The sequence below is a fragment of the Channa argus genome, chromosome 14 (genome assembly GCF_033026475.1).
Source record: "Channa argus isolate prfri chromosome 14, Channa argus male v1.0, whole genome shotgun sequence".
Lineage (NCBI taxonomy): Eukaryota > Metazoa > Chordata > Actinopteri > Anabantiformes > Channidae > Channa > Channa argus.
The window spans coordinates 769,000-837,868 of NC_090210.1; the positions used below are offsets into that span (position 1 = coordinate 769,000).

General features: G+C 38.4%; 6 protein-coding genes across 12 annotated transcripts in view; 1 reads left to right on the forward strand and 5 right to left on the reverse strand.

Moving 5' to 3' along the window:
• The first annotated feature begins 15,202 nt into the window (after positions 1-15,202).
• Positions 15,203-29,281, forward strand: eef1da (eukaryotic translation elongation factor 1 delta a (guanine nucleotide exchange protein)). Of its 4 annotated transcripts, XM_067473742.1 has the most exons (9): positions 15,262-15,349; positions 19,113-19,566; positions 20,663-20,786; positions 21,954-22,010; positions 22,442-22,520; positions 22,607-22,701; positions 24,191-24,394; positions 24,673-24,867; positions 29,163-29,281. In XM_067473742.1, the coding sequence occupies exons 2-9, from the start codon at positions 19,142-19,144 to the stop codon at positions 29,199-29,201; spliced, it is 1,218 nt and encodes a 405-aa protein (XP_067329843.1). In that variant the 5' UTR covers positions 15,262-15,349; positions 19,113-19,141; the 3' UTR covers positions 29,202-29,281. The 4 variants fall into 4 exon arrangements, with proteins under 4 accessions (XP_067329845.1, XP_067329846.1, XP_067329843.1 ...); XM_067473744.1 differs by lacking the exon at positions 19,113-19,566 and having other exon boundaries at positions 15,203-15,349; XM_067473743.1 differs by lacking the exon at positions 21,954-22,010 and having other exon boundaries at positions 15,263-15,349.
• A 53-nt stretch (positions 29,282-29,334) lies between these two features.
• Positions 29,335-33,418, reverse strand: LOC137098029 (E3 ubiquitin/ISG15 ligase TRIM25-like). The gene is made up of 7 exons (XM_067473739.1): positions 32,647-33,418; positions 31,648-31,734; positions 31,322-31,555; positions 30,673-30,832; positions 30,508-30,558; positions 30,370-30,429; positions 29,335-29,861 (listed from the first exon to the last, which is right to left on the reverse strand). The coding sequence occupies exons 1-7, from the start codon at positions 33,217-33,219 to the stop codon at positions 29,335-29,337; spliced, it is 1,692 nt and encodes a 563-aa protein (XP_067329840.1). The 5' UTR covers positions 33,220-33,418.
• A 138-nt stretch (positions 33,419-33,556) lies between these two features.
• ftr67 (finTRIM family, member 67) lies at positions 33,557-37,842 on the reverse strand. Of its 2 annotated transcripts, none has more exons than XM_067473741.1 (7): positions 37,156-37,842; positions 36,267-36,362; positions 36,068-36,148; positions 35,651-35,810; positions 35,478-35,579; positions 34,554-34,652; positions 33,557-34,066 (listed from the first exon to the last, which is right to left on the reverse strand). In XM_067473741.1, exons 1-7 carry the CDS (start codon positions 37,753-37,755, stop codon positions 33,999-34,001), a joined length of 1,206 nt encoding a protein of 401 aa, XP_067329842.1. In that variant the 5' UTR covers positions 37,756-37,842; the 3' UTR covers positions 33,557-33,998. The 2 variants fall into 2 exon arrangements, with proteins under 2 accessions (XP_067329842.1, XP_067329841.1); XM_067473740.1 differs by having other exon boundaries at positions 35,915-36,148; positions 37,156-37,839.
• A 1,785-nt stretch (positions 37,843-39,627) lies between these two features.
• si:ch73-52e5.2 (protein THEM6) lies at positions 39,628-43,583 on the reverse strand. Of its 3 annotated transcripts, none has more exons than XM_067473748.1 (4): positions 43,465-43,545; positions 42,601-42,774; positions 41,591-42,095; positions 39,628-40,737 (listed from the first exon to the last, which is right to left on the reverse strand). In XM_067473748.1, the coding sequence occupies exons 3-4, from the start codon at positions 42,089-42,091 to the stop codon at positions 40,630-40,632; spliced, it is 609 nt and encodes a 202-aa protein (XP_067329849.1). In that variant the 5' UTR covers positions 42,092-42,095; positions 42,601-42,774; positions 43,465-43,545; the 3' UTR covers positions 39,628-40,629. The 3 variants fall into 3 exon arrangements, with proteins under 3 accessions (XP_067329849.1, XP_067329850.1, XP_067329847.1); XM_067473749.1 differs by lacking the exon at positions 43,465-43,545 and adding an exon at positions 42,901-43,387; XM_067473746.1 differs by lacking the exon at positions 42,601-42,774 and having other exon boundaries at positions 43,465-43,583.
• Positions 43,584-43,915: 332 nt separating this feature from the next.
• Positions 43,916-45,800, reverse strand: LOC137098899 (protein THEM6-like). Its single transcript, XM_067475602.1, has 3 exons — positions 45,701-45,800; positions 44,408-44,915; positions 43,916-44,318 (listed from the first exon to the last, which is right to left on the reverse strand). Exons 2-3 carry the CDS (start codon positions 44,909-44,911, stop codon positions 44,211-44,213), a joined length of 612 nt encoding a protein of 203 aa, XP_067331703.1. The 5' UTR covers positions 44,912-44,915; positions 45,701-45,800; the 3' UTR covers positions 43,916-44,210.
• Positions 45,801-56,036: 10,236 nt separating this feature from the next.
• ccdc24 (coiled-coil domain containing 24) overlaps positions 56,037-68,869 on the reverse strand; it is a 17,347-nt gene continuing 4,514 nt past the window's right edge. The window contains exons 3-8 of the mRNA XM_067475254.1: positions 65,802-65,918; positions 65,575-65,679; positions 63,988-64,042; positions 61,324-61,387; positions 60,809-60,926; positions 56,037-60,418 (exon numbers count right to left, since the gene is read on the reverse strand). Of these exons, the coding sequence (XP_067331355.1) occupies positions 59,890-60,418; positions 60,809-60,926; positions 61,324-61,387; positions 63,988-64,042; positions 65,575-65,679; positions 65,802-65,918 (988 nt within the window). The 3' untranslated portion in view covers positions 56,037-59,889. The remainder of the gene's footprint in view (positions 60,419-60,808; positions 60,927-61,323; positions 61,388-63,987; positions 64,043-65,574; positions 65,680-65,801; positions 65,919-68,869) is intronic.

Below are 68,869 nucleotides of genomic sequence, written 5' to 3' on the forward strand. Positions count from 1 at the left end.
CAATGATATTTCCATGCTGAACTGAGTTGTTCTGGGTCAAATATGAAGGCAAACCCACTTTCCCTTCAGTATTTTGCTGCAATTGGCAGAAACAAGCATATTTGCTCATTCGGCCTGAAAATGCTTTTAAGCGCATAAAAACTTACACTCTTGATTTCTGGCTAAATAAAAGCTGTTGCAATGATATTTCCATGCTGAACTGAGTTGTTCTGGGTCAAATATGAAGGCAAACCCACTTTCCCTTCAGTATTTTGCTGCAATTGGCAGAAACAAGCATATTTGCTCATTCGGCCTGAAAATGCTTTTAAGCGCATAAAAACTTACACTCTTGATTTCTGGCTAAATAAAAGCTGTTGCAATGATATTTCCATGCTGAACTGAGTTGTTCTGGGTCAAATATGAAGGCAAACCCACTTTCCCTTCAGTATTTTGCTGCAATTGGCAGAAACAAGCATATTTGCTCATTCGGCCTGAAAATGCTTTTAAGCGCATAAAAACTTACACTCTTGATTTCTGGCTAAATAAAAGCTGTTGCAATGATATTTCCATGCTGAACTGAGTTGTTCTGGGTCAAATATGAAGGCAAACCCACTTTCCCTTCAGTATTTTGCTGCAATTGGCAGAAACAAGCATATTTGCTCATTCGGCCTGAAAATGCTTTTAAGCGCATAAAAACTTACACTCTTGATTTCTGGCTAAATAAAAGCTGTTGCAATGATATTTCCATGCTGAACTGAGTTGTTCTGGGTCAAATATGAAGGCAAACCCACTTTCCCTTCAGTATTTTGCTGCAATTGGCAGAAACAAGCATATTTGCTCATTCGGCCTGAAAATGCTTTTAAGCGCATAAAAACTTACACTCTTCATTTCTGGCTAAATAAAAGCTGTTGCAATGATATTTCCATGCTGAACTGAGTTGTTCTGGGTCAAATATGAAGGCAAACCCACTTTCCCTTCAGTATTTTGCTGCAATTGGCAGAAATCAGCTCATTCGGCCTGAAAATGCTTTTAAGCGCATAAAAACTTACACTCTTGATTTCTGGCTAAATAAAAGCTGTTGCAATGATATTTCCATGCTGAACTGAGTTGTTCTGGGTCAAATATGAAGGCAAACCCACTTTCCTTTCAGTATTTTGCTGCAATTGGCAGAAACAAGCATATTTGCTCATTCGGCCTGAAAATGCTTTTAAGCGCATAAAAACTTACACTCTTGATTTCTGGCTAAATAAAAGCTGTTGCAATGATATTTCCATGCTGAACTGAGTTGTTCTGGGTCAAATATGAAGGCAAACCCACTTTCCCTTCAGTATTTTGCTGCAATTGGCAGAAACAAGCATATTTGCTCATTCGGCCTGAAAATGCTTTTAAGCGCATAAAAACTTACACTCTTGATTTCTGGCTAAATAAAAGCTGTTGCAATGATATTTCCATGCTGAACTGAGTTGTTCTGGGTCAAATATGAAGGCAAACCCACTTTCCCTTCAGTATTTTGCTGCAATTGGCAGAAACAAGCATATTTGCTCATTCGGCCTGAAAATGCTTTTAAGCGCATAAAAACTTACACTCTTGATTTCTGGCTAAATAAAAGCTGTTGCAATGATATTTCCATGCTGAACTGAGTTGTTCTGGGTCAAATATGAAGGCAAACCCACTTTCCCTTCAGTATTTTGCTGCAATTGGCAGAAATCAGCTCATTCGGCCTGAAAATGCTTTTAAGCGCATAAAAACTTACACTCTTGATTTCTGGCTAAATAAAAGCTGTTGCAATGATATTTCCATGCTGAACTGAGTTGTTCTGGGTCAAATATGAAGGCAAACCCACTTTCCTTTCAGTATTTTGCTGCAATTGGCAGAAATCAGCTCATTCGGCCTGAAAATGCTTTTAAGCGCATAAAAACTTACACTCTTGATTTCTGGCTAAATAAAAGCTGTTGCAATGATATTTCCATGCTGAACTGAGTTGTTCTGGGTCAAATATGAAGGCAAACCCACTTTCCCTTCAGTATTTTGCTGCAATTGGCAGAAACAAGCATATTTGCTCATTCGGCCTGAAAATGCTTTTAAGCGCATAAAAACTTACACTCTTGATTTCTGGCTAAATAAAAGCTGTTGCAATGATATTTCCATGCTGAACTGAGTTGTTCTGGGTCAAATATGAAGGCAAACCCACTTTCCCTTCAGTATTTTGCTGCAATTGGCAGAAACAAGCATATTTGCTCATTCGGCCTGAAAATGCTTTTAAGCGCATAAAAACTTACACTCTTGATTTCTGGCTAAATAAAAGCTGTTGCAATGATATTTCCATGCTGAACTGAGTTGTTCTGGGTCAAATATGAAGGCAAACCCACTTTCCCTTCAGTATTTTGCTGCAATTGGCAGAAATCAGCTCATTCGGCCTGAAAATGCTTTTAAGCGCATAAAAACTTACACTCTTGATTTCTGGCTAAATAAAAGCTGTTGCAATGATATTTCCATGCTGAACTGAGTTGTTCTGGGTCAAATATGAAGGCAAACCCACTTTCCCTTCAGTATTTTGCTGCAATTGGCAGAAACAAGCATATTTGCTCATTCGGCCTGAAAATGCTTTTAAGCGCATAAAAACTTACACTCTTGATTTCTGGCTAAATAAAAGCTGTTGCAATGATATTTCCATGCTGAACTGAGTTGTTCTGGGTCAAATATGAAGGCAAACCCACTTTCCCTTCAGTATTTTGCTGCAATTGGCAGAAATCAGCTCATTCGGCCTGAAAATGCTTTTAAGCGCATAAAAACTTACACTCTTGATTTCTGGCTAAATAAAAGCTGTTGCAATGATATTTCCATGCTGAACTGAGTTGTTCTGGGTCAAATATGAAGGCAAACCCACTTTCCTTTCAGTATTTTGCTGCAATTGGCAGAAACAAGCATATTTGCTCATTCGGCCTGAAAATGCTTTTAAGCGCATAAAAACTTACACTCTTGATTTCTGGCTAAATAAAAGCTGTTGCAATGATATTTCCATGCTGAACTGAGTTGTTCTGGGTCAAATATGAAGGCAAACCCACTTTCCCTTCAGTATTTTGCTGCAATTGGCAGAAACAAGCATATTTGCTCATTCGGCCTGAAAATGCTTTTAAGCGCATAAAAACTTACACTCTTGATTTCTGGCTAAATAAAAGCTGTTGCAATGATATTTCCATGCTGAACTGAGTTGTTCTGGGTCAAATATGAAGGCAAACCCACTTTCCCTTCAGTATTTTGCTGCAATTGGCAGAAACAAGCATATTTGCTCATTCGGCCTGAAAATGCTTTTAAGCGCATAAAAACTTACACTCTTGATTTCTGGCTAAATAAAAGCTGTTGCAATGATATTTCCATGCTGAACTGAGTTGTTCTGGGTCAAATATGAAGGCAAACCCACTTTCCCTTCAGTATTTTGCTGCAATTGGCAGAAACAAGCATATTTGCTCATTCGGCCTGAAAATGCTTTTAAGCGCATAAAAACTTACACTCTTGATTTCTGGCTAAATAAAAGCTGTTGCAATGATATTTCCATGCTGAACTGAGTTGTTCTGGGTCAAATATGAAGGCAAACCCACTTTCCCTTCAGTATTTTGCTGCAATTGGCAGAAACAAGCATATTTGCTCATTCGGCCTGAAAATGCTTTTAAGCGCATAAAAACTTACACTCTTGATTTCTGGCTAAATAAAAGCTGTTGCAATGATATTTCCATGCTGAACTGAGTTGTTCTGGGTCAAATATGAAGGCAAACCCACTTTCCCTTCAGTATTTTGCTGCAATTGGCAGAAACAAGCATATTTGCTCATTCGGCCTGAAAATGCTTTTAAGCGCATAAAAACTTACACTCTTGATTTCTGGCTAAATAAAAGCTGTTGCAATGATATTTCCATGCTGAACTGAGTTGTTCTGGGTCAAATATGAAGGCAAACCCACTTTCCATTCAGTATTTTGCTGCAATTGGCAGAAACAAGCATATTTGCTCATTCGGCCTGAAAATGCTTTTAAGCGCATCAAAACTTACACTCTTGATTTCTGGCTAAATAAAAGCTGTTGCAATGATATTTCCATGCTGAACTGAGTTGTTCTGGGTCAAATATGAAGGCAAACCCACTTTCCCTTCAGTATTTTGCTGCAATTGGCAGAAACAAGCATATTTGCTCATTCGGCCTGAAAATGCTTTTAAGCGCATCAAAACTTACACTCTTGATTTCTGGCTAAATAAAAGCTGTTGCAATGATATTTCCATGCTGAACTGAGTTGTTCTGGGTCAAATATGAAGGCAAACCCACTTTCCCTTCAGTATTTTGCTGCAATTGGCAGAAATCAGCTCATTCGGCCTGAAAATGCTTTTAAGCGCATAAAAACTTACACTCTTGATTTCTGGCTAAATTAAAGCTGTTGCAATGATATTTCCATGCTGAACTGAGTTGTTCTGGGTCAAATATGAAGGCAAACCCACTTTCCCTTCAGTATTTTGCTGCAATTGGCAAAAACAAGCATATTTGCTCATTCGGCCTGAAAATGCTTTTAAGCACATAAAAACTTACACTCTTGATTTCTGGCTAAATAAAAGCTGTTGCAATGATATTTCCATGCTGAACTGAGTTGTTCTGGGTCAAATGTGAAGGCAAACCCACTTTCCCTTCAGTATTTTGCTGCAATTGGCAGAAACAAGCATATTTGCTCATTCGGCCTGAAAATGCTTTTAAGCGCATAAAAACTTACACTCTTGATTTCTGGCTAAATAAAAGCTGTTGCAATGATATTTCCATGCTGAACTGAGTTGTTCTGGGTCAAATATGAAGGCAAACCCACTTTCCCTTCAGTATTTTGCTGCAATTGGCAGAAATCAGCTCATTCGGCCTGAAAATGCTTTTAAGCGCATAAAAACTTACACTCTTGATTTCTGGCTAAATAAAAGCTGTTGCAATGATATTTCCATGCTGAACTGAGTTGTTCTGGGTCAAATATGAAGGCAAACCCACTTTCCCTTCAGTATTTTGCTGCAATTGGCAGAAACAAGCATATTTGCTCATTCGGCCTGAAAATGCTTTTAAGCGCATAAAAACTTACACTCTTGATTTCTGGCTAAATAAAAGCTGTTGCAATGATATTTCCATGCTGAACTGAGTTGTTCTGGGTCAAATATGAAGGCAAACCCACTTTCCCTTCAGTATTTTGCTGCAATTGGCAGAAACAAGCATATTTGCTCATTCGGCCTGAAAATGCTTTTAAGCGCATAAAAACTTACACTCTTGATTTCTGGCTAAATAAAAGCTGTTGCAATGATATTTCCATGCTGAACTGAGTTGTTCTGGGTCAAATATGAAGGCAAACCCACTTTCCCTTCAGTATTTTGCTGCAATTGGCAGAAATCAGCTCATTCGGCCTGAAAATGCTTTTAAGCGCATAAAAACTTACACTCTTGATTTCTGGCTAAATAAAAGCTGTTGCAATGATATTTCCATGCTGAACTGAGTTGTTCTGGGTCAAATATGAAGGCAAACCCACTTTCCCTTCAGTATTTTGCTGCAATTGGCAGAAACAAGCATATTTGCTCATTCGGCCTGAAAATGCTTTTAAGCGCATAAAAACTTACACTCTTGATTTCTGGCTAAATAAAAGCTGTTGCAATGATATTTCCATGCTGAACTGAGTTGTTCTGGGTCAAATATGAAGGCAAACCCACTTTCCCTTCAGTATTTTGCTGCAATTGGCAGAAACAAGCATATTTGCTCATTCGGCCTGAAAATGCTTTTAAGCGCATCAAAACTTACACTCTTGATTTCTGGCTAAATAAAAGCTGTTGCAATGATATTTCCATGCTGAACTGAGTTGTTCTGGGTCAAATATGAAGGCAAACCCACTTTCCCTTCAGTATTTTGCTGCAATTGGCAGAAATCAGCTCATTCGGCCTGAAAATGCTTTTAAGCGCATAAAAACTTACACTCTTGATTTCTGGCTAAATAAAAGCTGTTGCAATGATATTTCCATGCTGAACTGAGTTGTTCTGGGTCAACTATGAAGGCAAACCCACTTTCCCTTCAGTATTTTGCTGCAATTGGCAGAAACAAGCATATTTGCTCATTCGGCCTGAAAATGCTTTTAAGCGCATAAAAACTTACACTCTTGATTTCTGGCTAAATAAAAGCTGTTGCAATGATATTTCCATGCTGAACTGAGTTGTTCTGGGTCAAATATGAAGGCAAACCCACTTTCCCTTCAGTATTTTGCTGCAATTGGCAGAAACAAGCATATTTGCTCATTCGGCCTGAAAATGCTTTTAAGCGCATCAAAACTTACACTCTTGATTTCTGGCTAAATAAAAGCTGTTGCAATGATATTTCCATGCTGAACTGAGTTGTTCTGGGTCAAATATGAAGGCAAACCCACTTTCCCTTCAGTATTTTGCTGCAATTGGCAGAAACAAGCATATTTGCTCATTCGGCCTGAAAATGCTTTTAAGCGCATAAAAACTTACACTCTTGATTTCTGGCTAAATAAAAGCTGTTGCAATGATATTTCCATGCTGAACTGAGTTGTTCTGGGTCAAATATGAAGGCAAACCCACTTTCCCTTCAGTATTTTGCTGCAATTGGCAGAAACAAGCATATTTGCTCATTCGGCCTGAAAATGCTTTTAAGCGCATAAAAACTTACACTCGATTTCTGGCTAAATAAAAGCTGTTGCAATGATATTTCCATGCTGAACTGAGTTGTTCTGGGTCAAATATGAAGGCAAACCCACTTTCCCTTCAGTATTTTGCTGCAATTGGCAGAAACAAGCATATTTGCTCATTCGCCCTGAAAATGCTTTTAAGCGCATAAAAACTTACACTCTTGATTTCTGGCTAAATAAAAGCTGTTGCAATGATATTTCCATGCTGAACTGAGTTGTTCTGGGTCAAATATGAAGGCAAACCCACTTTCCCTTCAGTATTTTGCTGCAATTGGCAGAAACAAGCATATTTGCTCATTCGGCCTGAAAATGCTTTTAAGCGCATAAAAACTTACACTCTTGATTTCTGGCTAAATAAAAGCTGTTGCAATGATATTTCCATGCTGAACTGAGTTGTTCTGGGTCAAACATGAAGGCAAACCCACTTTCCCTTCAGTGTTTTGCTGCAATTGGCAGAAACAAGCATATTTGCTCATTCGGCCTGAAAATGCTTTTAAGCGCATAAAAACTTACACTCTTGATTTCTGGCTAAATAAAAGCTGTTGCAATGATATTTCCATGCTGAACTGAGTTGTTCTGGGTCAAATATGAAGGCAAACCCACTTTCCCTTCAGTATTTTGCTGCAATTGGCAGAAACAAGCATATTTGCTCATTCGGCCTGAAAATGCTTTTAAGCGCATAAAAACTTACACTCTTGATTTCTGGCTAAATAAAAGCTGTTGCAATGATATTTCCATGCTGAACTGAGTTGTTCTGGGTCAAATATGAAGGCAAACCCACTTCCCCTTTAGTATTTTGCTGCAATTGGCAGAAATCAGCTCATTCGGCCTGAAAATGCTTTTAAGCGCATAAAAACTTACACTCTTGATTTCTGGCTAAATAAAAGCTGTTGCAATGATATTTCCATGCTGAACTGAGTTGTTCTGGGTCAACTATGAAGGCAAACCCACTTTCCCTTCAGTATTTTTCTGCAGTTGTCAGACACAAGCATGTCTTCAAAACCAGCTCCATTCAGTGCCTAATAGCTTAGACTTCATGTCCTCTCTCAGTACATCTATAAATCTCATTTTTGGTCTTCCTCTAGACATCGTGCCTAGCAGCTAAAACCTCAGGATCCTGCCTGTCCAAAACAGATGACAATGACTACGACTTGATTCTCAAAATGAGATTTTATTATTTTAGTTCATTCCTGGTTACAATTAATCTAAATATGAATAATATGAACAGATGTGAGAATATAATCAGAGCTCCAGGTCAGAGTTTCTTTCCTTAGCAACAACACAGAGTGTCAGGGCACAAACTCCTACAGCCTGTCTCTGCTTATACAATATTCTAGTCACGCTGTGTTCTGTGCACTTCTCCTAGCTATAATAACATATGTTACATATGAGACTTATTACTACAAATAAAGCAAAAATATTAATGCACACTCAAGTAATATTTTCCACAATTTCCCCTTTTGATATTCTGGCACTTTCTAAACCATTTCCACCATGACTTTGTCCTCTCCTGCCATTGCTTCTTCATCTCACATGAGTCCTTCAGCACTGAGGAGGGGGATCTGTTGAGCCGGATATCCCGCCTTTCCCTCTACAGCTGTGATGATGATTCTCTGACATAGTGCACGTATACAGGGTATACAACAGCCACACAATGCAAACAAAGCAATAACTGTAATTACAGCGTTGATAAAGAGATTCCCTTCCATCTCCCTAACATTCATGTTAACCATGAGTCTAATGGGTTGTCAATCCCTGAGTTGACATGCATCTCCTGAGAGAGGGTTCTCAACCCTGCTAGAGCTTTTTGTACTGATCCATCTGGAGCCGTATTGTTATGGATGAATGTACAACACCAGTCACCAAACATGGAGCAGAATCACCCTTTTTCAGCCAGCAACATGTCCAAAGCTAATCTGTTTTGAACAGCCATGAGGGAAGTGGCTCCCAATTGTTCTGCTTCTACTGCGTCCCTGATAAGGTTAGTCAGGCGAAGTAAATTATAATTTAGGTAGTTGATGTGATCTACATTTTTATTGAGCATTACCGGGAAGAGGGCTGACAATGTAGGAATGTTCTCAAAACCTGTGGCTACCTGGTCTGCTAACTTGAATTCGTCTGGTACACCTCGAGGGACCCCAATAGACTCGATATAAGTGGGGCCATGAGTGTCCCATAAGTCTGTGCCTCTCCGAGCACGTGTGTTCTATTACATGATGACGGTGGCCTAATAGACCTATGAGCATGACAAGTCTAACCATTGCGCAGTTCCCAGTCCACCTTTTAGGCAGTTGGGAGCGGAGTTTGTGATCGCTACAATACCAAAAGAGTTTGCATTCCTCTCCATGGGTTGCGTGTGGGTACCTGAACGGTACGCGCACACCACGAAGATGGAAGCATTCCGAAGGATTTACGAGAAGAGTCACCGGAACTAGAATTAAAGTGTAATTTGATTTCACAGGTTGGAACACAGGTAGATGCACATTGCGTTTCATTTCAGGAAATATAACATTTATTGTTGCGCACGAGTTGTTTTCTGTGGCAGTGTTATTGAACATTTGTAACATACAGCTATACCCCGAGGGGTCTAAATCCGGGAGCAATGGCGCCGGGGCTGTGGTTAGTCTGGTACGCGCTGCTGAACATGCAAGGCACTCAGTCATTCCCTGTTCCCGATCAGTTTCCCTCAGCCAGTCCAGCCACAGATTTTTGTCCCTATATCCCGTGGTCTAACTCTAAGAAATCCTTTGTGGTTAATTTGTCATAATTAAACGCTTTAGCTTTTCACTGAACTGCAACCTTCTGTCTTTCTGTGGGGTTAGTATTGTTTGTCTTGGTTTCATTTTTAGCAGTAGGTTCTTTAGGTGGAGGATCAAATAAATTAATTAATAAATTAATCCTAATGAGTGCTTTAGTGTCTGTGCCGCTGTGATCCACACCCAACACTAAGTAAAAAGTATTTCGTTTGTTGAGGGATATCAGGAGGGTTTTTTTTCCCTCGTTAGAGAGATTACGTGCAAACGTGAAATTGTCCCACCGTTTTTTGAGCGTTTACTTTGTGTGGTGTCCTGCTCGGGCCTGTCCATTTTCTTACTGAGCTCCAGCCGGCACACCATGAGCCTTTGTTCATTTTGCACATCTTGAGCCTTTGTTGCTCCTTTGAGCAACATGTACTCCAGAGGTGTCTTGAGCACATGTTGCTCAAAGGAGTATCACTACATAGGTAGTGGGTAAAACTAGACACCAACAATTTTAGTTGTTCAAAGTGCGTTTTATAAGGCATTCTAACAACTGTTTCACTTATTGGCCTCAATTGAGACTCTGGGTCCGGCATCTGCCTTCCTGTTAACAACTCATATGGGGAGTAATCTGTGCTTCTATTTACTGCTCCTCTAATTAGTGCCTCGGCCCAGGTCATGTTTGGCTGTCTACAAATTTTTCAGATTATGGTTCATCCTCTCTACTTTTCCCTGTGATTGTGGGTCATACAGTGTGCCATAACTGTGTGTGAGGCCCAGTGCTTGTTCTACCTCAGCCAGGTCTTTGTTTTTGAAATGTGTACCATTGTCCGATCTGATAACTTTTGGGATCCTGTGTGATGATATGTAATCATTTATCAGACATTATATTACCGCTTTAGCATCTTCTGTGTTATGCCTGAAACAACATCCATCTGTAAACACCATTTCTGCTTCCCCTTTTAGCGTTTTTGTTTGGAGATCTGCTCTAGCTTTTGTTTCTATCTGCATTCTGTCTTCATACATATGCGGCTGCCCATCCACCATGTGGTCTGCCATGTTAATGCCTTCATGTGTGTATATGATGTTTGGTTGGTCTAGAGCTTTTAGCATCCTTTGTTGACATGTGGGTGTCATTGTGAATGCTGCAGAGTTTATGAACGCCATGATGCTATATGTTGTTAGCACTATCGATTGATGTCTCATCACAATGTGTGCCATTTTTTGAATTAGCTTTGCTACTCCTGCTGCGTGTCGTGTGCATCCTGGTTGTCTGCTTACCATGTTGTCTAAAGCGATCCTGCAGTACAAAAGTACAGTTCTTGCTCCCCCTTTTTTTCTAGAACAGCACACCATTTGCCGTGTGTGCTGTTACAGAAACATCTAAATGAAATGGCAGCTTGTTGTCTGAAACTACTAAGTCTGCGGCCGAGAAAGTTTTAAAGTCAATGAAGGCTTTATCTGTGGTTTCGGACCATGTTAATGAGGCTCAGAGGTTTCTAACTCCACACTCACGTACTAAGTCTCTCAGAGGGGATGTCAGTCCTACGTAATCAAGAATGTAGTGGTGACTGAAACCTGTGAGACCTAAGAACGACGACATATCTTTTACTGTGGCTGGCTTCACATGGTGTAGAATAGTGCGATGTCTGGGAGAGACGCCTTATCCTAAGGAGGTGACAATTCTAACTAGAAAAAAAACCTCTTTCCTGCAGCACTGAAATTTTGTACGGCTGAAAAGGTGCCCTCAAAAGGTGGAGCAGGACAGAATCCTAAGTCAGTTGCTGACGTGGACCCTAGCTGCGTGGGCTATGAGTCTAATAAGGTTGAAGTCTGCTTGTGGTCTGTTCTAAAGTGACCATGGTATCTGGAGATAATTTGATGTGTCAGGAGTGCAGTGGCAGGCATTTTTACAAAATATACATTATTTGCAGGAGAGAACTGTAACATGGGAATCTGTGTATCCTGCCAATCTGATGTTGTATGTAATTTACGCACCATAGGATCCAATCTTTTGGTTGGTGACCAGGGTTAACAGCCCTGTGATGTGATGATGTATGGAAGTGCTTCCTTTGCCATTGTTCCTGTTCTGGTGACAACTGTACATGGGTCGCTATGCCTTCCTGTCCTATTTAGAATCCTATGCTCTTAATCTCCCAAATTTTATCTGCAATGCTTTGAAACTCTTCCTGGTATACCCAATCATTATTTCTGTCATAATACAAGGTCACATGTAATGCGGGGCGACTGTGGCGCAGGAAAGTAGAGCGGTTGTCCACCAATCTCACAGTTGTTGGTTCAATCCCCAGCTCCTCCAGTCACATGTCGAAGTGTCCTTGAGCAACATACTGAACCCCAACTTAGTTGCTCCTGGTGAGCTTTGGCCAGCTGCATAGCAGCTCCCCCATTGGTTTATAAGTGTGTGTGTGTGTGATTGTGAGTGTGAATGGGTGAATAAGAAGCAGTGTAAACCACTTTGAGTGCCAATAGGTAGAAAAGAACTATATAAGTGCAGCACATTTACCATTTAATGGTAAATTCTCGCTGATAGTCTTTTATCATAGAACACACCTGAAACTTTTCTCTACCCATTCCAACCTGCTTGCACTCGCCTCTTCACCTTTTCCTCCCTCTCCGTTGCTCTGAAATGTTGACCCTAAGTATTTAAAGTCCTGCACCTTCTTCACCTCTGCTCCCAACTAACTCCACAATCAATCTATCTTTTAGCCCTGCTAACATTAGCAAATGGCTGTTAGCAATGGATTATTTGTCTCTCTGTGTCTTTCCTTCTCTCTCCTTCTTTAAATGAAACTTGTTCAACCATAATGATGCTCAGTTAGTCAAATTGGAGGACACTAAAATTAATATTGAATTAGTGTGTAATTTTGCCAAAACAATGTCAGAGTCCATAGTTTTCTCTGGAACCCTCAACAAAAATCTGACCCGTGACAACCACTGGCTACTGGCAGCCATTCAATTCAATTCAACTTTATTTATATAGCGCCAATTTACAACAAAGTCATCTCAAGGCACTTTACAGGATAAAGTCCAGACTACACAAGTATTTAGAGGCAACCCAACAAATCCCCCTTGAGAAACTTCCAGCAGAACCAGGGTCAGGGTGGGCGGCCATCTGCTTTGACCGGTTGGGGTGAGTGGAAAGTGGAGAGAGAAAAGAACAGAGCAACGAAAAGCAACAACAAAACAACAACGAAAAGCAACAAAACAACAAAAAAGTACCAACAAAGCATTGTACAGGTTGGTAGGACACAAAATTAATGGCATACAGTGGTGACAAATAAATGTATAGAGAAAAGCTAGTTCAGGTTGAGTGAGCAGTTTTAACTATAAGCTTTATCAAAAAGGAAGGTTTTAAGCCTAGTCTTAAAAGTAGAGAGGGTGTCTGCTAGATTTTATGGGAAGCCAATGAAGAGAAGCTAATGAAGGTGAAATATGATCTCTCTTTCCTAATCCAGTCAGCACTCTTGCTGCAGCATTTTGGATTAATTGAAGGCTTTTTAGAGCGTTATTAGGACACCCCAGACGTAGGGAATTACAGTAGTCCAACCTAGAAGTAACAAATGCATGGACCAGTTTTTCGGCATCACTTTGAGACAGGATGCTTCTAATTTTAGCAATGTTTCGTAGGTGGAAGAAGGCTGTTCTAGAGATTTGTCTTATATGTGACGTAAACGCCAAATCCTGGTCAAAAATAACTCCAAGGTTCCTCACCGCAGTACTGGAGGCCAAAGTTATGTCATCTAAAGTAACTATATTGTTAGACAGCATATTTCTCATGTTTTTAGGCCCAAGGTCAAGATGTCAGGATCCCCAACTTCACTTCCTCCCTCATGACTTTTATTTTCTTATATTTCAGCCACTCCCTGTTTCCTGGTCCCGTCACATTTTTCCGCTTTACTAATCACCGGTAATCAGTTTCACCAGACTTCATCAGTGTTCGTCGTTGCTATTCATGGTTCCGGCCAAGCTACGTTTGTTGACCTGACTCTACCTGCCGCTCTGGTTTAGTGAGTAACAGCTCCCTATGGACTCACTCTGTTACCGATTTGTATAAATTACGCTAAGGATTATGAGTACTGCTAAATGCCCATAAGGAATCAATATCATCAAGGACCCTTGTAACCATGCCATTGTAAGGAGAATGTTTTCCATTCTATGCCTATACTTTGATTCACACCATGCATATGTATTTGCCAATCCATGTGATTACCTGCCTATGAAGCTCAGCCGAATGTTACTACGTGTTCATGAATTACACTGATTATTGAATCAAGCGTCACAGACTTCTTCAGTATTTCCAAATAGATATTCACTGAAAGGGATTTTCATGCACACCAATATTGTGAATCACTTCAACATCATGAGCAGAGATAATGGGATTCTGGAATTAAGTCATTGCTCTTGGTTTTTTGCACCTTGTATCATTGGAGTTTGATATTGTGTCACTAAAGAGATTTCTTTACACACTGCCAGCTTGTCTTCTCACGCACTTTACTAAGTCTTTTCTCTTGTTTAGACTCCATATCCCACAAGTCAGTGGTAGGTAATCATCTGTGTGTCCTCCCTCATAGACTGGAGATCAGCGCCATAGATAATTGGAAACATTTTGTGTGGTAAATGGTAAATGGTTGCTTATGAAAACCTAGGCTGATAAGAAGAGATGGCACCCATCCTACTTTAGACGGTGCAGCTATCTTATCCAGAAATGTGGCTGGTTTTATGACAATGAAAAGTATGACAATCTAGGATGCAGAAATCCAGTCCTACACGCCTATAACTCCCAAATACCTATAAAGACTGTGTCTGTTCCCTGACCAACTAAATTACATAAACCAAAAATGAACAAAAGAAGAGTTAATCATGATAACTTAATAAAAGTTATTACAGAACAAAACCCCAAAACAATTAAATGTGGATTATTAAATCTTACTGAAACATGGTTGCAGCAGGAAGAAAATGTTAGTCTAAACGAGTCAACCCTAGTCATATTAATTCTTTATGTTCCTAGCAGTCCACCAGCAGTCTAAGCCTACGGCAGCTTTATTAAAGAGGAAGGTTTTAAGCCTAGACTTAAAAGTAGAGAGGGTGTCTGCTTCCTCAATCTGAACTGGGAGCTGGCTCCACAGGAGAGGAGCCTAACCCTAAGCCTAACATAATAATGTTGCCCATTTAAGTAATATAAATGTTCTTTCATAATCAGAAGTAATAACAGTGGTAAAAGGGTTTATATTTTTATATAAACCCTAGTTATAGTAAATATATAGTAAATAATGACAATTCAAAAACTGCAAAAGTTTCCATCTCCCTTGTTAAATTAATTTTCTGAAAAAAAAAATCTGTTGTTAAAAAAAATGATCTCTGACACTTTTGCACATGACTGTACCTGATTTGAACCCACGCATAATTTAATGCATACTGTGACAGTGTGTTTTTGCCAACCTAGAAAAAACAACACTAACATAAACTTGATATAGTTACTCACTTTTAAGCTACAAATTCTCTGTTAGACCTGTTATAGAATTACAATTACTGACAACTGATTCACTTTTCACCATTGCTCTCTTGGAATTATGGGAAATGAAGTCTTTGGTACAACGGACCATACCAACTTTTTGGTCCAATATAAATAAACCGCTAAAATGCTATCTGCTTTTTATTGTTCGGGACACATATACATCATCTTATTTTTTTCTTCTTTTCTCTTGTGTCATTATATTTTTTTATGCTTTAAATGTAGATGTAAAAATGATCGATAACGTCGTTGAAAGAAAACGTTAGTCCCCCCTCTGTCACTGAAGAACACAGGCGGTCCGTTGACTCAATTCCTCTTCCATCGTCGGATTACAGCCGATGCAGCAAGCAAAGTGTAAAGCAAAGTTTCCGAGCCATAAAACATCGAATACAACAATCAGTAAGTCTATAGAAGTTGTGTTTTTACAACCTGCAACATTAAAGAAGTGTAACTGTTCATGAAACCTGTAAACTAATTTGAATTAAGAGTTTTAAAGCGCCACGTGGTCAACGAAAGTTCAAGTTGGATGTGCTGTCAAAAAAACTTCATCCGCTGTAAACGTGTTGGAGCAACAGATAATATAACCGCACAGAGTTTTATTGACATGACCATAACTTTAGCTGTGCTATTTACCTGTTAAGTGACTAGCATCATACGTAAACTCTCAACTTGTTTTAATTTGAATTTGATAAGTTATTGGCCATTTAAATAGCCATTGTGTCTCCCTTTGAACTAGCTAAGTCATCATTCTTCTGATGTGGAACATTTATAACCTCAGTCCTAGATATTTGCTTTAACCTGGGTCAAATATCTATTATTGTCAATACGTTATTTTTATTGGTATTTATTTAACTTTTTTATTGGGCATTTGGGGCGACTGTGGCGCAGGAAGGTAGAGCGGTTGTCGACCAAGTTCACAGTTGTTGGTTCAATCCCCGGGTCCTCGAGCAAGACACTGAACCCCAGCTTAGTTGCTCCCGTTGAGTGTTGGCCAGCTGCATAGCAGCTCCCCCATCGGTGTGTGCGATTGTGAGTGTGAATGGGTGAATAAGAAGCAGTGCAAAGCGCTTTGAGTTCCAATGGGTAGAAAAGCGCAATATAACTGCAGACATTTACCATTTGCTTGCCAATCACCAAAGATAAGTGTTAAATGGAACTGCTTTTGACCTTATACTTAATACAGACCCTCACTTATGACATAAGTGATACAAAAGCAACTACCAGTTTATTTGGCAAACCTGTTTAAAACTAACACAGTCAATAATACAATGTTTTTGCAAGAAGTTCTTCTTTAAAGAAGCATAAATTATGTTTTTTTATAGACGTTTCTTGAAAAAAACGTGGGTTAAACTGGTCATCTTGGAAGATTTAGTTTGTGGTAATGTGGAGTTAGACTGTATTTTATTAAAAAACTTAGATTACATACATAACTTATATTACTATATATTTCAATTTACTATTATATATTTCTACTTGATGCATACGAAGCAACTTTAGCTTTCAAATAAATGATAATTTGTTCTTTTCACTAAAAGAAATAGATTATCAAAGTTGCAGGTTACATTTTTGTCAGTCAAGTAGTTAATTAACAAATTGTACATAGGAGGACAGAATATTCGTTACCTCTCAAAATACGATTTAACTGCACCAAAAATGCAATGTCTAAAATGACTTTGAAGTTGAATCAGAACCTCTCCTAAAATAATTCAGTGTTTCCTCTGGTAAAAATTCTCATTGGCAGCCCACCATGCCAAAATCTCAGCTGCCACCACAGTTATATATATATATTTTTTTATCTCCACCCTGGAAACTTGCCCAGCAACAGACTTCCTCTCTTTTAGTAACAACTGTACTGCAATGTGAGCTTGTTTATACTTTATGGTTGACTAAACTTACATGATCTATCTATTAATATCTTCAAATAATGAGCTTTCTTAAATTTCTTAACAAATTCAGTGGATTTGCTTTTACATTATCAAATGTAAACATAGTGATTTGTAATCACTAAGTTTGTGTTTCTATTTAATATCTTGCACAAAGTGTCCCTTGCTTTTGCAATTTTCCCCAAAAATAACTAAATTTAAGAGTAAGAGACTTAATGATATTAATCTAAAGACCAACCCAAGAGTAAGTCTTATTTTATTTATTTAATATTAGCTGGATAAAACTGTCTGTCTTAGTTTTTGGGATGGAGCCACAATGATACATAACTAAGGAGGAGAGGACTTGTTAAAGTGGTGGCCTATTTAGCAGGTGTTGAACGGTACAGCGCTGCACAGGCAAGTTAACTAGCAAATTAGTTTTTATTAAACGAGGAATCGATGATCAGAACTATTAAGAGAGAGGACGACAGTAAAGACTGTGGGCTGAAAGGTAGAGCCACCAGTTGCTGGTTCGATCCCCAATCCCAGGTCTTGGTGTCCTTGAGCAAGACACTGAACCTCAGCTTAGTTTCTCCCACTGAGTGTTGGTCAGCTGCATAGCCCCATCAATGTGTGTGATTGTGAGTGTGAATGGTAATGGGTGAGTAAGAAGCAGTCTAAAGCACTTTGAGTGACAATAGGTAGAAAAGTGCTATATACGTGCAGACAATTTACAATTTAAAGAGGAAGGAGGGAGCGTGTGTGGATACCAAACTAGTTGATCTTGGGAGTCTTGTGCCATAGTAATGACAGATTTTAATTTTGTGAGGGACAGCAGTTGGCAGGTTGTAGGCATAGGTTTTCTGAATGTGTGAGACCCACCAGAACTAGTGGGGACATACCCACCCATAGCTAAAGTCTGGCCACCCCACACACAGAATTTGTATCTTATTTAGGAATTATTATGCAACAACTGCAGCAGTTTCCAGAACATTTACCTGAAATAAATATTTTAAACAGTTTTTATTAGTTAATGAATCAAGATGACTTATTAAATCTCCTAAAAATGAAGTAGTAGAAAAAGCAAAAAACAGATCTTGTACACACAAACCCCTAAACCCACAGGAAAAACTGCAATGTTACATGGAAATGAATTTACTGCAGAAATGTTGTATTAGACTTCATTCGTTTTGACTAGTGAAACCTAATACACATTTGACAATGTATGTGACAGTGTGGCAAGCAATGCTAGCTATAGTGTGACTAATAAAGCATCGCTCTCATTCACAAGCATTCAATGCAGGTTTTCTTTTTGTTCTTAGGATTGTTTTAAATTGCATTAATTGTAACTTATTATACCACGTAACTACACTTTTTAATGTGCAAACAGTGCAATAAGCAATGTATCCCTTATTTGCATAACCATGTATTTAGAGTGTTCTGTTCTTTATGCAAGTAATGATTTGATTATTGCATGAAATCTGAGTATTGACCTTTGGTTGTGATATTTACGCTTTAATTCAAGCTGCTGTGTGGTATTAATTTGCCTGGTAAATTGTTTTCAATTATTTAAATATTCCATTCCATATTAGGTAGCATATATTATCCTCCAGCATACAAAAACAAAGGTGAGAAGACACACTTTCACTTGTTGGGGTTAGATGACTCAGAACAAATCTGTTGTTGTAATGCCTGAACAGTGTTTTATTGTTAACTGGAATTGTTCTAATTTTGCACCAGACTTGTTATCTGTGTCTAATTTAACCTGTTTGTTTATAGTAAATAAATATACTAATAAATTGTAAATCTGAAACTTTTTCTTTATATAAATCATTGTGTACTTTGATGCATATTTCAATATTCTGGTTTCAGATTTTAAATTAATACACTGCAAGCACATCCTAACCTAATTGTTGTTCATTCTTGTGATTTGTGTTACTTTTTCCCTAGTTTTTTTTAGCTTTGCTTTATAAATGGACAAGGGAAATTTAATTTAGTATTGTAACTTTTGTTATTTTTGAAACATGTTGTATTCTTAGGTTGTTAATCTCTTATAAAAATTAAGCTTATACTAAACTTTCCCTTTTAACAGCAAAGCATAACTTAACTAATTATTATTATTATATATATTTTTATATCAGTCCCTGCCTTTAAGACCACATTGGCATCACAAATTGGCTGTGTTATGAGCTTTCTCTGATATTTAACAGCAAGCTCCTTTGTGATGTTAACTTCATATTGAAGTAATGGCCCTAGCTTCCACCTATTGCTTCTTTTCTCTCCTTATTAACCTGACACAGAAGTAAGAAGACACCCGTTTATTTGACAAATGGATCAGTCTTTGCCAGATCATCAGCAGAAAAGAGCCCCTCTAAATGCTGTGCCAGTTGGGGTTTTCAGGCAGGGTCAAGTTCCTGCTCTAGAGAGAGGCATCATCAGTGGAGATAACATCCAGTTTGGGAGGCTACGGCAACGCACACGTTTGTCTCAGTCTGAGAGCCAGAGTTCAGGGGCTGAGGAAGGGCAATTAAGCTCCTCTCTGGAAGCGAGTGGCTCAAGACGCACACACGATCCTCAGCTGGTTCAGGGACACCCTTTTGTGACCCTGAAGTCCTCTGGTACCCCTTTCCACCAATTTAAAAAAAGTCACACTCGCACATCATCTGAGACTGAGCAGGGGGGAAAAGGCAGCAGGGGGCTGAGCCAGAGGAAGAGAGGCCACTCTGAGACGGAAAGCAGGCCCAGATGCGACAAGTATGACACCTGTCACACAGGGAATGGGAGAGACGTGTGTTTTCAGTTAAAATAACTAAAGTGATTTATTTGTTTTTTGTCTGTCTGCATTTTTGTTGGCCTTTTTTCAGTTGCTCTAACTAATCTGTGTAATATTTTTAAAATGCAATTAATTGTAACTTTTGTTTTGTTGTTGAGGCCACATTCAGACTCAGTTAAATCAGATTAACTGACTGACACAGGGTGAGTACAGTGCAGTAAAACATAGTGATTAAACACGATGCTCCTATTATTTTAATTTCAACAATAAAATCATAATATCAATATTGTTTAAAAATGCATCCTTTTTAATATAATTTCAACAATAAAATCATATTAAATTTGATGCATTTTTAAACAATATTGATGTTGTGGTTCAATAAGCAATTATTTTTAAACTTCCTTTTACATTGTATTATTCATGGAAACATGCAAAAAATGATTGGACTATTAGTACAAAATATGGGGCAAAAAATACTGCTTAAAATCTTTATCGTGTAAAGAAACAATCTTGATTAGATGTCACTACCTCCATTATTCCTGCAGCAGGGTGTGTGATTTTTAACAATGAAGTTGAGCTTTGTTGTCACTGAGAAGCTGCAGGCAGGCAACAAGAAGTCTTTTGTTTTATAATCCAGACTTTTCAAAACAACCAACACTCTTCAATTAACAGGAATGTGTAGATGCCTGTCTTTTACAAAAACCCATCAGAGATATAGGAATGGGAGGTAAAACATATGCAATAGCTATTCTTTATATTTATTTTTTAATTCCTGTACAGAAAAAGACACCTCAGTTATTCTCATGTGAGCGAGAATAACTGTGGTGCATTATAAGTATATAATAGTAAATGTCTGTTATGCTTTTATTTTTCTCTCCCTATTCCACCCACAACTCCACCTGTGGCTGTGCATGCTGTTTTAACCTGTAATATAGCAGCACCATGGTCAAACATCTAATTAAGCAATGTTCCCCTGTCACTGACTGTGTATAATGACCGTAATGAACAATTTGTCATGACGTTATCTAATAGTTTTTGCATTGTCTTATTTCTGATGAATTCCTTGCTTTCTGTCAGTACCAACATGAATGGACTGCAGTGCCTCGCCACAGAGAAAATCTGGTTTGACAAGCATCGCTACGATGAGGCAGAAAAATACTTCTATGAGGGAGTCAATGGCCCTTCCATACCACAACAACAGGTAAAAATTTAAATGTAGTTTTTCACCTTCTTCTTGTAACTTGACTTTTATTTGCAGCACAGCGTTTGGCAACCCAGAGCAGCTGTGTGCATCCGAGTTAAGCTACCCGATTTACAAGTGGCTCGTCCTAGTGAGAAAGGTCAGGTGAATTGGCAGCCGTCTCTGCTTCTCAGGCAGCAGCTTTGTTTTGCTGTATTTTTCTGTATAGAAGCTATTCAAAGGAGAGAGATTATAGTATGCTAATTTAAGTTTCTAAAGTGTGATTTCATCCCATTAGGTCTTATTTTTGTCTGAAAATGGAAAGTTTTGGCCTGATGATAAACCTATTGAATAATTCCGATATCAGTGGTACTGAAATACAGAGCAGGTGATTGGTGATCTTTAAAAAGACAGTTTCCTAGTTCTCACCATTATTTACAAACCAGGCTTGGAACTATTTTTTGGTTTTAATCATAGCTCTTCAGTTTTCAGTAACTCATAAACTACAACTAAATTGGGAAAGAGTTGGGTCATTATGTCGGGTTTGTGTACCTTCTTACTACTGGGTACTATAAGCATACTAGACCTTATAGTACCCAGTTGACCACATCAATCTCAGAATGCAGGCCAGTAGGCCTGTGGTTCCCAGAATTGCCAAAAGTAGTATGGGAGACAGAGCCTTTGGCTTCCACTTTGATAAAACTTATAGTTAGAGTTGAGCCTAGGACTTAAACTGCTGGGGGCTGATGCATTGATCTCCTCTCTTCCCTATCTCTACTCCCCCCACATTTATATGCTACCACTCCATGACATTAACTTTGTGTCTTCTTTCTCCCAAAGTTGTCTTTTTCCTTCTGTCTCCCTCTCTCTTTCCCTTTCTGCAGTTCCTTACATTAAACAAAGTTTTTTCCTCTCCACTTTTGCTCAAGGGAGGATTTGTTGATTTCTCAGTATATATCTGTAAATTCTTGACTTTATTATGTAAAGTGCCTTGAGATGACTGTGTGTGTGTGTGTGTGTGTGTGTGTGAAAGTTGAATTGAAACAGTAGTAGAAAGTTGAATTAAAACTGAAGCAGGACAACATGGTTACGTTATATCCATAAGGTCAAAATTATCCACCCCTAACTACACCCACTAGTTTTGTTATTTTTCCCTCTTGCCGTAACCTTGTACATCACTTGGTGCAGGTGAAAACAGCCCTGCAGCAGGCCAAGGGGCGCCAGCAGAAACGACAGCACAGAAATGTAAGTCCTACAGCTTTGCTGTGCTTAGGCCTGGGGAAGCTGCATGGTCTATACAGAAGGCTGGGTGTGCTGGCTCTCTAATGCTGCCTGACCCGTGCTACTACTATCACAGATATCCTATCCAGCACCACCACCTAACCCTCCTTGCATCTTAAACTTGGCCACGTACTGTCGTCATGATGCATGAATTTTGGGGCAAAGGTCAAAAACTTTTACGTGGAAAATTGATCTAAATAACTTATTAACTTTATTTTGGTACATGTTACTAGTTTTGTATGAATGTTGTTTCTTGGAGGGGAACTGTTTTTATTTGCTTTTGGCATGCCCTACTTCAGGGTTGGATTTACTCTCAATCTGGACAACGATAGGGCTCCTGCTTGAAGATTTGAGCTCTGGCTCAGGCCAATTAATTTGGGTTTATCTTCCCACAGTCCTCTTCACATGCAGGAGACCAGGAGCTGGTGTCACGCATGAAGTGCCTGGAAATGGAGAACCAGACTTTGCACAAAGGTGGGTCTGTATTGATTTTTCTCACATGATCTAAGCCTTTGCTTACTTATTATGATATGATGTAACTGTCCACTTTTGTATGTTAGTGGTGGAGGAAATGAGACTTGCCCTGCAGAAGCTGGAGTCCAGAGTGGCTGTGCTAGAAAAGAGCCCTGCACCAGTAGATGTTCCACGTGCTAAGGTTGATATCAAATAATTCATTAAATACAGTATATTTCTACATATGCATGTCCATGAGTCTAAAAGAGGCAACACAGCCTGGTCATTCTGGAATAATGGGGCGGTGGGGTTCACCAGCATTTAGAGATGTCTCGATCCTGACATCAGCGTCGGGCATCAGCACTGATCCTGCCTTTGTGTACTCGTACTCTTAAACCTTCTCAGTTACTGCACCTGATAGCGCATTTACACCCAGAGACAGGTGAAGGTGCAGATGTCTGTGGTTTAGACATGTTTAAATAAACTTGATGAAGACAAAAGTAATACTGAATGTGATCTTTGCTGTGCAAAAGTCTTAAGATCTGGTTTGCTTACTGTGTACTTATTTGTAAAAATATTTTGTAACAATTGTTCTTACTTGATAACAATACGCAAACTTTGGGGAATAACAGGGTAACAACATGAAAATAAGAAAAATCCCTACAGTGTAAGTATTTTGTAGTTAAGGGTACTGTGTTTTTAATTAGTGTTAATACTTAGTGTAACTGTGGTGTAACTACAGATCAGAAGAGGGTAGAAGAGCCTCCACTTAAAATTACAGCCCTCATTTGCTGTACTTACTGTATAAAAACAGGTAACAAATGGGGTTTAGATATATTAGCAGTGCTAACCCGCACTTATCATGTGGTGTTTAATTATTTAGCAATAAGTTGTTTAGAATACTGGGGGTGGCTGTAGCTCAGTTTGTAAGGCAGTTGTCCACTGACCCTCAATCTGGCTATACTGTACTGGCTATATTTCAGAGTGTCTCTGGGCGAGACCATTTCCATCCCCAGCTGTGGCAGTGCCAGTCCAAGCCCGGTAGAAATTGGGGAAGGTTGCGTCAGAAAGGGCATCTGGTGTAAAAGCTGTGCCAAATCATCATGCGGACAATGTTCCGCTGTGGCGACCCTGAACTCAAGGGATAAACCGAAAGGACAAAAAAAAAAGTTGTTTGAAATCTGTTGAACTTTAGAATTCTAATCGGTTTTCCATGGTTTGAGGAAATAAAAACAAAAGCATGATTGCTGTTTATTTTGTCACAAATTTATAGTTTTAGCTAAAATCCTTTACCTGCTGTTATCTGTAATTACACGGAAAGTATTTGCACTGTGCATCATGTAATTATTTAATTACTTCATAGAAAAGTACCCCATTTCTATAAAATACTTACACTGTAGGTCTAAGTTAACTTTTTTTTTATCAAGTAACAACAAATATTTATCTGTAGGCACTGTTGAGGTATACCGTTTTTACGAATAAGTACACAGTAATTTTGCTGTACGTACCTGTAAGTTTGCGGGCTGTAATCTAAATTGTTACCAACATCTCAGTGCCATACAAGCTTTTTAATACCACCATCTTTACCAGTACAAACAAATATTGATAATAAGTGTTGTGGAAAGGTAACTGCCCTCAGAGCAGTTAAATTCACAATTGTTTCCCCTCCTTTTTTCTTTTATATTGAACAGGCTGCTCCAGTTCATCAGCAAAAGGTGGAAAATGGTGAAAGTAATAATAATGATGATGATGACGACATTGACTTGTTTGGCAGTGATGAAGAAGACGAGGAGACTGCACGCATCAAGCAGGAGCGCCTGGATGCCTATGCAGCCAAGAAAGCCAAGAAACCCGCTATCATTGCAAAGTCATCAATCCTATTGGACGTCAAACCTGTATGTGTCACTACTGCCCAGTCTGGGGCATTAGACTCATATCCTGTCGGTGTATATATACTGCTACCTTTGCTGTTGTAATATATTGGCGGGAATGTACAGTTGTAGAAAATGGGATTAAATTCCTTAATGTGTCTTACTAGGTTAATGTCTGGCCTTGATTGTTTTGCGGTCATCTAGAGCTTTTGCTATAAAGATCCAAATCCTTTTTTGAATTGTGCCTTTTTATAGCTGTATCAAATTGTTTCTGTTTGTCCCTCATTTCTGTGTTTGCTTAGTGGGATGATGAGACTGATATGGTGAAAATGGAGGAGTGTGTGCGCTCAGTGCAAATGGATGGGCTCCTCTGGGGAGCATCCAAGCTGGTGCCAGTTGGCTATGGAATCAAGAAGCTGCAAATCAACTGTGTGGTTGAAGACGACAAAGTTGGCACTGACATCCTGGAGGAGGAGATTACCAAGTTTGAGGACTATGTAAGTTAATCCCATTGATATCACGTTATTGTCACTGCCATTGTCTAAATAGAAAACTTATATACATTTAATATTTGTCTCATTGTTTTGCAAACTTCCTAAACACTGGAGATGAATGGAATTTAATTTGTCATGTTTACAGCATTGAAAACTACAGTAAAAAGTTAAACATTTCTTTCTAGCGTTCTTCTTCTTTTCCTTTCGGCTGCTCCCTTTCAGGGGTCGCCACAGCGAATCATGTGCCTCCATCTAACTCTGTCCTCTGCATCCTCTTCACTCACACCAACTAACTTCATGTCCTCCCTCACTACATCCATAAATCTCCTCTTTGGTCTTCCTCTAGACCTCCTGCCTGGCAGCTCCAACCTCAGCATCCTTCTACCGATATATTCACAGTTTCTCCTCTGAACATGTCCAAACCACCTCAATCTGGCCTCTCTGACTTTATCTCCAAAACATCTAACATGAGCTGTCCCTCTGATGTACTCATTCCTGATCCTGTCCATCCTCGTCACTCCCAAAGAGAACCTCAACATCTTAAGCTCTGCAACCTCCAGCTCTGCCTCCTGTCTTTTCTTCAGTGCAACAGTCTCTAAGCCGAACAACATTGCTGGTCTCACCACCGTCTTGAACACCTTTCCTTTCATTCTCGCTGATACTCTTTTATCACACAACACACCTGACACTTTTCTCCACCCGTTCCAACCTGCCTGCACTCGCCTCTTCACCTCTTTTCCACACTCACCGTTGCTCTGAACCGTTGACCCTAAATACTTAAAGTCCTGCACCTTCTTCACCTCTGCTCCCTGTAACCTCACCGTTCCACCTGGGTCCCTCTCATTCACACACATGTATTCTGTCTTGCTGCGGCTAAGCTTCATTCCTCTGTTTTCCAGAGCAGACCTCCACTTCTCTAGATTTTCCTCCACCTGCTCCCTGCTCTCACTACAAATAACAATGTCATCTGCAAACATCATAGTCCAGGGAGATTCTTGTCTAACCTCATCTGTCAGTCTGTCCATCACCAGAGCAAACAAGAAGGGGCTCAAAGCCGATCCTTGATGCAGACCCACCTCCACCTTAAACTCCTCTGTCACACCTACAGCTCACCTCACCACTGTCTTACAGCTCTCATACATGTCCTGCACCACTCTAACATACTTCTCTGCCGCTCCAGACGTCCTCATACAATACCACAGCTCCTCTCTCGGCACCCTGTCATACGCTTTTTCTAAATCTACGAAGACACAATGCAACTCCCTATGACCCTCTCTGTACTTCTCCATCAGCGTCCTCAAAGCAAATACTGCATCTGTTGTACTCTTTCTAGGCATGAAACCATATTGCTGCTCACAAATGTTCACCTCTGCCCTTAGCCGAGCTTCCACTACTCTTTCCCACAACTTCATTGTGTGACTCATCAGCTTTATTCCTCTGTAGTTGCCACAGCTCTGCGCATCTCCCTTGTTCTTAAAAATTGGTACCAGTACACTTTTCCTCCAGTCCTCTGGCATCCTCTCACTCTCCAAGATCTTGTTAAACAAACTAGTCAAAAACTCTACTGCCACCTCTCCTAGACACTTCCATACCTCCACAGGTATGTCATCAGGACCAACTGCCTTTCCACTCTTCATCCTCTTCAATGTCCTCCTCACTTCACTCTTACTAATCTTTGCTACTTCCTGCTTCACAACAGTCACCTCTTCTACTCTTCGTTCCCTTTCATTTTCCTCGTTCATCAACTCTTCAAAGTACTCCTTCCATCTTCCCATCACACTCCTGGCACCTGTCAATACATTTCCATCCTTATCTTTAATCACCCTAACCTGCTGCACATCCTTTCCATCTCTATCTCTTTGTCTGGCCAACCTGTACAAATCCACCTCTCCCTCTTTAGTGTCCAACCTAGCATACAAGTCCTCATATGCTCTTTGTTTGGCCTTTGCCACCTCTATCTTCACCTTACGCTGTATCTCCCTGTACTCCTGTCTACTCTCTTCAGTCCTCTCAGTGTGCCACTTCTTCTTAGCTAACCTCTTTCTCTGTATACACTCCTGAACTGCCTCGTTCCACCACCAAGTCTCCTTGTCCGCTTTCCTCTTTCCAGATGACACACCGAGTACCCTCCTACCTGTCTCCCTGATCAAATTAGCTGTAGTAGTCCAGTCATCTGGAAGCACCTCCAAACCACCCAGAGTCTGTCTCAGCTCCTCCCTGAAAACTAAACGACATTCTTCCTTTTTCAACTTCCACCACTTCGTCCTCTGCTCTGCCTTAGTCCTCCTTATCTTCCTCACCACCAGCATCATTTTGCACACCACCATCCTGTGTTGTCTGGCTACACTCTCCCCTACCAATGCTTTACAGTCACTGATCTCTTTCAGATTACAACGTCTACATAAGATGTAGTCTACCTGAGTGCTTCTCCCTCCGCTCTTGTACGTCACCCTATGTTCCTGCCTCTTCTGAAAGAAAGTGTTTACTACAGCCATTTCCATTCTCTTTGCAAAGTCAACCACCATCTGACCTTCTGCGTTCCTGTCCTGAACACCAAACCTGCCCATAACAGTCTCATCACCTCTGTTCCCTTCACCTACATGCCCATTGAAATCTGCACCAATGACAACTCTCTCACCTCTGTGGATGCTCTGCATCACTTCATCTAACTCACTCCAGAATTTCTCCTTCTCTTCTAACTCACATCCTACCTGTGGGGCATAACCACTCACAACATTGAACATCACCCCTTCAACTTCCAGCTTCAGGCTCATCAACCTGTCTGATACTCTTTTCACCTCTAGAACATTCCTCACAAAATCCTCTTTCAATATAACTCCTACTCCATTTCTCTTCCTATCTGACCCATGGTAAAACAACTTGAACCCTGCTCCTAAGCTTCTAGCCTTGCTACCTTTCCACCTGGTCTCCTGGACACACAGTATGTCCACCTTCCTTCTCTGCATCATGTCGATCAACTCCCTAGCCTTCCCTGTCATAGTACCAACATTCAAAGTCCCTACTGTCAGTCCTACATTCTTAGCTTTCCTCTTCTCTCTCTGCCTACGAACACACCTTCCTCCTCTTCTTCTTCGTCTTCGACCAACAGTAGTCCAATTTCCACCGGTACCCTGTAGGTCAACAGCACCGGTGGCGGTCGTTGTTAACCCGGGCCCCGACCGATCCGGTATGGAAGCCTTTGTCACGATTCGCATGTTTGATTTGGCATGTGTTTTACGTCGGATGCCCTTCCTGCCACAACCCTCTGCATTTATCCAGACTTGGGACTGGCACAAGAAGACACTGGCTTGTGCCCCCTTGCGGTTGCATTCACATTTCTTTCTAGCATTGATATCAGTCAATCTTGTTGTGTCTGCATGTAAGTACCAGGTTATATAAAGGACTGAGATGACACATTTACATGCACTGTAGGATCCTAATTACTATAAATCCTTGTATACATGCAGGAAGTCAGTATCAGATTAGTTTCCTGCTGCAGAACTTATTGTGTAAGCACAGATTAACTATTTAAATTATAACTATTGTAATAGCTTCTTCCTGACTTATTCAGTGGTGGACAATGATGTTTGGCTGCTTTGTGTTGGCTACTTTTCACATGTCTTACTGAATAGTTTCATTGGAACTTTCTGGTGATCAAAAAATCCCCTCCCCTTTATTTTTTTATTTTAATGCTGTGATCACCACAGTTGAAATCCAGTTTACTCAAACTCTGACCATTGAAAAACAAAACTATTTGCATCAGATGCCATATTTCTGATATAACTGAATAGTCTTCATTAGATTTTGGGAAAATTAGTTTATTTTGCTAAAATGTTATATCTGTACACTAAATTATGCACACTGATTAACACTTCTTGATTATGATAACAGTTTACTGTTTCACGTGGGTTATGTGAAATAGGTTCTGACCAAGAAGTGTTATCAGATTACCTACTCTTAAACAGTTAATTGTCACCACTACATGTTTTTACAAGCAGAATTATATAGCATGTCAATCAATAAGATTAAGCCAGACGGATTATGGTTATTGTTAAGACAACTGGTTCACCTGTTTCCATCTTTTGAACAGGTGCCACCTGATGCCTCACATTTAATAGATATGAGAGTTATACCAATCTTAACTCTCTCCCAGTGTACAGTATTTCCAAAAAACTTGTAGAAAAATAATGTTCTGTTAAGTGCTTTCTTGGTTTTAAATACAATAGCTTTAATTGACAATAAAGTCCCATACAATAAATATGTCAAAATAAATAGATTTAATGTTTCTTCCTCTGCAGGTCCAGAGTGTAGATGTTGCTGCCTTCAATAAGATCTGAGCTTCATCAGCTTTTATCTGCTCCAGAAGTGTTGCTGCTGCTACTGGCTTGCATGGTTATTAAAAAGCTCTGAGCACAAACATCTGTCTTTTTCCTTATTGTTATTGAAATAAATTTTTGGAATTACATCTATTTAAAGGGCACACAGCTTCAAAGTCGAACCTAACCCCACCCAAAATCCTGGGTATACAGGCTGGCTGAATGTGGTCTTGACTTTATAAAGTAAAACCATTGTGTTAGGAACATTGTAGAAAGACAGAGTCCCACCCCTGTAGTCCAGATACACCCCTATCCTGCTGCAGCAGGGAACATCAATAGCCACACTTTTTTTATTGTGCTGAAATGAGCAGGAGTAGTAAGAGCAGTCCAGACTCCAGGATTTGGAGTTGTGCCCCAGCTTGCTGTCACTCCCTCCTCCACTCCTGCTCATATTTTTGAAGCAGACACCAATGGAAACCCCTCCATTTCCACCCCATTCTACCTCCCAGTAGCACCGCCCAGCCATCCCAGCTCTGCACAGCACCTGGGCCCAGCTGGTGAAGCGATCCGTGTGGTACGGGTAGGACTGCAGGTCAGAACGTGTGGTCACCACTCTCTGATCATCAGAGAAGGATAAATAAGGGTTGGCTGTGTTCAGATCCAGGGTGAGGTCGTTGTAATCTGAACAAGGAATATGATTATTGTCAGACTAACAAATGGTTACTCTCTAACCATATAATAAACTAATAAAAAACTGCTCCACCTTTTTTGTATTACCTGCTGTGACTTTATTAATGGTAGTGTTATATCTTGATCGGTCTTTCATCAAAGAGGTTTAGAGATTTCGGACTGGACAGATGTTGTAGATATAATTAACTTAAAGCCCCTTTCCAGGTTGTGGATGTTTTTGTCAAAAGTAAGGCTAATAGGTTTTAGTTTCAAAAGACCTAAAACTTAAGTGCCAAACTTTTTCATATTAAAGATATTAAACACCAGCATGTGTGTGTTAGTGCTGTTGTAAGCTAACTACATGAGAATAGGATGCATTAACCTAAATTAACTTCATTAGGTCAACAGCAAGTAAACTTACTTTTCCAGAGTGAACAAGCTAAAGCTGCAGAAAAATCAATGTTTAGTATAACTCCGGGACAGTGATGACTTTGTTATGATTTTTAAAATAACTACTCACATTGTAGAAAATCAGCTCTCGTCTTTGGGTCAGCATTGAATGATATGTCAGCATCTTTTTCTGTTAGGTATTGGAATAGATCAACATTAACTAATAGCACAATTGGTGTTAAACAATTTATTTTTTTAACTCTCATACCTTTAGTCTTTACAGAGGCACCTTTGTTGCTGGCTTCCTTGAGTGAAAGCACTGGAAGTCCAGACAATAAGAAATGGTGTAAAGTAAGCCTTCACAGTTTCTAAAAATAATAATTGTTCTGGTATTTGTCAGGAGTTGTTTGTATTATTTGTTTGAGCGACTGACCCTTGTCAGAGATTCTGTTGAATTCTCTTTCAAGTGTTTCATCCAGGCTGTCCTTCAGCTCAACCAGTGTACCTCTCATGGTTTTGTACATCATATATGGAAGTGAATCAGTACTGGGCATCTCAACACTCTTGTTAGGGAAGTGAAAAGACTTGCACTTCTGCAATGACATGCAAAAAAACAAAACTGAACATCAGGTTAACTGTATTAAATCTGTACAATTAGTTAGAGCTCTATTTTGTAATTTATTAAGGAAGAAATAAAGTGGATGGGGGCTGTCTCTCTGTTCCAGTTTGTCTGAACATACATGCGACCAATCACGTGATGACTTCCCAAAGGCTCAGCAGTAAGTATAAGAGGAAGCCACTGGAAAATGTTTTTATACATATAAAATTGGAATTGTATTTTTTTGTGTGTGTAATATTCAAATTTTGAAAATTGAAAATAAAAGGTTATTTAATAATGAATACTAAAACATCTTGGAGATAGTTGAAAAAGGTTTAAAGTGGTTTAAATCCAGATGAATTAGTTCTGAGTGAAGCTGTTGCAACACTCAGGCTTGAGGAGATAAAAACACATAGACATATGTTAAAAATACATTAACACAAAACACTGCTTGGACAAAGCTGAGCTTACTGTTGTTACATACCTGAAGGAAGAGGATGTTGTCCTGAGTGCGACAAAGCTGTTCTAGCTCATCATCCATCCTCCTGAGCTCCCCCATCTCCCTCTGGATCTTCTCCATCACCTCCTCAGCCTGACGGACAGCTGCTTTCTCCTGGACTCTTAGCACCTCCTTCACCTCACAGCTTTGTTTCTCTATGGAGTGAATCAGCTTGGAGAAAATCCTCTCACTCTCCTCTACGGCCGCATCAGTGGAGTGCTGTGGACGATAATGTTATCTTTATACACAACTTGTGATCTTATGTGGCCTCAGAAACACACTCACTTTCATGTATTTGATAACACACTCACCTTGATGTATTTGATAACATATCTAAGTTCTTTCTCCATGTCCTTCAGTTTCTGCACAGACTTCAAAGAGGTTTCTTTGAGTTTTTTCTATGAAAATACAAAAGATGAATATCATTCGGTGCAGTCCCTTAGGCCGTCTCAGTCATTTTTAAAGATTGAAAGTTATGATTTTACAGGCAAAGAATTAGATTGCACTGCAGAGCCAAATTATATACATTTCTGACACAGAAACATCAGAGCAGAAGGAATCGCTGCAAGACCAGGACACATTTTACACTCCCAGTGTTTATTATTTTAAATGCTGAAACCTACACCACCATAGACATATGCCCTATCATCTTTTTAAAAGGGGTCTTTGTAATTACAGATGATTGGGGGAATAACCAGAGAGATTTAAAAAAAAAAGAGTGCATCAGAATTTAGATATCCTGCCTTTTTTTCATTGCAGAGGAGTTAAGAGAAGATAGATGTAAAATCTAATTAGGAGTTATGTCAACCTCCCAGTTGTAATAACATAGGATATTGTGTTTAACCATCAACTGAACATAAGTTTACTTTAGTGAAATAATCTATAAACTGTTAGGAAACAAAATAATATTTAGGAATATTACCTTCTAGTGAAAATAATGTTTTCTTAGCTGAAGATGTTGGATACCATTTATTAAAAACATTTTGAGGGATTTGTCATCAATCAAACATCAAACATCAATGCCATTATTACAATTCTAGGAATCGTAATATGCGATTTTTGGCAAATCTCATGAGAATCATTGTTTAGTTTGTTCTGAATTTATTCAACTGTTCAAGAATCATATTTGAACTCACCTCCATTCAAACTAATAAATAAAATTAAGCATGGTTAGATCACTGAATGGACCTACTGGGAAAAAGCCATCACTTCCCCACAAGGCCAAGGAGGTGTGAGGAGCTGTTTTCCTGTTTGTACTCATGGACCCACTTTCTTATAATTCATCCATGATCATAAATTTTCACACTCACCTGTTGAACTGCTCTCTCATCCAGCACTGACACTGCATCATGGCCCTTGTGTCTCTCTTTAACACACTGGGAGCACACACATTGCTGGTCACTACGACAGTACAGCCTTAGTAGTTTGTTGTGCTGTGAACACAGATTCTCTCTCAGCTTATCGAAAGCCGGGATCAGCTTGTGAACCCTTCCATGAAAGCGTTCTTCATGAACTCTCAAGTGAGCCACACAATAAGACCCGCAGCACTCAAGGCACGATTTAACAGCTTTGCTCTTTCTCCCCGTACAAGCACTGCAATTCACCTCTTCAGATTTGGCTGCAGTTTGAAGTTCATTCCGTTGAAATTTTTCCACTACTTCACCCAGAACTGTGTTCCTACTCAGCAGAGGTCTAGGACTAAACACCTGTCTGCACTGAGGGCAGCTGTAATGGTCTTTCTGCTTGGGCCTGTTCCAGTAGTCTTCAATACAGTCCCAACAGTAGCTGTGTCCACAGGGGATAGTCACCGGGTCCCTCAAGACCTCCAGGCACACAGGGCAACAAAACTGGTCTTGTTCGATAGAAATAGTTGCAGCTGCCATTTCCTGCTCTCTCCCAACAGAAAGTCAAAAGAACAAAGATGGGCGTAGCTCACAGGTGTGTTGTGATAACAGCTTCTCAGGTTTCCGCTGCTGTTCCCTGAAGCCTCCAATCACAGGTTAGACCTGATCAAACACACACTGCGCAGTTGCCTCTATTGAACCACATCTCCTAAGTATATACATTTAAGTTATATGCACTGACCTATCAATGTTATTTTACAAAAAAGCCCTGCAGTGTTTCTGTGAGGCCAACCAGTTTTCCCACTTCTGCATGTATTTGTTCAAAAGTACAAGGAAATGTAAACCAGCCCCGCAGTTCAAATAAACACTCTTGGAATAGTGTGTTTGCTATTTTAATGTCAGCATGTCACAAATCACAATATATTGTGATGTTACAATATATGTGTAAAGGAAAATGAGTGATAACAATTTGTGTTTTAAAAAAAACGAAAGATATTTATAAAAACACAGCTTCATAAAAAATAACACTTCACTATTTTTTTGTTTCTTTGCATATATTAAAATAAGATGTAGTGAGTTCAGTCAATACCTAAAGTAAATATATTATTGTACTGGTCTTCCCTGGCACTAATGCTTTCCTCACATCTTCCCGATCTGCCAAACAATACAAGGTGCAGGGTTATCTGATAACAGGATTAATTACTAAATGCCCAATTCTTGAGTGTCAGAACAAATCTTTGAGAAAAGATGACGATGAGGAGAGCGCTCATGTACATTCAGGGTATGTGGTAGCATCTGTAATTGGTGATCTTAATGTTCTATTTCCGTCTGTGGTGAGCACGACGCTGAAGTTGCCTCTGTCTGGATCCTGATGAGAGTTTGCTGCCTGAGCACAAAAAAGGGAAATTATAAGTCTTACAGCAGCTAGAGACAACAAGCACGTTGGGATTACGATGACATGTTAGAGGAGAGCTAACAAACAAATTCCTGTTAACTGGATAAAAACAATAGATTGTATTCAAATCAATTCAGGTTTTGGTGCAATTTTATGAAGTGCTATTTCAAAATGAATAATTATATCATTAAAGGAAAATGTCAGCTTAACAAGTCATTAAAAACACTACCTGAGATTTTCTTACAACGTTTTAGACATCTAGTGTTCTCTCAACTCTTATTTTAATAAGTTTTCTTTATGCTACGTGAAAATTCCAATATTTACTGTATACATTAACCCGATGAAAGAATCCATGAATAAAAGTGTCACTAGTTCAATTAAAAGCACAACAAAGTACCCGAGTGACATCTGTTCCGACAAAACCACTCCATTCAGGTGCAAAGAAAAGTGATACACATTTATTTATGTGTCTATTTACCAAATGGTGAAAAACCAAATTTGGGCATAACAGGTCCTGAATAAAGATATGGGTTGAGAGGACTCAGAGGACTTTGGACGAGGCCAGGTCGCTGCATCACTGTAAGCACAGACAGAATGAACACTGTTACTGCTGATTTCCATCTGTTAAAAATATCAGAGTCTGTGGCACCATCCTGTGGTCAATTAGGAAAAATAAAGAAAAAATAAACAGTGTGAGTAAAGCATTAGTGCTGATAGAAAATTAGGTGAGGATGTGATGCACAAACAAACAGGGTCCAAAAAGTTCAACTTCACCAGTGCTCATCTTGTTCCCTGTGGTTCTAATTTGGGGAGAACATTTATATTAATGGGATTAAGCCTTCCTCTGCTTTCTCTATATTTAAGTGTCTCAGCTTTAACATGGAGCAGGTTAAAAACTTTAAACCAAGCCCATAAATATATTTATGTTTACAATATTATGGTATATGTTTGTATTTACCAGGCCCATAAAACAATACTTCCTAATATTTATATTAACTAATTAGTAAACGCACAGTCACATACAAAAATATTACTGCCTAAAGCAGTACAATAAATCTTTTTCTAGATTAGAAAAAGATTTATTACTTCTGTAAGTGAAATTTAACACTATTGAGATCTCCAGGGCAGGGAGTTAAAGCTGTCTGCAGAATAATTAGAAAGATGAATTTTGATTTAATGCTAACGTGTGCAAAACATCCAAGGATTATCAATAATGTTTTAGCTTTTACTTAACTTCACACTGTCTGTCTGTCTGTAAATGCAATTCAGAAGTTAGCTTTAATAAAAAATAATAAATAAAAAAAGGCTTTGAATACAAGTTCTGTGCTGTGTTAACATCTGCACATGTGTGACCAATTTATCCAACATTTGTAGACAAGCACCAACAGGTTTATTGACTCACCTAATGTTCCCTCAATTTGTGCAGCTGCCCCAGCATCACCAGACTCTGCTGTGTCAAGCTGAACAGCAGGATTTGATGGACCTACAATTACTACATCTCTAACTACAAAACAGAAAACAAAATTACATAAACAGAATAGTCTTTGATATAAATTTTGAAGTCTTTGTATTTACCTCTTTCATAGATGCTGACAAATCCTCCCTGACAGACCTCCTGCAGAAGTCCTTTAAAATCTGACACAGCTTTCATCACTGGGCCAAAAGTGAGGTTGGGATCAGTGGTGACTGATGGCAGTGCGGACGTGGTGGGTGGAGCATGAATAGACTGACAGCTCTAGAATGACATACACAAAGATCAAGGAGAACAATGTTGACATGTGTATTTATGTTGTTGATTTGCTGTCCTAAAAATTTTAAAATATATCTGAGTAGAATCACTTTAAGAAAATGGACTTGATCCTCAGCATGGGAAAGCTTGTCCAGTTCAGCCTCATTCTTCTTCAGCTCTGTAATCTCCTTCTGGATTTTGTCCAGCAGCTGCTCAGCCTGACTGATGGCCATCTTTTCCTGGGCTTTGATCAGCTCTCTCACCTCGAAACGTTTCAGTTCAATCGACCGAATCAGTTCAGTGAAGACGGCATCGCTTTCTTCAGCTGCAGCACGAGCAGAACGCTAGAGGAGGCACAAAAATCAACAAACAGGAGTCAAAAGATAGGCATTTTTTTTATCTGCCTAGTATTGCACTACATTAACATATCAAACCAAACTGTAGTACTGTAGTAGCACTTACAGTGAGTGAGAAAATAGCTTGTCTCAACTCTTGCATCTCCTTTTCCCTTTGTTGAATTCTCAAGTTAGAGCTCTGCTTCATTTCACTGAACTGCCGCTGAAAAGAAATTGTGAAAAATATAAAATAAAAAAACAAATAACAATTCACCTTTATTTCATAAAAACCTACATAGATTTTATAAACACAAAGTCTAAGGGTTACATTAGCCTTTTAATGGGTTCATATTATTGTATCTAACCTTTCTATGTTGTTTTATACAATGCCATTGTTGTACAACAGATTTATAAGTGTGCAATGCATTAATTTCAGGAGTTATGGGGAAACCTAAGGTATGGCATTGATTAGTTCTCAGTTATTGCACCATTTAAATGTCCTAACATTGTTTAAATGCCCATATCTGGGTGAAACTTATTATACTACTTACAAAAATAGAAAATGTAATTTCAGTTTTTATCTCCAAGAATGCATTAGACCGCACCAAGTTTAGATCTGCTGTATATAGAAAAACCATTTCAAGATGGTTTAGAACCTATTTTTAGAATTGTGAAATTGAGTTCCTTTATTTTTTTAAAACAAACAATCATTTCAGGCCATACCAGACAAATGTAGAGGAAAACTAAGAAAAGGTTTCTATTTAGTCTGAAACAATACAAAAACAAACGCTGGGGGGGGGGGGGGGGGGGGGGGGGGGGGCATGATTTAAACTAAATTATTTAGAATGAAAGGTGATAGGTGGTAACACTTTAAAACTAACAACAAAAACTGTACATACATACATACTTTTCATTTCTTAAAACTACTTTATTATTACCACATCTGGTAAGCAGTTGGACAGTAAATGACCACAACATACGTATGTAAACAGTAAACTGTTATAGTGCTGAATTACCTGCCTCTGTTGTATTTCTGCCTCAGCCAGCACCGTGTCGTGTCCTTTGTGTTCATCTGCCAGACAAAGGTAACAGATGCACATTTTGTCCGTGCGGCAGTACACCTCCAGCAGCCTGTCGTGTCGGGGACAGATATTGTCCTGCATGTTTCTGGAGGCCAATACCAGCTTGTGTTTCTTGAATGCTGCGGACTCGTAGTGAGGCTGGACGTGGACTTCGCAGTAGGATGCCAGACACACCAGACAGGAATTGACAGCTTTGTTTTTCCTCCCGGTGCAGACGTCGCACTCCACATCGTTGGCTTCAGCGAAGCTTTGGTTTGTTTGAGACGTGGTTACCTCTTGAAGTCCAGTTTCTTTGAATTTCTCCACCACATCGGCCAGCATGGTGTTTCTGGCTAGTACTGGCCTCGGGGTAAAGGTCTGCCTACACTGTGGGCACACGAAGACCGCCAGGTAGTCGTCTTGGTCCCAGTAGTTCTGGATACAATCGGTGCAGTAACTGTGTCCGCAGGGGATGGTCACGGGATCCTTCAGCACGTCCAGGCATATCGAGCAGTTGAACTGGTCCTTATCCAGGACCACCCCAGCCTGAGCCATCGGCCAAAACGCAAAAGAGAAGGCAGAAAACACTGGACCTTGCTATCTGCAGCTTTGTTTACAGGAAGTGAACCAGCGGGGCGTGACCGGAAACTGAAGCAGAGGGTTTTCATTTTTAAAGCACAGAATTAACTAAAAAACAAAACTGTAATCTAAATGTAACTTAATGTTTAATTATATCTAAATGGAGAATGTTCTGCACTTATATAGCGCTTTTCGACATATTGGAAATCAAAGCGCTTTACACTACTTCTTATTCAGCCATTCACACTCACAATCACACACACACACTCACACACCGATGGGGGAGCTGCTATGCAGCTGGCCAACACTCACCGGGAGCAGCTAAGTTGGGGTTCAGTGTCTTGCTCAAGGACATATGTGACCAGAGGAGCCGGGGATTGAACCAATAATAAAAACCAATAACTAATAATATTATTTCTTGAAACATGCTATGAATATTTTTTATCAATCAATTTTTCTTCCTGTTTTGAATATTTTTTGTGTATTTATGTTCGTAGAAGTACAAATACCACAATGTAAATATATTCAAATTACCAGTAAAAAGTCCTGCATTTAAAACTGCACATGAAAGCACATAAGCATTGCTTACAACTTTACTGAACCTATAAAATGTCCTTATGCTTCAGCCAGATTATAATTTATATAATTTATGATCTAAAAATCAATGGATATTTTTAAAGAAAATGTGTTAAACATTTTTGGTTCTCACATTTTCTGTCAGAATTTGATGCTTTCTTTGTCACACACAGTAGTAAACTGAACACAGACTGCTGCTCAGGATACTGAAATAGATTACCTTGTAGGATTAATTGTTACACCTTTATTTTAAATAGATCAGAAGGTAATTTTCTTACTTACATAATTATGTATGCTGGTTTAGTCTTTTATGTCAAGTCACATTCTATAAACAAATTTGTAATTTGTAAATAACCACTAACTAAAGCTGTAAATAAATATTTGGAAATTATAAATAACAACATTTTCCCCCGAAATAGTGCTTTATAAGTTTAACATAGATAAGGTTCAAATCTTAGATACTTGATGAAAGTATATCAAAATTACACTTAAATACAGTACTTCAGTTAATGTTCCATCACTATGTACATGTTATAACATCCTCTATAAATAAATATAAATAGTAAGGTAAAACAATTACTGCTTGATGTTACTTAAGTAAAACTACATTAGCATTATTAGAAATTGAGTGAAACTCAAAAAAGCAGCACTACAAGGTGTTACTGAATAACACACACTTACAAATCAAGACTAAGACATTATTTCCAATGCATTTTTAATTTAAAATGGCAATAAACACAATAAATAATGTTAAATATATATTAAAATCATTTCAATATACTATAAGTGGAAAATCAAAGGACAATAACTTAATTAAATAGGAATTTGTAGTAAGTGCATTAAGAACATAAATAACAGGTCAGGCATACAGCTTTCTCTTCATACAGGAAACATTACATTACTTTGGTCATAAAAGCCTTGATGTATTAAAGCAAAGGATCCAGATTTCAAATTCTGTCTCAGTAAAGAAAGTGAAATTACATCATCATGCCGGGCCCCATCTTGTGATCTATGCAGTGTTTTTACCTGTGCCTGCTACAGTAGTTAGGTCTCCTACATCTTCTGTTTTGATTTTATTTGGCTAAAAAGATGAACAGAAAAAAGAATTCAGACCAAGCTACTGTACTGTATTTGTAAAAACAAAAAACAACAGTTTTCCAGTGGCTCCACTCAAGATCTGCTAATTTGAGTACAGTCATACTTGCAAAGGTGAGGTAGCCCTCCTCTACTGACCTACTCTACAATGGCAGCAGCACTGACCTACTGCATTGATGCTTTTCACAATCACGATAAAGTAAAAAAAAAAAAAACTCCTCCAACTCTCCAAAAGGATGACAGGCATATTCTCACAAGATGGTGCCTGTCCCCCCCAGCAGTTACCATGGCGTGACGTCAATTTCACATTCTCTATAAAAAACATAAGTCATCGAAACATTCAATGTTATTATTTGTTGCATGTTTTGAAAAGCTGCCAGCAACATCCTCCAGCATTAGCTTTTACTTATGATGTGAGCACTTTTACCTAAAAATCACATGCAACCCGATTTCAATGCCCACCTTTAAAATGTACTAATATTTCATAAATTTGGTAAAAGAATAATACTGTACTGACAGAATATTTCCCTTTCAGATTTTAACAGGAACTCATTTAGTTTACTTGGATTATCTTGTGCAAAATGCTGATGGGTAGATTAAAACTAATTATCAATATTACAAGTTTTATAATGTACAGTTTTTCATAACACCTACTGTACATTTTCTCATAAAAAAAATTATAATTCTCTAAAATTGAAATTAAACTACGGCAAGAGAAACAGGCACAAAAATATTCTGGAGGTTTCAAAACATGCATTTATGACAGTTTGTTCTACATGCTTATCTAAAGTTTGAAGTTTGCTAAATAAGCGTGAAGATGTCAAAAGCCTGTATATTCAGTCACTTACTGAATAAGCTACGTTTTTGTTTCACCTACTTTGGAGAGAATAACTTTCATTAGGATCCTAAAGCACAAGTGCATTTTAAGACATGGAATACCATACAATTCAAGTTTTCATATTCAGTGATTATACAGTAATGGTTTCAGTTCACACCATACAAAAATACAGCAGGTACAGTAGGATTGATCCAGAACAGATAAGTGGAATACTGTAAGTAAACTAAAACTCTATGAAGTTTAACTGTTTGTGTGCATGTATATATGGATGTATATTGTTTGTGTGCGTGCAATGAAAATGATATGTCTACACTTATGATACATGGTGTCATAGTGCGGCTTCACTTGTTCTTCTCTTCCAGTCCACTCTCTGCTCTCAGGGCCAGGCTGCTTGCCGAAATGAAGCTGATCCAGTGTTTGAGGTCCTCTGGAAATTCAGGGCACTCAATCTGTGCATACAAACAAACAATTAATAGAGTGCTAACTTTTTTAACCAGTTGACAATTTTATGCCAATCTTCTTCTTTTCCTTTCGGCTGCTCCCTTTCAGGAGTCGCCACAGCGAATCATGTGCCTCCATCTAACTCTATCCTCTGCATCCTCTTCACTCACACCAACTAACTTCATGTCCTCCCTCACTACATCCATAAATCTCCTCTTTGGTCTTCCTCTAGACCTCCTGCCTGGCAGCTCCAACCTCACCATCCTTCTACCAATATATTCACAATTTTATGCCAATAGTTCCGTTTAACCCCAAGTAAGAATTTAAATACATTCAGAGGTTTTAAATTTGATGCTTTTCTTTATCTTATTACAAATATTTTGTTCTGGTCGTTAGACACTTTGGGCTCCAAACTTTTCTCAATTCTCTCTCTCTCTCTCTCTCTCTCTCTCTCTCTCTCTCTATATATATATATATATAACTACATCTATATCTATATCTCTATATAGATATATAAATATATATAGATCTATATAGATAGATAGATAGATAGATAATTAGTTATTTGCTTATGTTATTTTTCAAACACAAATGCCAAATATTTACATTTTCATATTTGCTATTTTCTGTTTTACTAACTAAAACTGAAAATTTTGTGATGTTTATTGAAATTGCATAATTTGACATCATGAACTTTGGTTGTAAAAAAACTGTGTTAGAGAACTTGTTGCATTTCTGACATTTTTTAGACAAAACATACAACTAATAGAAAGAAATAGCAGATTATATATTATATATTATATATATGGAGTCAGATCCCAGTCCTATTAATAAGTGAATTAATATCTTGTAATTCCTCACCTTTCTTTTGCAGACAATTTCGATAATCGTCTCTGGGCTGCAGCGCACCACATTCTGTCTGCAGAGCATTACCGCAGACACAAAGCCATCTTTCTTGGACACAAAGCGCTGCTCCAAGTAAAATGCCTTCTCATCCCATCCCACTACTTTGGTCCGAATCTCAAAAGCCTCACGAAATGCCAAGGACCGCCGGTACCGGATGGTAGAGGCCCCTACCACCATTTTAGCCCCTAATTTGCATGAGGCCATGAACAGCCCATTTCGCATGTAATGGTGGAAGCGGGCAAAGTCACACTCCCTCAGGTATCGAGAGTTGTTCATGTGACCCATGTAGTCCAAATCATGGGGAAGGACCATGCCATCAATACTTTGTTCAGCTAAAATGTCCAATATTCTGGGTTGGAACCAGGCCTGGACAAACACCTGGGCCCCCCGTAGGAAGTACCAAACATCCAGATTGCAGAAGAGCAGGAGTAGGCCTCCCAACACCAGCAGCATCATCTCTCTAGAACAACAATACAGAGATTATGGTTAAAAAAAGCATTCAATTAGAGACTGCAGATTTGAAGCAAAATCTCCATCTCTCCACCTTAAACTGCTAAATTTAAATGAATGACTACACCAATATTTATTTTCAAAATAAATAATATCTGACCATAATTGTGCAAATGACACACAGATTTATGATATCATTTGGTGACATTGGTCCTGGATAAGAAGATGTAATAATATATTTTATTGAGCTATAATTTCTTCGTCTTCTTCTACTTTAGATTGTTATACTGTTATTTTAGATTTCTTTAAGTCCTTTTTAGGTTTGTTTATATTTTTCTTTTAAAGTTTGTCTTAATTATGATGGATTATAAAAGAGATGGGTCCCTGGCCACTAATAAATAATTGGTCCCTACCTCTTCTAAACTGGAGCATGACACCCAAATTCAAAAAGAAACAAAAGAGCAACAAACAAAGCAGCCCTGTCATTTAAAGTCACTTTGTGATTTGTTTTGCACCTATTTGTACAGGTGTCTGTAGCTCAGCTGGTAAGGCAGTTGTTCACAGACGACAGACAGGGTCAGTGGTACGACTCCAGGTCTCTCCTGGCTACATCTCGAAGTGTCCTTGGACAAGACATTTAACCCAGAGTTGCTCCCGGTGGGTGAGGTGAGCACCTTGCATGGGAGCCACTGCCATCAGTGTGTGTGTGAGAATGAGAAGGAACATTTAGATAAAAGTGCTACATAAGCAGACCATTTGCCTTGTAGTAATTTCACATTATTTGGTTATTTTTGTGACACTGTAATTTTGTGTACCTCTTTGTGTATCTCTGCAGTCATTTTGGATGTCTTTGTAGTCATTCTTACATTCATACAGACCTGTGCATAGTGTTGAAGCCTTTTATGTCTTTTAATACTTAGTATTGTTTTGCTGCTCAAAAACGTTATGCAAATATTTTTTACTTTATCTTAAAAATGTGTTATTTAGAGAAATTGGTGTTTTGTCCATTTACACTTGTCAAACTAAATATAACCTTGCTCGTATCAGTGACCGTATAAAAGTGCGGAAAAACTAGATTTCAGCGCCTTTACATTGGATGGCATTACATTATGGCCAAACACACGGAGATTATATATTTCTGTAATCAGCCACCTCAACCTTGAGGACTAGGCAGCTAACATTGCTCCATTAAACGAACCTGCTGTGAGAGCTATATGTATTAGCCTAGCTACTAGCTACTAGCTACTAGCTGGTGGCCTTGACAGAACAAAGACATGCTTTTAGCTCTTGAGTCGCCATCTTTAAGTCTCTTTATCGTCGAAATAAAACTATAACAGAAAACGACGACAGGAGTACACCTTTTTGTCTATAAAACTTACCGTGCGTCCTAAACAAAGTGCTACCATGGGATGCGCTGCAGCGAGAAACCGGCAGAGTTAATTACCATAACTTCCGCGTACATGACGACGCGTAATGTTATTGGTTGCGTCTCGCCATGGATACGTTTTTATTTCTTTGATTGACGTCACTCTCTTCCCACAGATGGAAAAAACTTTTTTTTTTTTGCAATACTAGAGTATTTTCCACTCGTGAGAGGAATACAATATTGTACCATAAAATATTGTATACTTTTACTTGACAGTTTTACAAACTAACATTGTCTAATTAAATACATGCTTACAAAATAAGCCTTAAGCAGTAATGAAGCAGTGTTTCCCACGTTGACAGTCATGTCAATATGTTTCATGTAAATACTGTTGTCTGTAGAAATCTTTGTTCCAAATCAGTTTGGCCCACTGTACAGATGTGCAGGAAAAAAGTACATCAACAGTACTTCAAAATAAATTTTATTGCCCCCATAGTACATGAACATATATAACACAATTAAAATTATATATATATATATATATATATATATTTTAATTTCTTATTGCTGTGTACGTTAAAATGATCAAACCCTGTTCGATAATGTGGCCTGTTAGTTCTTTCCGTGTTTGATGATCAATTTTTAAAAAAAGCGTATTTAATTTAATGTATTTAAGTCAAGTAAATAACCAGAAGACATCTTGAGCTGGTAAATTAACTGGCTTAAAACAAAACCAAAACAATCTGCCCATGCAAAGCCTCATTTGCTCTTCTCATCTAGTCCACTCTTCGCCCTCAGGGCCTGGCTGCTGGCAGAGATAAAACTGACCCAGTGTTGAAGGTCCTCTGGGAACTCAGGGCACTCCACCTGCAAGGGACAAAGCACATACACATCTTTGAATTATAAAAAAGTTAGTGTACCAATTTACATTTATGTATAAGAACCCCTCCCCTTACCTTTCTCATGCACAGGTGCTGCATGATTTTGTCTGGGCTACACTGTATGACACTTTGCTTGCAGTACATGATGGCACAAACCAAACCATCTTTTGTCGACACAAATTTCTGCTCCAGGTAGAAGGCTTTGTCATCCCAAGTCACTATCCGACTCCGCAGTTCGTAACCTTCACCTATACACAAAGCCCTACGATAACGAATGGTGGTGGCCCCCACAACCATTGAAGCTCTGAGGGCTCGTAGAGCCTTGAACACACCATTGCGGATGTAGAGAGAGAAGCGAGCAAAGTCACACTCCCTCAGGTATCGAGCATTGTTCATATGGCACATGTCAATATCATGAGGAGTGACCCAGCCTGTTAAGACCTGCTCTGCAGTGATGTCTCTGACTGGAGGCTGGAACCAGGCTCGGAGGATCACCACTCCTACCCGGAGGAAGTACCACACATCCAGACTGCAAAAGAGTACCACCAAGGCAGCGAGGACCCACAGCACCCACCACATTTCTCTAAGGATGGAACAAATAGAAGTAGAGGGGTTACCCAGGTGTGTTGATGAGATTTGGGCTGAGTTTAAATTTTGCAATGCTGCACCTTTCAGCTTTATTTCTTCCTAAAAATCTTGCAGTTGTAAGTTTATCTGGTAAACAAGCATTTCTGCAGTGGCCAAATAAACTACAGAACTTTTGATTTAAATTTGTAAATTGTGGTTCAGTGGCACTGAATTAGAGCCCAGTAAAGTCTGATTTAACAAAAGGACAACCATTCTTAACTTTCTTTCATGCAGGTATATACATTTTTTCCACACATGAGTTTACTTTGATATTTCAGAGTTATGGTTTAACCTACTAGCTGTAGCTATGCTGCTGTGGGGAAACCCGTTTATGTAGTCTGGCAATAATTCTTGCAATTACCTAACACAGTGTAACACTACAGACAACAAATCCACCTGGTGGATTGTGAGTTTCAAAGTGAGGTTCAATGTTTCGACTTTTCAGAATACCTGCTAACAGGTTTTGCAGGACAAGCAGGTGCTGCAAAGGAACTTTGCGAAGGAACTGTGCAAAACTAAACGAAAACTTAAGCAATGCAGTGTCACAAATGTCACTCGTAAAAGTTAAAAATACTGACAAAAGACGGTCATGTTAATGATTTTACGTTGCGATTTTACAAGCATTTAATCCTGGCGGGTCTAAACTTAAACTAGCATTACCCGTTGGTGTGTCCAAACCTAAACATACTGAAAGAAGTTAAACATACTCGAAAGTCTTGTTAAAAACCTAATGACACTCACCTGTTGTCTAAATCCCCAAGTTTCAAATCAAATTTGCCGAGTCGACAACACAAATGTCCATGTCCTCCACTCACGCAGACTGAAATTATGGCCTAAAAACCCATCCGGCTACAGCTTCAAAATAAAAGGCTTTTAAAATCAATTAATGAGAAAGCATACACATTTTAAATCGTATAATAAATGTTTGCTTATTAGAAAGACATTTTTTCATATATTCAAACTTTTCATATTTTGTAAAAAAAAAAAAAACTTAATAACATTTATTTTAAAAGGAACAGTTCCTCACTCCCGTCCATTCAGACGTGACGTTACAACAAAATGGGGTGCAACGATTGGATGTTCAGTTAATCAATCAAAAATTTTCAGCTTGTTCTTGCAGCCGAACGTCCTTCGCAGGTTGCTTAGCATGAGTTTTTACGGACCGGCACCAAGGTGCTCCTTCGTGGATGCGTGGGGCCACAACTGGTGGGGTGGGATTCGAACCTGCTGCCTTCTGCATCCCAAATCAATGATCTACCACTGAGTGCCCAGGCCCCCGAATGGTTGTTCGTTTAATCACTAATGAATGTATCCATACATTAACCACCTTTATTTGACGTTACCAACAGATCATTTGGGAAAATAAACAGTATATACACACACAAACACGCCAATGAAGCATAACAATATGACCACCTGTGCAATTTAATGCAATCCAATACTGTAATAATTCCTCAGTTTTTAGGTTGAAATTAAAATCAATTAATGAAAATGTGAAATAAAGTTACTGTATCAGTTGCAATAATAGAAGTATTTTATGATGATCACATTACACTATAAAATTACAAATTACCCTTACATGGACCTAAAGCCTCTGGGGCCCTCATGTGGCATTTGCATAAACAGAAATCTTGTGGTGAGTGATAATAAAAGCACAATAAAACATAACATCTTGGAGTGGCTGTATGCAGGACTAATGAAAGTACAGTACATGTAAATTAGAGGAAATGTTGTGTCCACCACCTGACTTATTTCTCACACTTTATTCTTTTGTAAACACTAGTAGGACAAACAACCAACTTAAACTTTTATTCAAAACTAAAAATATTTTTCATTCAAAACTGTTTAACACACAAAGAATAATGGACACAGGAATAATAATTTAAACTGAAAATAGAAATGTTTATAATGGTGTTTAAGATGGAGCTGTATGATGTGCTTAATAGAAAGTGGAAGTTATTAAAAATTAACACAATGAGCAACCTTTTTAGCAAGCAACTTGGGCTTCAGTGTACTGCCCTTCGACATATAACCCGGAGAAACTGGGAGTCAAACCACTGACCCTATGGTTTGTGGATGACTGCTTTGCCAACTAAGGTAAAGCTGTGCATTATTAATATACAGATATTAATTACGTATATCTAAGTTAATAATGCCAGTTTACTGCCATAGCCTTAATCCCTTAACTGGAGTGAACATACGTAAATTAACTCCCTTTTTGAGATGTTCTTCAATTACATTACGTTCATACGCATTGCCATATATTTTCACAGGATCAACAAACAGTTTCTTAGTAAGAGGACAAATCAGATGTTGGGGCATAAACCGTGGCACATGAACCACCAGTTTCTTTAAAAAATAAAAAACAGACAGTAAAAAAAGCATGTTATTGTAAAAACTAAACCTGTAATGTACAAAATGTATAGTCCACCAAACTTTTGTAAATTAACATTCACCTTCTCCTTGTCATCCAGTGACTTTCCTGCTGCTTCCTGTATGTGTTTCCTGGCTTCTCATTCATAGGTCTCAAGGCTGGTCAGGAATTCCTCAGCCAAAATGCTTCCACAAGAAGTTTTAAATACAAGTCAAAGGCTTTAATGTACATTAACCAATTTTAATAAACTGACATGGAAACAAATGTGCAATAACATGGTTTTGATGTTGTGGCTAATTGGCACAAAATAGATTGAGCAGAGTATGTCACAGTGTATGTAATGTGTAAATATATTTCACCTGTCCAGTTGATTATCAGGCTCAGGGGTGATGAGCAGTCCATACACAGCATATGGATATCTCTCAGAGTGATGTGGGCATTGTATATTGTCAAATATGTTGTGCCAAATGCGGCCAACATATGGCAACAAATGACTAAATTGCAAAAGGTCACGATTAAAAAATATATAAAATAAAAACAATTAATTTAGGATAGTCTACAGCAGATTTAAATCCATGAAGATGAAGGAACCCATGACATAATTTGTGAAATAAAATGTCACCTCACTAATGAGTTTGGTGTGTGACCCAACATAAAATGTCTGATACTTATTTGATGTCACCTGTTCAAATATGTGAAGTTAAAGAGAACCTGACCAGCCAATAACTGAATGAGCTAGTTCAATTGGGCTTTCTTAGATGGAGTTGCTAAGACCTGGCCCACACCTTTAGAGGTGAATGACTTGAATGCTGACCCTCTCCAGAGACCATCCCAATCTGGGGGTGACAAGTAATCCGCGTGCAATAACTGCGCATTGACAAAACTGCTCACCTTGTTTGGGCCCTTCTCTGTTGTTGTAGGTGTAGGCCCCAGATTTATTTATTTATTTGTCCTTTCGGCTTATCCTGTGAGTTCAGGGTCACCACAGCGGATCATTCGTCCGCATGTTGATTTGGCACAGTTTTTACGCTGGATGCCCTTTCTGACGCAACCCTCTCCAATTTCTTGGAACCTGCCATGTGCGTTTGCGGATCGGGAAATGGGCCAGTGGGTGGGCATTCAGTGTCTTGCACAGTGACACCTCTACAGGTGCTGTTTTAGTTCTGTAGGCTACACAATCATGTGGAAGACTGCTGATTTGACAGTTGTCCAAAAGACGACCATTGACACCTTGCACAAGGAGGGCAAGACACAAAAGGTCATTGCAAAAGAGGCTGGCTGTTCATAGAGCTCTGTGTCCAAGCACATTAATATAGAGGCGAAGGGAAGGAAAAGATGTGTTCGAAAAAAGTGTACAAGCAATAGAGATAACCACACCCTGGAGAGAATTGTGAAACAAAACACATTCAAAAATGTGGGGGAGATTCGCAAAGAGTGGACTGAAGCTGGAGTCAGTGCTTCAAGAACCACTACGCACAGACCTATGCAAGACCTGGGTTTCAGCTGTCGCAGTCCTTGTGTCAAGCCACTCTTGAACAACAGACAACGTCAGAAGCATCTCGCCTGGGGTAAAGACAAAAAGGACTGGACTGCTGCTGAGTGGTCCAAAGTTATGTTCTCTGATCAAAGTCAATTTTGCATTTCCTTTGGAAATCAGGGTCCCAGAGTCTGGAGGAAGAGAGGAGAGGCACAGAAACCACATTGCTTGAGGTCCAGTGTAAAGTTTCCACAGTCAGTGATGGTTTTGGTGCCATGTCATCTGCTGGTGTTTCTCCACTGTGTTTTCTGAGGTCCAAGGTCAATGCAGCTGTATACCAGGACAGTTTAGAGTATTTCATGCTTCCTGCTGCTGACCAACTTTATGGAAATGCAGATTTCATTTTCCAACAGGATTTGACACTTGCACACAATGCCAAATCTACCAGTACTTGGTTTAAGGACCATGTTCTTGATTGGCCTGCAAACTCGCCTGACCTTAACCCCATAGAAAATCTATGGGGCATTGTGAAGAGGAAGAAGCGATATGCCAGAACCAACAATGCAGTAGAGCTGAAAGGCCACTATCAGAGCAACCTCGGTTCTCATAACACCTGAGCAGTGCCACAGACTGATCGACTCCATGCCACACCATATTATTGCAGTAATTCAGGCAGAAGGAGCTCTAAATAAGTATTGAGTGCTGTACATGCTCATACTTTTCATGTTCAGACTTTTTAGTCTGCCAAGATTTCTAAAAATTCTTTCTTTGTATTGGTCTTAAGTAATATTCAAATTTTCTGAGATACTGAATATGGGGTTTTCATTAGTTGCCAGTTATAATCATCACAATTAAAAGAAATAACACTTGAAATATATCAGTCTGTGTGGAATGAATGAATGTATACATCATACAAGTTTCACTTCTTGAATGGAATTAGTGAAATAAATCCACTTTGTGAAGATATTCTAATTATATGACCAGCACCTGTACATGCGGTTGGGAGGAGTGGGGATTCAGCCTCCATCCCTATGATCAGTAGGCAGCAAATCTACTAACTGCACCACTGTCGCCACTGGTATAGGCCCCGGATTAATTTAAAATAAATGAATAAATAAAACAAACCAAAACATTAAAAGAAATCACTCCTTTTATTCGTGAAGGATAATTTTGGTCATTTTATTAGATTAAGCATATTGTCCACACTCACTATAGAGATGCTAAAGCCCACATTAGATAAATCTTTCGCAAAACTGGATAAATACACATTGGTCGACTGGGTCTTGGCTCCAAAAGCACTGTTCACTATAAATATTGTCCAAATTTCTATCAGTTACTGTAATTTCACTAGAGATACTGTGCATGCACAGATGACCACAGTAGGTGAAACAATGGAGGATCTATGGTGCAGACAATTAAGATAATCTAGGCTCCAAACTGACAACTAAAGAGAGGTACAGAATATTCAATGTTGGGCTAATCATCGGAAGGGTTATTGTGGACAACACAAATAACTTAAGTATAAGTATAACTTTTAATATTTAGAATTCTTGGGAAAAGGTGTGGTTGATTTCTCATAACTTGTAAACTTTACTTGTAAGTCTTGCTTTTCAGGGCACTATTTTTAAAAATTATTTCCTAAATGTAATGCTCACGTCTTAACAGCTACAATAAGAAAATTAAGATCCTACCAGAACCAGAGCTCAAGTTTATAGTAATTTATTTAAAAAATAACATAAAATAAAAACATTTTAAAAAGGTGCAGGGAGTGTAGATGGGAGAACATTCAACGGGAACCGTGGGGAAAGGCACTAAATAATGCACAGAGTACAGGGTTTACTGGCGAGATGGTAAGAGTTTGTGCCAGTAGAGGGAGGTGAGGAGAGGGGAAGTCTGAAGACCCAGGCAGGGACGGGTGAATGTGGAGCCGAGATAAAGTGTACGATAATGAATGTAGCTCGGGCGTCAGTAACGTGGTATGACAGACACAACTAACGAAAGCAGGATTTGACAGTCTCACAAAGACAGCTTCTCCTAGTACGTACAATAGTAAGTCCGATGATCCAAATCATATCCAAGATACAAACGAGGTCCAGATAGCCAAAGAGCACAGAGTATAGGTATGCAGAGGGTGAGGCAGAGGCAGCTCCGATATCAGAGCCACGGTTAGTCAACAAGGGGTCACAGTAACCAGAAAAGGGCAGAGGGAAGGAGGGGAGGCCCAAAAATAGATTCGGTGTCAAGAAGTCACTTCCATGTGAGACAAACTAAAAGTTGTAGCAGGGAGACGGGCTTGCTTAAGTAGAGAGGTGAAAACAATGATACTGATAGTGGATGTAATACTATAAACACTTAGAAGGGGTGAGGCAGGAAGTGCTGACGTCAGAATAAGAGCCAAAACCGGAAGTAGAGCTGGAAACCATAATATATAATAAGATTTTGTTGTCTCCTATTTGTCTTGTTTTATAATGACAATTTAAAATCAGCTTGTTCATGTGATCTTTTTCCTTATGTGGATGATGCTGTTGTGTTAACTTTTCTCAACGATAAAGCTTTTGTAGAGAAGATAAGGAGTGCTGGGGTGGATACGTTTGCTGTGTGCTTGTGTGACAACAAATCTTTGCTTCATTTAAGTAAAACTGACACTATCTTGTTTGGTCAGGATGTTAAGCCAACATATGTACAGGCTATGGCTGTGATACTGACACCCACACAAAATCTTTAAAATAAACAAACTGGCTCTAAAATATATGTTTTTTACCCATCAAAAGCACAGTATTATTATATCAAAGACATCCAGATTCTTGATGACTTTTGCAACTCCTTGTGATCCAAGTTGGGGCAAGAGCTCTCTGAAGAGCATGTACAAGCTTTCAACAACTGCAATCTTAAAGCATTCTAAAAAGCACAAATGAAGAAGCAGACACTAGTGAATGTTCTAGAGCAGGCACCACTTTGACTACATAGAAATGACATAATGCAGCACGTTGCCCATTCATAGAAATGTGAACACAGTCCATCTTAGAAGTTGAATCAGATTATTTTAAATGTGTGCCACATTAAAAAAAAAATCTGCTATATCATTACAAACATCAGGAATCAAACCAGGCATCAGACCATGAAAACTACACTCCAATCTCTTATGCGTTAGAAGATGGCAGCTGTTTCTGTGAACCAATCAGGGTACCCGGCGTAACAGGTATCTTTGAATGAGCATATGTTCTTTAGAAAATTTAAGGTAAAACTTTGAAAGGTCCCAAAACTATAGTAACTTCAGTATCAAGTTTTGATATGAATAAGACAAGTGTATTGTCATTTCTGACAATAGGTAAATTAAATTGCAGGTAAAAATAACATATCTGTTTGTGTGAGAGAAATTTCCTACAAATGCAAAATACCTGTTCATGCTGATCTAATGCATTCTTTGAACTCTGCTTTCGCACCTCAGCAGACCTTCTGTCTGCACTTTCTTTAGACCAGAGCTTCATCAGGAAGCTGTCACAGCAGGAAACACATAGGAGATGTACCCATCTCCTATCTCACAGCCTTGCTAATTAAATTCCCGACCATTGCCAATCTGATTGGCCCACTATTGAGTGTAGTTCTGTTCTGCTGTGTGTTGCTCCCTTTTGCTGATTAAACTCACCATAAGCATCACTTGTTAGTTGTCATTTGCATCAAAAACCTGCCTTACAGTTTTTGCCTTGACAGTTTTTTCTGTTTGAAACAGTCTAATGTCAAATGACAAAGTTTTATTTAGCTTTTTTTGGGTAGAAATTTAGCATTAATATTTATTTTGCAAAGCCTGACTTGTGGTAAGCTATTTGCAATTATCTTTGTATCAGAAAATTCCAAATTGCAATGAAGAGATTCTGCAAGCGAGATCTTGCTCAGTTTGCCTCCATTTACGCATCCTCCCTGGATTGATCATGACAAGAAAACTAGTCAGAATTTTGTGCCATCTAGTATTTTTCCTACAAAGTTACTGCACTTGCATTTTCTTCTGCTGCATATTTAGACAAAGTGTTGTTAATTTTGTTGCTGAAGGTAATTGCAGTTTTACTATTTTTTGCCATTATCCTGGTTTTATACAATTAACAATGAATCTATGAATTGGGAAAATAATCAGCAAACTAAAATAATTAGACATCAATAATTAGAATATCAATAACAATAATTAGATATCAATAATCCACAAAGGTTCCTAATGAGACATTGCAATAAAAATAACAAAATTGAATATACTCAAAAATCTACCAGAACATGAACTGAATGATAGCTTGGCTCAAATGAAATCAGTCCTCTGTTATAATCCTGGGAATAAACCCTCCCTTTTTTTATGAACTTAACACTTGGTGTATGCTGGACATTAAATAAAATACAAGCTCACCAAGGCCTTCACTCAAGTTTTATGCAATAATTTAATTTCTTCATCTGTTAAACATGTTTCTCCTCCCACACAATGACTGTCTTGAAATGTTTGAATCCTCCTTTGTTGTGTGTGGTATTAACATTGATATTTTATCAAACATCAGTGAAAAGATAGTGTTTGAATAGGACTACTAATAGTATACTGAACTCTTGTCACTAACACTCGAATTTGGTTTCAGGTCAACATTAAGATAACATTTGGGAGCATTTTGAAGGCACTGAAATCTTTCCTTCATCTGAATGTGACCCCACATCTGCATCTGAAGAATTTAAAATGTCTGGGAAATGCCTTGTTCACCTAAGTGAGGGTACTCAATTACATTACAGTTTAACCTCTTTCTATAGACATTATCACATTGGTCACATGGTTTAATGAGGTGCTGATTGATACAAGCTCTTCTATGGAAGAAGAGTGCTAGAAAAATATAATAAATAAAATGAATGCAGTGAAAGACCTATTTTACAACTTCGCATCAAGTAGCATGGCTTAAAATTTTCATTATGTCATTGAACTCTTCAAACATTTACCGCATGCACTATTTTGTCAGAATTCAGCATATCAGGTTTGTTTTATTTGTTTTAAGTATAAATAAATATTAAATGTTACCAAAGCTGACAGGTGAATTCACAGCATAAAAATATGCTACATTCCATCACCAAATTGTGTATCATTGCACAAATGTATTTATTGTAAATCAAAAACATTGTTCAATTTTTTTAAATAGCAGAATTATTTAGATACTTGTTCAATATTACCCCCAAAACATTCTTATTGCTTCCAGGTAATTGCTGTTTCAATCCACAGACAACCAAAGGAGGTTGAACCAAGGAAGAAGAAAAATACAAATGTGAACCCTGTATTCTTGTCATGTGCTGTTTAATTATTCCAGGTTGTTTGATACTGTACTTTAACAGCCATCTTTGAAATTCATGGGTTTAATAAATATCCATAGACATCCTTGCTAAGCATAAGAAAAACCAACAGACAGCTGAGTGATCGAACTATTATAATACTGTAACAAAACGGGGTCAAGTTAATAACCACTGTCTGTAAATGACCTCTGTTTAACTGTAATTTACTACTTATTTCTCCAAAATATGTTGTAATTAAAACTGAGGGTAGATTTATTTAACAAGCAAGTTGTGGATGATAAAAACGCAATAAAGCCAAAGTATTTTACAATGCAAACATGACACTGACAGAATCCAATATATTAGTGATACAACTTCTTCTAAAGGTTTAGATTAATCTGAATAATTATCACCTTAACCTTAAGAAAATTAGGATTTTGAAAGTGTGTCGAATCAAAATGGGTTCGGGGAGACATTTTGCATATCACTCTGTTACCTGTTCCTCAAAGCCCCTTCCTCTGCTTGTTTTCCAACCATCCCTCCCGTACTCACTGCTGATTACCTGCATCAGGTATGCTCAGCCAATCAGCAGTGGGTAATGCAGGGACTCTTGGAAAGCAAGGAGGGCAGGGGTGCTTGAGGACCAAGATTGAGAAGACCCTGTATTAAAACCATAATTTTTAGTGTAGCACTTCCCAGTAATGCTGCCTTTCTAGCTGAGTTTTTTCGTTTGACAGATTTTACTGAGTTCTTTATTTGCAATATCATCTCCTGGAAGGTCATTATCCAATATACATTCTAAATACCAGGATTTTGCCCTTAAATTTTATGTCTTACTTTATCTCATTCTGAACATTCTGTGCTCTGACAGATAGTGGCTGATACCAAGGGATAAATTTAACAAATATGAGTGACATATATTTAACTGAAGCTCATTAGTGCTCGATGCTGATGAAACAAATCTTCAGAGAGATTGGGAAGACTTCCAGTCAGCTAGCTCAACTCTCCTAATGCACCTGTGCCAGCGTTACCTGCTGTTTAAATAAATCAACGGCTTTCGGCTTGTCCCTTCAGGGGTTGCTACAGCAGAACATGTTCCGCATGTTGATTTGGCATGTGTTTTTATGCCAGATGCCCTTACTACCACAACCCTCCCATTTTTATACAGGCTTGAGACCTGGTCTGGACTTATTTAGCACTTTTCTACCTATTTGCAGTCCAAGCACTTTACACTACTTCTCATTCACCCACAATCACACACACTGATGAGGGAGGCCAACACTTAGCAGGAGCAACTAAGTTGGGGTACAGTGTCTTGCTCGAGGACACTTTGAATGTGACCAGAGGATCAAACCAACAACTGTGGGATTGGTGGACGACCGCTCTACCTTCCAGCACCACAATCAGCCAAAGTCATTTAACCTCGATACACACAGTAACTATTACTGTGCAATGGTTCACATATTACAAATCACTGGAAGTCCACGTACAATCAGCAGTAGATTGTCCTAGATGTCCACGGACACTCAACTGCTGATACATCTGACGAACCTCTGGTAGCACTAAAGGTAAGTTAGCCGATTAGCTGTTAACATCCTGATTAGTTCAGCTGTCAGGAGCTGAACTAAATGTCAGCTATCTAACTAACTAATATCATGAGCGTGGTTACCAGATGTTTGTCAGCAGTGTTTCGGTTATACACATTTATTAGCTGTGCTCATTTATTTCTGCAGCTATTGTGGGTTTGAGAGGATTATGTTCAGTTTGCCATAAGGTCATTGTGTAGTGGTGCTGTTATTACTCATTTTGCAATGAGTTAATATTTGAGTAAATGCTTTTGCTATAGTAATTGAAAGCTGGTTTACCCAGTAGACACCTTAAGTAACATAGTCTTCAGTCAGCAGCAGGCTGCATTATGTCTAGATATCTTTCTAATAGGTGCTGATGTTATAAAACTGAGGGTTTAAAGAATTTAAATGGATTGAATCAATTTAAATATTTTGCCATTGAACTTGAAGGTTCCTTCAAATTAGAAAGACAGCAGCATTCAGGAAACATGTACAGAGAGAGAGCACTTTGAGAGGAGATTCTTTCTGGACCAGTTGATCAGCTCTACACTGAGGCACCATCCACAGTGTCACCTGTCAGCATACCTGGTCTAGCAAGAACACAGATTAGCTGCCAACTACAAGCTTACCAGCTCAGAGACTTTCCAGAGTGTAAACTAAGCTTCAGTGTTTGACATGAATATGGGAATGTCTGACACTGACATACACAACTGTTGCACTAGATACTCTCCAATCAAGAAACACCTACATTACAGGAAAAGAAATCTATAGTTAGATTACATCTGAATAGATTTTGTGCACATAATACTTGAATTTATTGTTTATCTGGCTGTTTATCTGCTGCTTGTGGCATTGTCATTTAACCTAATTTTAGTTTCTGTTTTGTCTGACATGTTTCTGATGTTTCTTACTAGGTGATACCGGAGTCATCCTTCAGATACAACGGAGATGGCACTTTTTTTCTCCTTTGGAGAAGAAAATTACCAATTTTCTTTTCCAACAGAAAAATTGCAATACAGAAATGAACACTATAATTCTCATTATTGGGAGATTTTATCACATGGCTGCTGTATCAAACTGCATTAGCTTTGGTGTACCTAATAAATTTGTAAATAATATACTGTGTTAATGTGTGCGCCAAAGTAGCTCTAGCATTTTAACTTTTTTCTTTAAAGGAGAAAAAAAAGAACCATCTCTTCTGTCTGCTTTATGTTTCAAGGAGAACTGTGTTTTTTTGTTAGTAGATTTTAAAAGAAACTATCAGACATAACAGAAACAAACAAACAGAGGCAGAAGTGATAATCACAATTTAGTTTTTTTGCAGTAAAGGAAGAGAAAAACGGTTCTCTGGGTTGGTATAACTGCTGTACTGTGTTGAAATCATTGTGATTGAGTTTTGCTTACAAGTAGGAAAATCAATAAATCGATAAAGGTCTAAGACCTTCCAAGTACTGTGTTCAGCAGTGTATCATCAGTGTTGTAATTCTAAGTAAAATCAGTGTATTTGAATGCCACACTGTATTATAACTGTTGACATAACTTCTGAATATTAATAACATTAATTTCAGGTATACATCCTAAAAAATATTTTGTGCTAAGCAGAAAGTTGCTTAGAGTAATTAAAATTGGGAGTTTTAGACTTTAGCCATCAAAACTGGAAAGCAAGTCCTGAAATTGAAGCTCCTGCAATTTGGGTTTCATTGTGATACAAAACCATTTGAATTAGGAGGTACATGGCAGAATGACAACGTTTCTGCTATATCTTAAGATAATATAAGTATATACTACTACAGTGCTGTGAAAAACTATTCAACCCCTCCTGATTTATTTCTATGTATATCATACTATCTTCATACTAAATCTAACATCAAGGCAAGGGCAACCTGAGAAAACACAAAATACAAGTTTTAAATGAGCATTGCATTTATTAAAAAAGCAGTTAATAAAATCACCAATAGTTAGCTCAGGTCTGGATTTTGACTAGGCCACTCCAGAATGTTTATTTTGAGTCTTTCTGAGCTTCACTGTTACACTTCTGATCATTCTATTCTATTTCTATTGGATGTTGTTCTCTTTCTACTTTGAATGAACCTCTGGTCAGACACATTATGCAATTGGAGTTTAATCTCAGCAGGACTTCAGGTGTTGTGATGCACTCATGGGAAAGCAGAACTTAAATTAAAAACCCTCAAGTAATGTGAATTGTCTTGTCTTAAGGTGACATACATGTTAACTGTCTGTCAACCTCCAGCAAGAAACATTGGGTTAAATGGCAAATATGTAAAAAGAATAACCATATAAATTTGGCTTTGAACCATCACTTTTATAACCTCAGCAAGTATTAGACAGATATCTAGACATAATTCAAACTGCTGCTGAGTGAAGACTACGCTAATTAAGGTGTCTATTGAGTAAAACAGTTTTCAATTAATATAGCAAAAGCATTTTCTCAAATATTAATTATTGAGTAATAACAGCACCACTACACAATGACCTTATGGCAAATGGAACAGAATCTTCACAAATCCACAATAACAGAATTAAATGTGCACAGCTAATAAATGTGTATAACTGAAACACACTGTACAATAAACTAATAGCATTTTCATCAAGTGCTGGCAAATGTCTGGTAACTTCATGCTACTGACGAATTCAAACTAAACAGGATGCTAACAGCTAACTGGCTAACTTACCTTTAGTGGTACCACAGGTTCGTCAGATGTATTAGCAGATGTCCATAAAGATAAAAAAAACAAAACGTCTCAATGTCAGTAAGTACTCTTTAACTACAGAATTTGACCTGCAACATTTACTTGATATCAATTATTACCTGAATTCAGGACACAGGAAGCTCAGAGTTTCTTGATCCACATCATTTCGTCCTCTGGTGTCCTTCACTTTTCTCTTTTCGGTGTTGTGCACTTGTTAAAGTTCGACACCAGCAGGCATTGTGCCATCTAACTTTACCCTGAGCAGTGACTTAAATGATGTGTGCGGGTATGCGGGGCCTTCAGGCCAAATTTGAAGATAATGCACTTAACGTTTTTTACTGTCATTGAAGATTCTCAGTCATCCAGGTGAGACCTCCCTTATCATCCCCTAACGAGTCTCTTCAAGCCAGGTTTGAAACCTACCCTGGAGGATGAAAACCTACTCTGGAGGATATAAAGGGGCCCCTAGCCCATTTTCCCTCAGATTGAAGAAGTTGCGTTAATGAGTAGTGAAACATTTATAACCAAGAAGAAAAAAGTCCAGTTGACATGAGGCTTAGGATTTTCTACTGTGGAAAACTTCCCAGTGAATTGTGCCAAATTACCTGTTTATTACCCCTTGTTACATTTAGGTTTTTTTTTCAGTGCCATTAAGGACACTAATTGTGCCGAATCCTTAAAGTGCAGCTCGGTGTTGGTGTCATACTTTGTACACCTGTACTTTTCCTGCTATCCTGCATTTAATTTTATTTTTCATAATTACAAGTTATCAGGTAACCCTCTATGTTCATACAGTAACTAAATAAGAGTTCATTTTCAAGTTCATTTTAACGCTTTATGGGAGGACCCAGCAAGGGCCAGACATACATGAGAAATGTCGCCATTTCTTTATTCACACCAGTTAAAGAAACAATTTGTGTACTATTATATATAAAACTAGCTCCTGAAAATTATTCTGTCTTATCATGATGTTAAATGAAACTGGGTTCCACTGGCTTACTTCAAGTTGACACTATTGCAGGAGGGACTGGCGGGTAGAACTTGACAATGTCCAGCTCTAGCTTTTCCTCTTGAGCACTTTTTTGCTGACGTGTGGGGTCCCTGAGTGGCCATTTGGGGGCGTTAAAGAATTGTCTATTAATCTGTTTTGACACTAGATGAACAGATTTGTTGGATCTGTCAGTTCACCACTACTGTCTGATTGATTTAAGGAATGATGTGTAAAACACTGGCTATGCAAGCGTAGCTGTTGGTGGACATCCTTCCTCAAATGGCCATTTTTATTTCCATCAATACCACTGCTGCTCTTCCTGCTGCTACTTTGTGAAGCAGTGCTCCCAGTTTCTGACAGGGCTAACCGATAAAAACTCTCAGAAGTATTCTTTTTTCTGTCATTATCTGTCTCCACTAATATTGAACTAACTTTAAAGGCACCTTTCTGTTGCCCCTTTTGTATCTTTGATTTCTCTATTGTTGACAAAGAATGGTCTGAGCTATGGCTGCAGCAACTGCCTACATCACAGAGAAGGCAGAGAGCTGGAACATGTGAAGGGGTAATGTTGATGTTCCTTGACCTCCAAACAATCTCTCTGTGGTGACAAATCACATTTGTTTCCATTCTGAGTACTGTGATGGGATGATAGATGAACTTCATAGACAGAACGGGTTTTCCTTTGAGTTCTTATTTGAGAAATAGGACTAGGAGTCATGTTCCTGTGGTGGGGACTAGCATTACCTGGATCAGAAGAAAGGCTGCAGTTGTTTAACTTTTTAACGATTATCTGGTCACTGATGAAGTGGCTGTTCATGTGCTCAGAAGTAGTGATCTTGTTGCTTGAGTTAGTGATGGCTGATGTGGTTCCATGAGCCATAGAGGGTGAGGCAGTATGAATTGGCTTGGCTGATGTAGAGGTCTTTGTGTGAGGGCGTCCATGTGGTGGCCTGGGATTAGTATGGCATGGGGAAGGAGGTGGATGTGGTCTTGCCGCTGATGAAGCAGTTAAAGCTTGCAGAGTCTCATCAGCTGCCCTTAGTCCTACTGATGGTCTGGAGGAGAGGAATAAGAATGCATAAGAATGTTTCTGTCATTTCTCTCTTATACATTTTTTGGCTTCATATTGCCATCAGAATACAGGATTGTATTAAACACTTGCCAAAGCACAAATTGGATTAGCTGTAAATTCTCTCACCTGCTGAGCTCAAACATGCAAGAACACTCACTTAGGTCAGCAGAAAAAGCTCTTTTACAGTACTTAGGTCCACATTTCCAGTGAAGGGATATGATGCATTTGCTATAATTACACCTAAAGTGCAGAATTGCTCAAAGTTTAAGTTTTGACTGACTTAGTGACTAAGATTTCATATCCCCTGGATAATTTTTGTATTTATTGTTTCTTACCTTTTCTGTTTAAAACTATATAAAGAAACCTGACAAACCTGAATCTGTTTCTCAGTTTCTTCACTGTGAAAGGTGATGATGCTGTGGGAAAAGCAACAAATGATGTAGGGTAGAGCTTCAAGTCCATTTGTACAGCTCCTCTTAGCTCTCTCAGTTCTACGCAAAGAGGAAATATATGTGATTTAAAGCCTGAAAATACTTCAGTATGTACTGTGCATCTCAGTAAATTGAGACAAACTGTCAGATACTTCTACCCAAGTCTATAAAATACCTAAAGGACTGTTTTCCAATTTTTGCTAATTACTTTTATGTAATTTAGCCCATTGTAGATTCCAAAGATTTGGGGTCTCTTTTCATTTAAACATACGTTACAAAATGGGTTTTACTGGCTAATGAAAACCACCAGCATTTTAATTTCATTAGAATTTTTTCACTGAGCTAAAAATTAAATTGGACTTAAGAGACAAAATGAATTCTCATCACACAGCACACTTTAAACAAAACTGTACCATGAGATGGCAGCACACTCCAGAATGTTGGTACATGGACCCACCTGCAAGCGAAGGTTCTGATTTTTTAACTAAACTTTTACATCCATAGTTCTGTTTAATAATTTTCTGCAAGAAACACAAACCAAACAAAGAGAAAAAAGGTTAATGATCATCATGCATCTTAAATGTACAGTCAAGATTGTGTATTTAATCCCATATCTTCTAGTGTTGTCTGTCAGAGCTGCAGACAAAGAATGTGGGGTGTCTCTGACAGTAAAGGGTCTGAAATCCAAACCAACTCCAAAGCACACACTCCAAAAACAGGCTTTGTAGTGTTTGAGCCCATTACCGTGGTGCTGACTTGCTAATATTTTAGGAAAGCTCATATGTTATTGTCATTATTCTTATGGAGAATTCTATAAGACCCCAATCCCTTGCACCGAGGAATAAAGACCACTCCTTATACAAACCAAATACTGGTGGCTGCCATCTTTTTATCAGATTAGATGGCCGTTCTGCTGTACTGAAGACATGCTAACAACCGACTATATCCTAGTTTCCATCTGTACTACAGAAAAAGTCTTGCATCTGGTCTATTTGTGTGTGTCTGTGTTTGTGTTCGTGTATGGTTGCGTGTCTGTTTGTAAATGTCTCTGTAATAGGTCATTTGAGTGATTAGAAGGAGATCAGTTTTCCTCTGCAGCACAAAGCTCTTTGCCAGACCAATGCATAAAACAGGCTTAGAGTGAGTCTTTGCAGGCACCCTGTGTGTGTGTGTGTGTGTGTGTGTGTGTGTGTGTGTGTGTGTGCAAGTTTGTCTCATGTGTGTAAATGGACACCTTGGTGGGGTTTTGGTGCCAGAAAATACTTAGGAGGCTAACTGAGGGAATCCAGATAGGGATGGCTTGCATCAAACGACTTGAAATCATTCAGTGAATTGTCATTTGAGTAAACTTTGTTCAAATCCAAAGAACCTGTAGTAAAGGTTTCTGTAGTAAAATTTTCAGTGAAAGTGCACTGAAAGTCCAAATATTTATGTATATTTCATTTATTTATAAATACGTATCATTCATACTTCATCTTTAAACTGTCTACAATTATATAGCTGAAATAATATACAGTGCATCCAGAAAATGTTCCCAAAAACATTTTTTGGTCCACATTTTGTTATGTTACAGCCTTATTTCAAAATTCATTATTTTCCTCAAAAAGTTACAAACAATACCCCATACTGACAACGTGAAAGAAGTTTGTTTGAAATCTTTGAAATTTATTACAAATATAATATTATTCAATGCTGGGCTCTGGCTGCGCCACTCAAGGACATTCACAGAGTTGTCCCGTAGCCACTCCTTTGTTATCTTGAGTAGATGTCCTGTTGGAAAATGAACTGTCGCCCAAGTCTGAGATCTGGAACAGGTTTTCATTAGGGATGTCTCTGTACATTTCTGCATTCATCTTTCCCTTAATCCTGAATTGTCTCCCAGTTTCTGCTGCTGAAAAACCTCCCCACAGAATGATGCTACCGTATACCGATTTGACTATTCAAAAACTAATTTGGATGTTTTACTTAGTAGTGTTAGTTTATTTGTATGTCACACTGCTATTGGTTAAATGTTGAACATGTTCAGATTCTAGGTGTACAACTACTGTTTAATGAACAGGCTAGTCAAAGTAAACCTAACTTTGGTGGAGGAACCTTAAATTGAGCTCACTGTCGTTCTACCCCACTCACAGGTGACAATATTTAAAATTACCTTTTTCAATTGTTATAAACAGTTCAGTAAATTAATATGTAAAAATGCTATGTTATGTACTAAACTATACTATCCTATACTATCCTATACTATACCATACTATACCATACTATACTATACTATACTATACTATACTATACTATACTATACTATAAAGGGTAGGTCATTTGAGAATAAGGTATTTTCCTATTGTCCTGAAGTTGTAGAAACATCTCAAGGATGATCACTGGAAACAGGATGCACCAGAGTTCAACTTTGAGTGTCATGGCAAAGGCCATGCATGCTTATGTACATGTGATTGTTGTTGTTTTTGTTTTTTAATACATTTGCAAAGATTTCCAACAAACTTCTTTCACATTCTTATTATGGGGTATTGTTTGTAGGGAACCTGTAGGGAAATGAATTTTGAAATAAGACTGTAATATAACAAAATGTGGAATTAGTTAAGCGCTGAGATGCAGTGTAATCCTATGCAAAGTGGACTATGTAGGAAATATGTAAATATTTGGGAGTTGAGAATCAACTTAAAAAAAAATTACATTGTTTGTGAAGTGAATTAAAAAAGGAATCTGGAAAACACTATAGGATACTTACAAAGTTCAAGTTTATGTATCGGTTCTGATTATTAAATAAATAAATTGTAAATGTTCTGCACTTATATAGCGTTTTTCTACCTATTGGCACTCAAAGCGCTACATTGCTTCTTATTCACCCATTTGCCGTCACACACACACCGATGGGGGAGCTGCTATGCAGCTGCCCAACACTCACCGGGAGCAACTAAGTTGGGGTTCAGTGTCTTGCTCATGGACACTTCGACATGTGACCGGAGGAGTCGGGGACTGAACTTACAACTGCGGGATTGGTGGACGACCGCTCTACATTCCTATGCCACAGTCGCCCCAATATAATAATGTATTTAATACTTTCAAATAATATAATAATTACTTTCTGTTCTGTGTTTCTTACCCTTAAATGCTGTACAAGTTTCTTCAACACTTCACATTCCTCCATTAGAAGAGACCTACATAGAAAAATTATTACTGAGCATACAATTTAGGTCAAGGTGGAAACTATGCATTTGACAGTCACAGCAGGCACACACAACCCAACACATTAGCAGTGGCATCTTTTAATAACACCCATATACTTGACATTTAATATTCTAATAGAACGTGTATAAGCAAGTCTAACAATAGCATGGGAAATCAAAAAATATTTTATGTCAGAGATTGTGCAGTCGTTACATCTGTGGTAAGTATGCAAACTATAACTGTATAATTTAAAGGCACATATTGGTAAGCTCACATGCACGAGAGTAACATCCAATCACACAACTAAGCAGAGACAACAAGGGGCACCTGGTTTCTGCTCAGAGATTATCCTTTGTAGGATTAATAAAGTGTGAAACTGTCTTTTTTCTTTGTATCTGCCCTTTCTACTTAATACTTTGCCCTTCTCTGGTTACACAACTATAGTACACTTTGTTCACTTCTTTCAAATGAAAATGAATCTTCTGCCTACCCCAGTCCAGTCTGGGATTCATTTTCTGACAATGAGGCTTTCTGTTTTAGTCAACTCAGGAAATGAAAGAAAGAGAGAGAGAGAGAGAGAGAGGAGGAGGAGGAGTGAGAGAGGAAGTCTGTCTTCCAAGGTAGCCCCAGTGACTGCATTTCCATGTAAACCTCAAAGTGAAAAACAGAGAAAAGAAAGGAGGGATGGATGTTGGAGGAGGCAGGCCAAAGGCAAAAGCCATGGAGAAAATTAGGGTAAAGGAGAGGGCTCAAAGGAATTTATATACAGAGCACATGTAAATTATAACATTTATACTGTAACAAATTAATGTATATAAGGGTAAAAAATCATAATGCAATATTATTATGTTTCTCTGCCAGTATGTACAGTATTACAAATATACAAATGTAGACAAAATAATGTTTAAGTTCATTTCTATGAAGGTATTGTACCAGTGTACAATAGACACTCTCTATGTCAGTGATTTCCAAACTATAGGCCAGGAAAGTTCAAAGACAGGCAGGTAGGTAATATACAAAAAAGAAACCAATATATTTAAAAAATTTAAACATTGTTTGGCCACTTGGCAAAACACAAAATTGACAAATCATCCATCTGTCTATCCATTATCTATAGCCGCTTATCCTATTTGGGTCAAGGGGGGCTGAAGCCCATTTTGGCTGTCATAGGGCGAGAGGTGGGGTACACCCTGGACAGGTTGCCAGTCTATCTCAGGGCCCTGACTTATCATAATTTAAAAATTTAGTATGGCAAACTTATCAACAAACATTTCCCTAATTACATATTCAGCAGTTCCTGAGCAACAGTATCAGTACTTTGGAGTCATCTGTCAAGCTGACTGCTGGCCAACTGACTAAAATATTCTCTTTTTGTTAGCTCTGTTTGGATCTTTATCAACTCCTGAGGAAAATATCTTATTTCTTAACTACTGTATGTCCTGTAAGTAAGTAGACATAGCTTTACTTAAAAAGGTGGTCACAACTCAAAATGTTTTTGTTTGGAGGGTGTTAGCCAACTTACCTGAGGCAATTCACCACTTGATCGAAGTCAGTGACATTCAGCTTGTCTCTCACTGCCTCTATCTCATCTGCGGCATTGGACCGGATTGAGCAGTGAGTGCTCGGTCTGAGGAAGTGGGGATAAATTAAAGTACAAAAAGAGATTTCATTCATAACAAAAAAAACACTATAATTTCAAAATAATATGCAGATTCAGTTTTAGCTGGTTCTGCTTCTAAAGTTTCTTACCTGCTTCCACTATCAATATCACCAGGGTTGGTACAGTTATCATAACAGCTTTCGTTGTGGCTAAGTGCATAGTTTACAGTATCAGGATTGTACCGAAGCAGGAGCTCCTTACAATCTCTAAAACAGAAAAGACATGATTTTAATGCTTTTCATGTGTTAATTCTCTTTTATAATTTTTATTTATAAAATGCAGTAGTCAATAATTGTTTTATTGTTTATCTTAATTACTTCTTGGTCACCTGTAAAGCATTTTGAAATTAAAGAAAAGAAGTCACAGTCTTGCTTTATGCTGTGTTAGTGTGTTGGAGTTTGCAGACACACACCAAATCGTGTCCGAGCATTTTAAAATATCTAAAAACCTCAGGAAAGAAAGAGCTGACAGCAAAAAATATCAGTTGTCTGAAGGATCTCTGGGAGAAATAGAAACCAGCTGCTTGTGTGGCAAGGGTGGGTGGAGCGGCCCTGTTTCATTTTATATTAAAGAAATTTATGGCCAGTTAAATGAATCAGTAGACTTTTACAAGTTACACAGCAAACCCCATAACCTAATACAAATGGTTTAAAATCACAGGACAAATCTGATACATAGAGGAGAACTCCTCCTTACCACTTAGCAACATCTGCCCCTCTGACTTAAATCAGTTACGTTAGGCTTTTGCTACAAATTAGGAAAAGTGTTCTTGTATATCATGTCTACTTGAATTTCAATAAAAACAATGCAGGCACACAAACATACACAAACTAATTATAATTTCTGATTCTGGTTTTTATCTTGATACTTTGGCCTTTTTTTTCTTGATTCCCATGCCGACAGCTGGTCGGCACTTGAGCTCTGCGTGCATGCATACATTCAGCTGATATACACTGATATTACTACACTGTAATATGCTTCAGGCTTTCCTTTAATTAGATTAAATCTCAAGTGTATATCAGCTGAATGTATGCATGCACGCAGAGCTCAATGCATCAAGATCAACAAGTACAGAAAAGCCAACCTTAAACAGAAAAGGTAATAGTGGCAGAGCCTGTGTGGGGCCAATACTTTTTTGGCACAGTTTCAATGCAGCAAACAACAATGGGTTACATTTCTACCTCTGAATGGGACTGTTTGTAATCCGTTTACATGAAGCCAAAGCACTTTAGTAAGAGTGACTTGTGATGTGTGAGCAAGGCTTTAGTTCACGCCTTAATCTGTGCACTTTAATCAGATAATGTGCTGTTATTGTGTTCAGACCTGGGGCCCCATGGATAATGCATTGTCAGATTAAATGTTAGGCACTGCTGACTTCCTGACATATAAGAAAACCCCTATAAGATTATTTCAGAATAAGTCTAGTCTGTCAACCTAGCTGTCACAACATCACCACTGAGAGGAGAGATGTAGTCAAGAATTTTAAGCAAGCCACGTGGCAATACCTTTAGGAAAGCATGACCACTGTTATACATTTTGGAAGATTTTTGTTGATGCATGAAGTCATACATTTTAGATTTAAGTAAAAACACACAACAACGCTGCACCTGTTAGTGTTGGTAGCATGAACAGTTTTTAGCTACATATGTATGTGGTGTGGCTCCGGACATAAAAATGTTGCTTGTTAAAGGATGAGAATGAATCAACAAAGCCAATACATTTGTAAATGTGGTAAAAATGTATGTTTTTCCAAAAAAGAGCAACCTGGCACAAATCTGTTCATTTTAAATACAGGACTGGAGATAACAGCATACACAAAGTGAGCAAAAAAAAAGGCATCAAGTTGCCATGCAGCCTTTGATTTAACAACGCAACATAAATGGAAAAAAGAATTCACAGTAAAAAGGAAGTGGACAGGCAATAAATGGCTTGTCACGTAGAGAACAATGCATCTTATTCTATGTGTGTCCTAAAAGGCCTCAGCAAAAAAACAACATTCTTGGCATCAGTGGGCTAGTTGCTGGGATAGTAACAACCTCATGTGCAGACAAACTCACTCACACATAAACATTTTGATATATAATTGTTAGGTTGGTACATTGTAATGTAAGGATGTATAAGGAAGGGCAGTTTTACTAAGCCAATAACAGGTTTTATGACATTCTTTAGAGTATTTTAGTACATGTGATTAAATTTTAAATTGCTACAAGCTCATGTCTGACCTGAGTTTTGGCATTAGCAGTATAAAGTAAGAGGCAAAACAGCAATTAGAAAGTTTTATTTCAACTTGTGGCTTATTGCTCCCTGATGACTATGCTATAAAAACAGGTACAGAATATCAAGCTTCATTATTGTCTCCCTTTGAGCTTTTCATTGACAAATGACTAAATTAAGCTTAGTTTGTAAAAAGAAACAATATAATTTTAAGATAAAAAAGTAGCTGACAGTTTAATGATATAAAGCTGGCAGTGACATTCAAATCTAGACCAGTATTTGGTGAGGAATGCATGGATGTCTCCCTCCTATATACTTCTAATTGTTCCAGAGTTCTCAAATCAATTTGCAACATCCTTACGTCAAAAACCTTTGTTCCAGGGGTTTCAACATCCAATTTGTAAGAGACAAGTGAACACGATATAATGTTTTATAGTGTTTTTTGTTGTACTGAGACAGTTTGAGAACATAGTCTTAACATACTTGCCAATCCCCTCTTTTGTTTTGTAAAAAAGCCACAGAGAAAACTCTAGACAGAAGTTACAATTACATATTAAGCAAGATAGACAGAGCGAGAGAGAAGAGAGAGAGAAATTGCATTTATTCAATATTACATAAAAATAAATATATTTCATGAAACAAAACATGCGAATGCTGACTCCAGTTGTATATACATCTGGAATTATAACACTTTATACAAAATGAGTAAAACTAATAAATGTTAAATGGTCTGCACTTTCAACCTATTGGCACTAAAAGCTCTTTACACTGCTTCTTATTCACCAATTCACACTCACAATCACACACTCATACACTAATGGGGAGCTGTCGAATGCTCACCGGGAGCAACTAAGTTGGGGTTCAGTGGTTTGCTCAAGGACATTCCAACATGTGACCAGAGGAACTGGGGCTTGAACCAACAACTGTGAGCTTGGTGGACAAC

Bases quoted from the DNA above. Each gene is read 5' to 3' on its own strand.
- eef1da (XM_067473742.1), top strand. From the start codon at position 19,142: ATGGATCAGTCTTTGCCAGATCATCAGCAGAAAAGAGCCCCTCTAAAT. The intron at 24,395-24,672 runs GTATGTGTCACT...GTGTTTGCTTAG, and splicing joins TCCTATTGGACGTCAAACCT to TGGGATGATGAGACTGATAT. The intron at 24,868-29,162 runs GTAAGTTAATCC...CTTCCTCTGCAG, and splicing joins TTACCAAGTTTGAGGACTAT to GTCCAGAGTGTAGATGTTGC.
- LOC137098029 (XM_067473739.1), bottom strand. From the start codon at position 33,219: ATGGCAGCTGCAACTATTTCTATCGAACAAGACCAGTTTTGTTGCCCT. The intron at 30,833-31,321 runs GTATGTAACAAC...ATGTCATTGCAG, and splicing joins ACAACATCCTCTTCCTTCAG to AAGTGCAAGTCTTTTCACTT. The intron at 29,862-30,369 runs GTGAGTAGTTAT...TTCCTTGTTCAG, and splicing joins GAGAGCTGATTTTCTACAAT to ATTACAACGACCTCACCCTG.
- LOC137098899 (XM_067475602.1), bottom strand. From the start codon at position 44,911: ATGTGGTGGGTGCTGTGGGTCCTCGCTGCCTTGGTGGTACTCTTTTGC. The intron at 44,319-44,407 runs GTAAGGGGAGGG...TGTCCCTTGCAG, and splicing joins AGCACCTGTGCATGAGAAAG to GTGGAGTGCCCTGAGTTCCC.
- si:ch73-52e5.2 (XM_067473746.1), bottom strand. From the start codon at position 42,091: ATGATGCTGCTGGTGTTGGGAGGCCTACTCCTGCTCTTCTGCAATCTG. The intron at 40,738-41,590 runs GTGAGGAATTAC...TTGTATGCACAG, and splicing joins AAATTGTCTGCAAAAGAAAG to ATTGAGTGCCCTGAATTTCC.
- ftr67 (XM_067473740.1), bottom strand. From the start codon at position 37,755: ATGGCTCAGGCTGGGGTGGTCCTGGATAAGGACCAGTTCAACTGCTCG. The intron at 35,811-35,914 runs GTGATTCTACTC...ATGTCATTCTAG, and splicing joins ATCAAGTCCATTTTCTTAAA to AGCTGTCAGTCTATTCATGC. The intron at 34,653-35,477 runs GTGAGTCAATAA...CTGTGCTTACAG, and splicing joins ACAAATTGAGGGAACATTAG to TGATGCAGCGACCTGGCCTC.